Source organism: Ciona intestinalis, unplaced genomic scaffold (assembly GCF_000224145.3).
Source record: "Ciona intestinalis unplaced genomic scaffold, KH HT001056.1, whole genome shotgun sequence".
Taxonomy (NCBI): Eukaryota; Metazoa; Chordata; class Ascidiacea; order Phlebobranchia; family Cionidae; genus Ciona; species Ciona intestinalis.
This window is the reverse complement of record NW_004191377.1, coordinates 1-59,876: the sequence shown is the minus strand read 5'-3', so window position 1 is coordinate 59,876 and position 59,876 is coordinate 1. Positions and strand designations below refer to the sequence as shown.

The 59,876-nt window shown below is 37.2% G+C and overlaps 7 protein-coding genes and 1 pseudogene across 10 annotated transcripts; 4 read left to right on the top strand and 4 right to left on the bottom strand.

The window, feature by feature from the left end:
• Positions 1-1,812: 1,812 nt before the first annotated feature.
• On the top strand, positions 1,813-7,496 carry LOC100181891 (connective tissue growth factor). Of its 2 annotated transcripts, none has more exons than XM_018816885.2 (6): positions 1,813-2,023; positions 3,185-3,431; positions 4,299-4,450; positions 4,644-4,815; positions 5,839-6,044; positions 6,301-7,496. In XM_018816885.2, exons 1-6 carry the CDS (start codon positions 1,970-1,972, stop codon positions 6,589-6,591), a joined length of 1,122 nt encoding a protein of 373 aa, XP_018672430.1. In that variant the 5' UTR covers positions 1,813-1,969; the 3' UTR covers positions 6,592-7,496. The 2 variants fall into 2 exon arrangements, with proteins under 2 accessions (XP_018672430.1, XP_002127157.1); XM_002127121.4 differs by having other exon boundaries at positions 1,814-2,023; positions 5,836-6,044.
• Positions 7,497-21,170: 13,674 nt separating this feature from the next.
• Positions 21,171-26,034, bottom strand: LOC100184268 (PHD finger protein 7). Its single transcript, XM_002126826.4, has 6 exons — positions 25,837-26,034; positions 25,397-25,519; positions 24,575-24,657; positions 23,505-23,732; positions 22,872-23,071; positions 21,171-22,032 (listed from the first exon to the last, which is right to left on the bottom strand). Exons 1-6 carry the CDS (start codon positions 26,000-26,002, stop codon positions 21,300-21,302), a joined length of 1,533 nt encoding a protein of 510 aa, XP_002126862.1. The 5' UTR covers positions 26,003-26,034; the 3' UTR covers positions 21,171-21,299.
• On the bottom strand, positions 26,033-30,443 carry LOC100182608 (peroxisomal biogenesis factor 19). Its single transcript, XM_026839839.1, has 2 exons — positions 30,373-30,443; positions 26,033-27,631 (listed from the first exon to the last, which is right to left on the bottom strand). The coding sequence occupies exon 2, from the start codon at positions 27,613-27,615 to the stop codon at positions 26,773-26,775; it is 843 nt and encodes a 280-aa protein (XP_026695640.1). The 5' UTR covers positions 27,616-27,631; positions 30,373-30,443; the 3' UTR covers positions 26,033-26,772.
• LOC104266246 (ras and EF-hand domain-containing protein-like) lies at positions 30,374-37,062 on the top strand. The gene is made up of 10 exons (XM_018816883.2): positions 30,374-30,498; positions 31,678-31,815; positions 32,175-32,262; positions 32,764-32,985; positions 33,458-33,654; positions 34,097-34,142; positions 35,420-35,603; positions 35,987-36,183; positions 36,429-36,601; positions 36,667-37,062. The coding sequence occupies exons 1-10, from the start codon at positions 30,395-30,397 to the stop codon at positions 36,845-36,847; spliced, it is 1,530 nt and encodes a 509-aa protein (XP_018672428.1). The 5' UTR covers positions 30,374-30,394; the 3' UTR covers positions 36,848-37,062.
• kcnq1 (voltage gated potassium channel subunit) lies at positions 36,815-43,509 on the bottom strand (the record flags this gene model as incomplete). Its single annotated transcript, NM_001160065.1, is given in 15 exon segments — positions 36,815-37,029; positions 37,448-37,527; positions 37,859-38,009; positions 38,273-38,348; positions 38,648-38,932; positions 39,241-39,341; positions 39,626-39,736; positions 39,800-39,870; positions 40,209-40,319; positions 40,873-40,943; positions 41,098-41,176; positions 41,253-41,379; positions 41,789-41,879; positions 42,275-42,448; positions 43,419-43,509. Coding segments are annotated over 14 exon segments (1,563 nt in total). The 3' UTR covers positions 36,815-36,963.
• Positions 43,510-47,800: 4,291 nt separating this feature from the next.
• LOC100177231 (uncharacterized protein KIAA1841-like) lies at positions 47,801-51,304 on the top strand. The gene is made up of 2 exons (XM_018816882.2): positions 47,801-49,683; positions 50,012-51,304. The coding sequence occupies exons 1-2, from the start codon at positions 47,813-47,815 to the stop codon at positions 50,256-50,258; spliced, it is 2,118 nt and encodes a 705-aa protein (XP_018672427.1). The 5' UTR covers positions 47,801-47,812; the 3' UTR covers positions 50,259-51,304.
• LOC100186647 (BET1-like protein) lies at positions 51,100-53,950 on the bottom strand. 2 transcript variants are annotated; one of them, XM_002126608.4, is made up of 4 exons: positions 53,728-53,950; positions 52,811-52,902; positions 51,789-51,845; positions 51,100-51,734 (listed from the first exon to the last, which is right to left on the bottom strand). In XM_002126608.4, exons 1-4 carry the CDS (start codon positions 53,744-53,746, stop codon positions 51,567-51,569), a joined length of 336 nt encoding a protein of 111 aa, XP_002126644.1. In that variant the 5' UTR covers positions 53,747-53,950; the 3' UTR covers positions 51,100-51,566. The 2 variants fall into 2 exon arrangements, with proteins under 2 accessions (XP_002126644.1, XP_026695642.1); XM_026839841.1 differs by lacking the exon at positions 53,728-53,950 and adding an exon at positions 53,047-53,110.
• Positions 53,951-53,955: 5 nt separating this feature from the next.
• Positions 53,956-56,929, top strand: LOC100176434 (annotated as a pseudogene). The gene is made up of 3 exons (XR_003397324.1): positions 53,956-54,075; positions 54,303-54,308; positions 54,357-56,929. The product of XR_003397324.1 is annotated as an N-acetylated-alpha-linked acidic dipeptidase 2 pseudogene (transcript).
• The last annotated feature ends 2,947 nt before the right edge of the window (positions 56,930-59,876 follow it).

Below are 59,876 nucleotides of genomic sequence, written 5' to 3'. Positions count from 1 at the left end.
ACCCCTACTATATGTTTAGATGTAAAGAATTTTTTGAAGCCACAAGTTTTAAAATAAACCATATCTCGACACCTCCCTACAGGATAACGAATTCTATAATTGTGATAAAATAAAACGTGCCTTCCGTAAAAGACACTGACCACTGTTGAGGTATTATTATGTCACAATTAAGGCCTGGCATCCTGCGACATGAAAGCGAGAACGCGTGACGTTTTTCCAATTAAAGTTTTGAAATTAAAATAATTGAGACGCACGCCTTCTAAAAACGTCGCGAAGTTACTACGATCGTGTTAAAATAAGACACCCTGCCCGTTTCTGTGTTAAGAAAATTGTTGGCGAATTTTATGAAAATGATACTTTTTATGATTACCAAGTTTTTCGGACAGTAACTTGGTGGATAGTAACCTCTTTTACGCTGATGATGGACCAAGTTACTGTCTAGATACTAAACTCATGATCCGCAGATGTTTTTAAGTGTCAGTCCACTACAACCGCGAGAATTTTAGATTAAATTCAGCATAAACATCACTTTTATTAAGCACGCCACGCGCAAAACACTTGTGAGTGCTTTAAAACGATAAACAACTTTAATTTACACTCGGAACGTAGATTAACATGCTATTACTTTATAATTGCACCGATTGTGGGCAATATGAAATAGAACGGTTTCCAATATTAGAAAATTAAAATGTTTTTAGTCAAATCGTCCGTATATATTACATGTCATCTGATAGGCAACAATTTAAATTGTAAGTATTTTATAAACTATAAAAACACACGAAACCGCTATGTTATAACGGCTGTGGTTGCCACGCCACGCGAGGATAAACAAGCTCCATTCATTCATTTACTTTATTAATTTTATGTAAAACTAAAGCTGTTTTCGTACAATAGTTTTTAGATGCAATTTTTTTTGTGATCCTATTTTTTGGTAACTATAGAGATTGAAATTGAAGAGTAAAATAACACGCTGGGTACGAAATATGATTTCTAGCAGTTAACATAACCACAGACTGTACACGCGGTGGTGCAAGAGAGCCGATACTTCACAAATTTACGCCATCGGCGGTTTCGCGAAAATCTGCCGGATCGGTAAGTCCAAATCACCGCCAAATAATATTTTTACTTGAGGGTATAAATCACACAAAATATTTCGCATGCCGACGTAACACCTAGTGCTTGTGACATCATAAGGTCATTTATTGCAACACAACACCTGGCAGAAAACAAATTGACCTGGCCTTAAATTGCCTACAGTTAATTGCGGTCACGAAAAAGGTGTTTTAAAATTAACGAAGAATGATAAATACGGTTTACGGCCAAGGGTATAACGGGTTTACGGCCCACGATAATAACTATGTGATTGGCTCGTTTAAAATTCATAAATAATCCCATCTGTGATGTCACATAGGTGTAATTTTATGAAGTAAGAAAATCAATTGTTCGCTCACAGTAAGAGTGAAAAACAAAGTTGGGAAACTATCTGTTCAACTTTCTCGAATATTTGTCTAAATTTGCGGCGATTTTCCACATGTTTAGCTGCCATGCTAAGTTTGGACTGACATATTTCAAAATGTCCTTTTTTGGTCAAATTCGCCGCATTCTTTGGCCCAATTCGGCATAGACAAAAACCACTGTGACGTTTTGAAACATTCCAATCTGACGTAACAATCAGAATTGCTCACTTTCCTCTTATCTCTCTCACTTCTCTTCCGACTGTTTCTTTCTTTTCCCACGAACGAGAATCGCTTTTTTCGCGGCCGTCGCGAGTTCGCGAGACAGCGAAAATATTCGCATGCCATAAAAACAACTCTCGCGATCTCACAGCTCATTCTGCTCAAGACAACTGTACGCGAAGCTGTTTAAGCCTTAGCGACACAATTTATAAGAGAGACTTCAGATTTTGAAGAAACTTTGGAATTATTTTTCGACTCCTGACCAACAGTCAGTCACAACAACTACTACAAGTATGCCAGCAACAAACTACGTATTGATTCTGTCTTTTCTCGTCTGCATGACTTTGGTAAGTTTATATTTTTCAAATTTTTAAAAAATAACATAGTTGTTGTGACGTGAGAATGATAATTATTACCACAAAAATGCGATTATGACGTGAACAAAGTTGTACGGTTGGTGTTAGAGTTGGTGAATCATTGATAAAGTTAAGTGTTCGGTGAATATGAGGTGTATATTTAGCTATTGTTGTGGATACGAGTTAGTCGCTGTTGGAACTGCAGTTGATTTCAACGTCACAATGCCTCGTGTTTTTGATAATCGCGTTCGACCTTGCCGCTAGCTACAGTCGACGTCGCGACGACAAACAGCGCGTCACAGGCACACGGCTGCGGCGTAACAAGTGCACGGTTTTCAAATTCCTTCGACGCGATAGCAGGGCGATTAAAGCGACAATGTCAATCCATTAATTCTATTTTTAGCGCTCAGACGACACCAAATGTTTCGTCACAAACAAAGGACAATAAACAGGGGTAATGGTACAGCTAGTGGGGCCGTGGGACAATGTAGCATTCAAAGGGAATAAAGGACACTTTGGGCCAACCTAAAACACGTTCAGCTTAATTTAGAAATTCCATTGGTTTTGTGTGGCTAGCCGCATTCCTTTAGCAACTAAATGTGTCATTTTTTAACATTGGCCAACAAATTGAACCAAACACACACTGGGATATAAACTAATACCAAATTGCGCTCACTAAAATAAGCGAAAATGATAATTAAGTTTAGTTCCAAGTGTAGTATTGGCATAAGACAGTCGTTAAAACGGGTTTGTTGCAGTTGGTCGTACGTTAAATCTATTTTTGTGAAATCAATAATTTGTTTGGTAAATTTATTTGGTTTATTCATAAGTTATTGGCGCTTATATGCTATAACTGTAGAGATACATGCCTTAGAGCAGATTTAAGGTACAGGTTAAGACTGGTTTGTTTGAAAAGTTATTTCTGCTTGAGCGACTCCCATAGTTGGATAGACACAGGAAACGCCAAGAACCCAAAGTTCTCGCGTGTTGCGGATATCGAACGTAGCTATTGTGACGTAACAGAGTAGAATTTGCTAAGGAATTTTAAACATTGTTATAGCGAGGTATTTTAGGCTGTCATAATATCTTTCCTTGAGCTTTTGTTTTAAACTTATTAAAAATATTTAATTTAAATATTAATTAACTTCGCAGGGAGTAACTGAAGGCCAAATCAGAGCTTTTACAACTGAGTCGCCCGAATGCCGAAGAAAATGCAATAACTGCCCCCCTACCCCCACATGTGCATATGGTGTAAGTCTCATACCAGGAAAATGCGGGTGCTGCAAGCAATGTGCACGTCAGTTGGACGAAACCTGCAACGATGACATGAAATGCGACCCCCACAGGAATTTATATTGCAGTTATTCTGGTGTTGATGAACACGAAGGCGTGTGCGTAGGTGAGGAGAAATGATTTAACATAAATATCTTGTAAAACACATAAACATCTCATATATCATGGAACGATGACTATCAGAGCGCGTTTTTATATAACTTTTTAAAATAAGATGTGAAAAATAGTTGGGAGTTCGTGATAGTGGTGAAACAGGAATTGCGGTAATGTGTTTTATATACCAGAAGTTGTTTAATGTTGGTATATTAAATAGAATCATAACTACCTCACTAAAATAGACGGCTGTGAGTGTTCTATACAGACAATTACGTATACTGCGGTCATAAATATCTTATAAAACTTGCTTAATTATCGATGTCGACTAAGTTAGAAGACCCTCGCTACCCTTGTGGGTATAAACAACGCAGGTTGAGAATAATTAAAATCTCGAGTTACAAGTCTTGCTGTAAAGCTTGGTTTTCTACTTTTAATCATTCATTCGAAACAATGGGCATTGTTACGTCGTGAAAGGCGATCGCGTAAAAAGACTTTGTCTTCAAGTTATTTGACAATCATGTATAGAATCGTATAAATACATATGTATCGCCGTGTTTTTGTTCAAAACAAGCTACAATATAGCGATGAATGTTGTGACAACTTTTAATTAAGAGAGAAATCCTTTAAGGTCAAAATATATGAAAACAAAGAATAAAATCAATTTCATTGCGTTTGAAGTCACTTTAATACCTGATATGGGCAAAATATATAATTTTTTCACAGTTACATGTATTCTACATGGTTCAAAGCTTGTTAGAGGACTTGAAATTTAGGGCAGATTTGGCACATTATTCCAATATAATAACTCAGACCGTTTTTTTTTTAGTTCAAAAACTAAAAATATTCACAAAATTAAACTTTTTTATCTTTCTTCCAGCCAAACCAGGTCGCGCTTGCCTATCGAGTGGCCTCACTTATTTGAACGGCGAATCTTTCCTGATTGGTTGCAAAGTTAAATGTACATGTATGGACGGTGTGTTGGCTTGTGAGAACACCTGCCCTCTTACCATCACTGCTCGTGCACCAAAGGTACGAAAATAAATACAAATGAAGGTCCAATCAAACACTGAAAAATACTGCAGTAATCATTTTTGCATTAAAGTTATTTTTTTTAAATGCTGCATTTCTAATGTGTTTTTTTTTATAAAAGTGACTTTTTTGGGCTGTTTACTGCCCTTAGCAGTAACATTAGAAACCCTTATTAACAACAATGTTTCCACAGAACTGCCGACACCCACAACTTGTGAAGAAACCAAACCAGTGTTGCTCGGAATGGATTTGCAGCGGGGAAACACTGAGTAACAATAACACAACTAACACCAGACCTTCATCATCTCACTCACAAATTAGAAGAAGACACCCAAACACATTCAGACCAAGAGTTATTGCAATGGGTAAGTTGTTTATTCATTTTTGGTGACTTTTATATGAAAATGTAATTTTTGATAATCTTTAAAAAACATGTGAATTTGTGGTGTTCTATGCGGGGGTGTGTTATCTGAAAATAGAAACCGCGATTGCCGCTATTCGCAAGGGGGTGAATCCAAATCGACCAACGCGATGGATTTAATCGAAAATCTTGACGTTTACGATTTCCTAGAAAGATTTAACATTTGTGCAGCTTTGCTGGTAGGAATGCCGACGTCGGGTAGAAATTCCCGCGGTCACCAGTGATAACAAAAGCCCGCCTTGTTGATAATAAGCCCCGATCCCGACAAATCACCGCCGCGCTCGTATGGAATGTGTGGTATCCTTGATACGGAAGAATATTATTGTTATTATGCCACTCCCTCAACGCGCGCGATCGGTTGTGACGAAATAGAGGCGCCTGTCACGAAACACGAGGTTTATGGAATGTGTTAGAAATCGTATTATTTACGACATAATTGTAAACAGTTGCCATGATTGTTTAACAACAGAGAATAAAACTCTCGAACCAGTTGTAAATATGACATCACAAAGAAGGTAACAGTTCCAGAAGTGAATCAGCGAAAGAGAATCTAGATAAACACTACTATGAGCTGGTTATCAGCTAAAATAGCTATGCTGGTCGCGCCGGCCCATATTTGGGCATGAACGAGTTCAAGCCTGCGGCGGAAACTTGGTTATATACGTAGCAAAGCGCATTCCTCCGCTAAGATTTGAACCACGCTTCCTCTATAACGTAGCAACTATATTTAACCGATGCTGGTGCTCACGAATGGTCGTCGGCTTAAATATAAACACCGAAACTGGAATACGTATGCGCTCGTAAGCATATGTGTGTTTTGAAAAGCGTTTCAAAGCTCACAGCGGTTCTATAAAACGCTACAATATAACCCAATGTTAAAACATTACCATAGTTACTTTACTTGCATGTTGTGTTAAATAAGCGGTGGCAATTAAGGATATCTAACTAGCAATTATTCCCCCAGCAGCTAACCGAAGAACTCCAATCTCCATCACCGTCCGTGCCAAGGACAAATGTAACGTTCAAACCACTGAATGGTCTGCCTGCTCCAAGACGTGTGGGTGGGGGGTATCTGAGCGCGTCACTAACGATAACAAAGCTTGCAAACTACGCAAACAATCAAGACTCTGCCAGATCCGGCCATGCAGCTCCAGCTTTGTGGACAACATTAAGGTGCGTATTGTTTTTGAATGTTTCACAAGTTGTTTTTGTGACATGGGGAATATATATGTGTGTCGTGTCGGCTTAAACTGTTTATTGGACCATCTTCAGTGTAAAAGAGGTTACTATCCACCGAGTTACTGTTTAAAACATCTGCTAATCAGGAGTTTAGTATCCAGACAGTAACTTGGTCCATCATCAATGTATACCATCCACTAAGCTCCAAATAGAATTTACAGAAATTTAACTCTCTGTTTTCCATTTACAGCGAGGAAAGAAATGCATCCGAACTGTGAAAGCTCAACGCCGAGTTCAATATTCATTCTCGGGATGCCAAAGCAAAGTCTACACGCCTAAATATTGCGGGGCGTGCACAGACGGCAGATGTTGCGCACCCAAACACACGGTCACTAAGCCAATCAAGTTCACTTGCGACGGCGGCTTCCAATTTAAGAAGAGAATGATGGTCATCAAGTCGTGTTCATGCTCCAGGAGGTGCGTAGGTGAAAACTCGTTCTTTTCCTACCGAAGAATGGGCGGGGACACGTGGCAAGAGTGAAGATCACACAAGTATAACAGCTTAGGGGTTCCCCCTTGGATAGAAGTCCTCTCCGTGAAGGTGCAATGGGACGATGACGTCATACTGCATGACGTCACACGTTTAAACGACAACCATTGGTTGTAGAGAACTCTCCCCATCAAAGTCAACTAACTATCTCAGGAGCAAACATAGAAACCTTATATAACAACAGCCACACGTGATCTACTCACGACGAGAAAGTAGTTTTAGTGATTTATACTCCCTTTTTTTCTGTGAAACAATTGTCGATATTACGCTGCCATATCAATTATAACTGAACCACAAAACACGTTCAAACCTGGTTTAACCTTAAGGCATGCACTCCCTATTACTCACGTTTTGCAGTGTTGCCTGAAAAGAAACTTAAACGCATCTAACGAATAGGAACATATTTGATGGTAAAACCAAACTGATAACACTAATTTCACAAACAAATTAACCAAAGTTTCGACGTGTTTTTGTGGACAGTTATATTTGGCGACGCGTGTTTTACTTCGCAGTTCATTTTATGGACTCTTTTAACGCTGTGACAACACCAACTTTTATAGTTTTGGTGACACCTTGTAACTTTTTACGCTGAACGAGGAAACTCGCAGTAATATACCAGTAGTGACCTACACATTTTACAATGTGCTATATTAGTGTTGAAACGTAACTAAACTTTTTTGAAACTTTTTTACAACTTTTCGACCAAACCGTAGATTTCCGTTTGTTTAAGTTTTCCGTCGATTCTTGTTCTTGTTGTTGTTGTTACTGTCTGTCTGTTTGTCGTGCCTTGATTGTTTTATTTATAATTTGTACTTCACCTTTCAGATCCCATATTTTTATACCGTCACTTTTCAACGTGAATAAAACCAAAAGGCATTCTTGCCAAACAATAATGATAAAACTGTCTTGACTTGACAAGTTACACATTGGTGTTAGGCAGTAATAAAACATACAGCACAGTAATAGACAGTTATTACAAGAGCCTACACATTACATAAAAGTGAGGTCTTTACTGAGGCACACTTGAGACCTGGGATGTAGGTTCATTATCCCGACACCCAGGGTGCTGCCATCTAGACCCCACATAAAAAAATATTTTTACAGAAGTACAGCCAAATATAAAGTTAATGTAATATTGAAGTATCACGACTAGTGAAAGTGTCATGGGGAATCTACGGCGGTAAAACGCTTTTGGATTCAATTGTTTGAAAATTGGTGTCTATGACGTCACAACGAAGTGATAAAGACGACGTGTGGTTAACCTCTATTGTTACGTAACACTCAAATTAAGCCGCGATTAACGATTGTGGTTAATTATAAGCCGCGATTTAAGAAGTACATTTCCATGTACACGAGATTCGGTCTCGTATTTCAATTGTTTATCGCGTTCTGCTCTTTGTTTGACGCGATTCATCGACGATTCGCGACACGATAGGCGCATGACACCATGTCCCAAAACAATGGCCACATTTCGACGTCACAATAGAACAGATGAAACCCAACACGTCACAATAAGTAGATGAAACGTAATAGCCCTGAGACGCAACTACAAATTGCGCTCCCTAGTCGAGATGACGCTCGACAGCCCATTATTCCAGCATCCAATAAAACGGCGCTTACTTCGGCTTGTTTTTCGTGGATGGGCGGGACTTTTCGGCTCGAATTCCGGCCGAAACAAAAGGGATTCTTCTCAGGATTCCATTACCGCGCGCGATACCGGAAATACAATAATCGCGCGTGCGCTGTAAGTGCTCGCTATTGTTTCGCGTCCCGGAACCAACTTTCCATCAACAGTGAGTCAAGAATCGTGTTTATGACGTGAACATCGCGGGGGGTAGCGGTCCGTGTCACGTGATTATTTATAGATATCTTATAAAACACCTGATGTCTTTTAATTGAACGGATATTAAAGATATCTATACGGAAAGCACTTAAACCAGCGATGCTATTCGCGGCACCGCATAAAGTTGATTTAGCTGTTCCGATCGGGCATGAGGTGTACGCCACAATGGAATAACAAGGCTCTTTATCTCAAATAATCCAAGAATAGAGTTGAGTATGACAAGAGCCCTCGAAGTATTGGTGGAATGTGATAAACAATTCCCATTGTCATTTATCAGCACTTTACACGAAATCGAGGAATTTATATGATTTTTATGTTCGGACCAATTCGACGTTCAAAGCAAAATATTCGATTATGACGTCACAATATTCTATTGTTTGCACAGCTATTGTTGACGTCGATATAAACATCGAAGGATCGCGCGACTCAAACAAATCGACTTTCCCACACATTCTAGAACTCGAAAGCGTGTGACGTCATAATACATTATCCCGATTCGTATTTGTATCCCTACTCGAATTATTGTTATTGTGACGTAACAAACTAGAACAAGCGCGAAGATATTTATATTGTTTCGTCATAATTACGCACGTTCTAGGTTTCAACTTACGTGAAAGACTTTTCTCTTGTTACGTAGACAAGATAACAATGAACGTCTATGACGTACAATGCAGCTATACGTTACCGTTAAAGGAAAGGTTAACTGCTATTATGAGCAAATAATATCTTTATGGTTAAATTATGGGGTGGAGTTACGTCGGGAGAAAAAGTTGTTTGCGAGAAATGGCGGGAAACCCCCCGACGTGAAAAAGCGCAGGTGCAGCTATAGTTTTGTTACGTCACAGTGGTATGTTGTTTTTGGGAAATGAAACAATGACAATTGTTGGAATGTCCAGCTGGATAATCACTCGGCACCATCGCTATTGTGACGTCACGGAAGGTTATAAACGTCGCGCGGTATCACGAACACGTGGAAATGCTTACAATGCAATAACAATGAACTTCGTCGAGCGGGTATTATTACGTCATAATACACTTTACCATAGAAACAATATTAATACACGGGTTGGAATTTCCTGCCACGTGTCGATGAATGATTGGACGTTAATAATCGTGACTATGTGGTTATTATGATGTCATAACAGCGAGTGTTACGTCGTGATACAAGTACCGATGGTCACGTGGTTAGGGGGGAATTATGGCGCCCCACGCGCCTCTTAATTACGTCACAATGTATCAACAATGGAGACCTTCCCAAAGCGGAAATGACATGTTTCGAGATTTCCAACATTTCTTACATAGAATCATTAAACCGTAACATCACGTGATCTTAGATTAGATTTCTTGGACAGCATGCTCCTGTCACGCGCCATAAGGGGTATTGTGACGTCAATAGAGGCGTGGGTAACAATTGAGTGATTCACAAAACCGGAAATACTCTCCATTGTTGCTCCCAAACGACTAAACATGGGAGCAAAACAAGGTGAATTGGAATGATTAGTTTGTTTGTGACGTGCGTGGTCGGAAACCAAGTTAAAGGGCCTAAACACACCCCAAATGTACTTCGCTTTAATCGATAGAGTGTGTTTTTCTAATTCCAACGACACCTTACTTGTTTTAATCGGTTCTGTATAACCAAAGATATTCCAGCTCAAACACTGTGAAATTCAAAAAACTGATTTGAAAGTTGCGTGGCGAAAAAAATTGAGAAGTGTACTACCCACGTGACAAACACGTCACAAAATTGTTGAAGCGTGGCCGCTCTCATTCAGAAAGGCGAGAGGCAGTGTTTTCCGCGAAAAACGAGAGAACAAAAAAAACGCAAAAAAGCACAAAAAAACGCAGGTTTCGCCTTTACGAATGAATCAGTCACGTGACTAGTACGTTCCTACGTCACAATCACGGAGCTCGTAGTAAAAAAAAGATAGCGCTAGAGATCACTGTTTGAGGACGAATATCTCCGCCTATACTGGACCAATTTTAATAAGCAAAGTATTTTTGAAATCAATAAAACGATCGCTTTATGAATTTACCATAAAAAATAAAGTGACGTGGGGTGTGTTTAGGCCCTTTAACCAAAAACATTTGGAATTCAAGAGAAGTCTATAAATGGCTGTATCGTCGAAAACTGAAAACAAGATTTTGTTTCAGTTTATATTTGGAAATTGTATCTAACTTCCCATTGGTCAGAGGTAGAATGGCCTTTGTTTCGTGTCGGTTTAATTATTACGTCATAAATCATCATAGTATTAATATAGCTTGGCTTGTCAGGGTTTTAATTTGACGGCCCTTGTAAACGATGATGTAATAAATCATTGTATCGGCAAATAAACACATTGAAATAAAATACTCGATCTTCTAAAATGCAAACAACGTTTTGTGAGTTTGAAATAATAAGACGAACAAATAGAACGACATGTCAGCGAGTGGCGTTTCCACCACAGCGTAGCTCGCCTTTTGGTGTAAAATGAACGAACAAATTAATCTTTATATCTAAAGCGCAGATCAGCGCCCATATTTCGTTGCTTTTGCACCGAGGCTAGATATACGCTGTATTATAACGCCACCTAAAAAACGCTGGGTGTGAATATTTTTATTTGCTACAAAATACACGCAATTAGGGTAAAAGACGCTAAAAGGAACAAACAAAGAAATATCTGCACTGAACAGGATCTGTTATTTTACCACAAAACACACGCAATACGGGATTTGAACTTATGAACTTTTCCGAGCAGTTTAATATTATAAATCAAGTCGTCACCGCAAGTGAGTCTCGCGCACGACTTTACCACAAACATAGTTACAATTGAACCTTAGATCTGGTGAAGAGAAAGTTCCATCTACGATAATTGTACGCCAATCATATGCATAACATTGCACATATTGTTTGTAGTACTTAACTAAATCGTAACTGACATTAAATACGGTGCTGCTTGTGGGTGTTATACTGTAATGAAACTCAGGTAGCAATTTGAACTTAATATACTATAGCAGATGTTTCACAAAGTCATACTGAGTCTTTTAAAAGCACTGATGATGTCAACAGTTTTTGGTGTATGTTATACAAAATCTTAATTATGAATATCAAGGTTACATTTATCGAGTATATAGACTCATTATAATAAAGCAGATGTTTCACCAAGTCTACTCAGTTTTTTACAAGCGCTGATGATGCCAACACTTTCTGTTTCCCGTTCTACATGAAACACGTCATATACTATGTTGGTTGGGGTAAAATGATACATGCTTTCATTGTATTTACTCGTCCCATTTGGTAGTAAACAACGTATATTCCCAGAATTATATAACCTTATCCTCACAACTCTAAAAGAGCTACTTCAATTATTAAAACACGATTAGGAAATATGTAAATTATATGCTAACGGTATATATCTTACCCCAAAGTACAATATAGTATTGTGGGGGAAGATGGGACACCTTTTCGTTTAGTTTTCTCTTTCCAATTGATAGTAAACAAAGAACGTTCAAAGAATTATGAAACCGTATCCTCACGATCTCCACAGACCGTTATTAATTGTTTAAAACACGATCAGGCTATTTGGATATTATGTATTAAAGGTGTCCCATCTTCCCCCACCCCACTATATATAATATTTCTAACACAACTTTTGCAAACAGACATCTTGAGTTACGCAATAATACATCATGTTTACGTCATACAGGAATTCGAACCCGGAACAAATTAATTTTGCACAACAAATATTTGCCCTCGGAAGTTCTTTTATTTATTGGACCTGCTTTAATTAGTTTTTTATAATAAATGGTATTTAAAGAACGATATATTGCGAATTTTGTAATGATATACTTTAAAAAGCGTAATCTATGTTATATTAATTACTACTATTTTTACTACTACATAAATTAGGCAATTAGCCCCAAAATTTGTTTTGACATTTTAAAAACATTTTTTATTTAAAAAAATATTTTTATGCACTTCTTTGGGCAACACTACGCAACTATACTTGGAAACACTGGTTATTTGCAAGTATTTGTATTAGAACTCGGTATGCCATCAGTTATTATTGGCAAACGAAGTTATAATGTCTGGGGTTACGGGTTCAAGGCTCGGTCGAGGTTAAGGAAGTTTATTTTTAGGGTTTGGGGTAATTTTGATTAAGTAGAGAGAAAATTGGGTAAAATATTATGAAAACAAAGCTAAATTTAGGGGCGCTTCTGTATTTGGGGGCAAGGATAATAAGAATATATTGGTTAGGGGTAAAATAAGGGTTAGGGGTTCGGCCTTAAGATTCTTCTATGCAGTAATAAAGTATAGGGATGTTTTTGCCAAAAATTGTTTTATTTTATACAATTCGGGTTTTTAATAAGACACAAAAAGGCCTGAGATTTAGGTGCGTGTGAATATTGTTTCATTATATTATGACGTAACATAGTTTTATATTTTCATGCAGCATCGCGTTTCGCAAAATCGCGTTTTAATCTCTGTTAACCGCTTTTTCGGGTATGATGACGTATAAACAATTATAACAAAGAAATAAACTCACAACGTAACAATAGTAACGTATATATACAATCAATAAGTTCGCGTGCAAAACTTACGTAAGATTATGAATAACAAGTCAATAGGAACAATGTAGTTTATTTTCTATCCACCGGTCATTTGAGTTTTTGAAAATATTTTGAATTGTGACGAAAGAAAACAAATTGTGACAATGAAATCAAACCTATTGTGACGTCATAAAACCTTCAATCATGGAAAAACAAACTCCACCCAAAGTAATTAAATAACGCAGTTAAGAAAACACACGCGATCCCACAGTAATCACGTGGGTAAATTTAACCCCAAAACAGGTTTACGTTACCCACATCCGCTCGTTAACCCTATCACCCACTTCAACTCTTTAAACCCCTAAAATACGGGGGTTACCCTAAATATAATCCACTGTCTAGGAAACCAGTGTTTCGCATTTTTTTGCATTTAAAGAAAAGATAATTTATGCACTTTTAAACTATTTTACGATGATATTATAACATCATCTGTGCGAGAAAATTGTTTAAGGGTGTTTTGTATTTTGTGTCTATTTAAAACACTTTTATTAAAGACATAATTAAAGACGCGAATTTACAATGTTCGTGTATCAGAGTAGAGCCATAAAAAATAGAAAAGGTGTTTCTACGACTCTGTATTGGAGTAGCCAGAGAGTATTTTTGCAGATGCTGATATTTAAATCTGTTTTATAAGAAGATTTACGTTATTTAAATACTGTGTGCAAAAATCGCTTAAAACTTTGAGTGTTATTTAAATAGTGTTTGATGTGAGATTTTATTCCCTGGATGGGAAACGGTTGTTGGTGTTTTCGGCAAATACAATTGCCGAATGCACTTGTGCATTCCTTCCCATGGTATTAATTTCACGCGGGTCCATGCGTCGGTGGATTAGCGGTCATGGGATCTAAACAGACTCAGTGGGAAAGTTTAATTATAAACCACTGGGTGGCCTTGGTTGAGTTAATATTTTTTATGGGTTTTTGATTGACAGCTGATGTGGGCGTGGCTTCGTTTATGGAATAATTCACATTCATACGTCACAATGCGAGAAACAATTTGTTTTTCGCGTGCAAAGCTGTGATTGATTGCAGCAGTGTTGCGAGACGATTTTTCGATTTAAAATCAAAAGTGTTTGAACTTTTTTGCTCAAAACTGATATTATTTTTGGATCACTACATTTTTTGTGGAAAAACTTAGTTTTAAATATTCTGTTTTGCCAATTGTAATATAAAAGTAAAATTGTAGGTACGAATTGCTAAAAAAAACTTTTGGTTTCGGTAAAAATAGACCAAGTTTTATGTTCGTGACTAGGATTTGGTTTTGAAATGTCAACACTGTACCGAAAGCGTAAAAGTCAACATAGATATCCAATAATGAACCACACCCGTGCCGTTGAGTGGCACAAGTTGGGAAATACGGCGCGATTTCGAATCACATGGCCCTTCGCGTCGTCGGCCGCGATTTTTTGCCAATTGTTGTCAAGTTGCGGAACGTCAACTTAGCGTGACACGTCTGCGAGGAAAGAAAGACGCTTGCCTTTCAATAAATAACCATTAGTCATTAAGGAAGTTGCTCGGAAATCAATTATTTCTGTCGCTCTGTGACGTCACAGGATGCTTTTTACACGAGTATTACGTCACAGCACCTTCACGAAAGCAGCGAAACGCATCGAATGCTACAAACGCAATTTCCGCAGCACGAGTAATTAACCGAAGAAAGTAAATAAATTAAAGGTTGCGTTTTTTGAAACAAAACGGAAACACTGCTGTAATATATCCGGAAACACTGGTCTAATTTTGTTTTTAGCATTGGCGAAAATCGTTCAAATGTTTAGTTCATTGAGGTTCGAGGCGTAAACACGAAAACTAGGGCAGTTGTGGATCACAACGGTTCGTGCGGTTTGTTAAGCGTAAGCTGCTGTACACGGCATGAGAACATGTAAAAACATGTGCGACCAGCAGTTGGTTTCCTTGGTAACGAACCGAAGAATGCGAACAACACGGCATTGTGACGTCACAAGCGACATTCAACGCTACGCTCTATTGCGCGTTTCACCGCGACGCGTGCGGAATAGACTCTGTGACGTCACAAGTCTGACCTTTAACCCAATAGGAAAGGGGTTCACGTGACCAAAATCGCGACGGATCGCGTTGAAACAATTAAAGCTTAATTGTTCGGGTTCTAGATTAATTTAATATTCATTGTTAATAGCGGTTTAAGCGGTGACAGATTTAATACGAGTCATTAATCCGCACACATAGGTGTTAATATCCTGCCTATATTAAATTAATCAGCTTCGAGCCCAGGTGTCATTGGTTTTATGACCTTTCGATCATCTGGTTTAACCAGCGGCCTCATATGACCTTATATCGCGGGTGAATATTTGAGGTTTTAAGCGGCGGAGTATTTTCACGGTTCATTGTGACGTCATAATTTGGGGTTAGCTTTTGTTTGTGACATAACAATCGGTGTAGAGAGATCGTTTTGGGATATAAATCTTGTAAACTCGAATAACCCATTGTTACGTAACGCTAACCGCATTGTCTGGCATTCCGTTCAAAGGAGTTTTATAAAAAAATTGGCTTTTCGCGTTTCAAGCGAATTTTTAATAAATCATGAAACAATAAAAGATGAGGAAGTTTGAAATGATAGACATTCAAATTTGAAATCAACAGTTTTAATCGTTTTGTGACGTTATCAAACAAGCAAAGTTAATTTGTGACGTCACACATGGAATAATCGACGCGATTACTGACATTTGCAATTAAAACAAGATTTTAAAACAAATTTTCGCTTTTATAAGCATTGCATGGTGCCTTGGGAAGCTAATTACACCACATATGTAGATATTGAGAGTTGAAATAAAGTGCGGAAGTTATTTTGATTTATAAGTTGCCAAAATTTGACTTAACGAGATATTTATCGTATTTTAATCCAAAGTACTTTCCATAAATAGTAATGAGGAAACCGACAAGGCTTTTCAGGAAGTATAAAAACCATTGTTTGGTCATTATCGCATTATAATCGCTTAATATGATGAAACAATGGCAGAAAATGGGCGGGAAATCGGAAATATTTGAAAAATACTTTTGAACTTGTGTGAACTTAGTTTAATTTGGTTATTTTGGTTCAAAATAACGACATTATTAAAAGTTTTCGTTATTTTAGCGAAAACATTTGCGTTTAAAATATTTTTATTGCTTCAGCAATAGGGCTGCAGGTTATCAAAACAAGTATACGGTGTTTGTAGGAAATAAAGCACTTTGTGAGTTAATAAAGCACTTTGTGAACTATAATTCGACACCAATAACCTGTAACATGAAACGAATGACTCGCCCGCGTGTTTGGCGTCAAAAAATTTCATTTTTTTGCCTGAAACTTAAACTATTTCAAAATCTTTGGTATTCTCGTAAGGTGAGGGGTCAGATCCTACCTAACCCCTAAACAAACCGTTAACGCGCCACCCACACCCCACAGTGGTTACCTAATTTTGAAGAAATCCACAAAACGCAGTGTTTTAGTACACGGGGATTTCTAATCTGGCAACACTATAGCTTTGAAATTTTAATCTTTGCTTTTGAACCCCATAGTTAACTGAGACGAAGTATTTAGTATGACGAAACAAACATATTGTAACGCAACAATCAAAGCAACGTAATAAATCGAATTAGAAAGCTTTTACGAAATTTGCGAATTCTCCCAACAGATTTTCGCCTATTGGGAACACACATGGAGTATAACTCAGTTCATAAAATTAAATTATTAAATGAAACATGAATAACGGGCGATAAATTTTCCCCTACAGCAATACACAAAGGTAAAGGGTGCGAGGCAATTGGCAACATTTTCATGTCTAGCCGTCTATATCCGGCACAATAGTTTTTATATCAAGCTCCTTGTAATGCCTCGCATCAATGGGCACGTAAGGGTGCACATGATTGGGCACGTATGGGCGCGGACATAATTTGATCAGATATTAGCTCAATAGGGAAAGTTTAGCCTAAGAATTCTGGATGTAATCTAAGAATAACATTACGCTCGACTTGCTACCATGAGGTACATGAGCTACAAAAATCTCTCGGTTAATTCTCAAACTTGAGGCTTATTCAATGGGCCTTGGTGGTATCCACTTTAGAAAAGCAGCCCCTTATAACTACTCGAGCACACAAGAGGTGTCATACAGATCAACTTAATTGGTTTGATTAATCGCCCGACAAGATTAGATACAAAATATAGTAGGGTGGGGTAAGATGAGACACTTTTCTTTCTATTTTCTTCTCATTTGGTAGAAAACAAAGGACAGTTAAAGAATTATTTAACCGTATCCTCACGACTCCCATAGGCCGTTGTTAATTGTTTAAAACACGATCAGGATGTTCGGACATTGTGTGCGGAAGGTGTTCCATCTTTCCCCACCCTACTATATCACTGTGGGGTAAGATGGATACCGTTAGCACCTAAAACCCGAGATTTACAACAATTCATGCATATGTATACATCCGCTGCTCTAAAGATTTGCCAACATTATCAGCAATATGAATAGGAGTAAGTGTCTGAAATATATGTTTTCACAAGAGTTCCAAAAATAGGTTATAATACTGCACGAATGCCCCTAGAATAGGTATAGTACTCTATTCTATATGGGTGAGGTTATACGGCGAGTCATGCCATGGGACCTGGGATTTAGGCCAAGGGCGATTACCACAAAAGTCGAGCTATCCGTATTTTTTTATTAAAACCGTAACAGAAACTCAATCACAACATGCATACTGAAGTTTTCATATACTTTGGAATGATAAAGATACGTAAATACAAATTCAATATTTGTTTTTCAAAATTACATTCACGTTATCATACCACGATAATAGACAACTTATAAAACATGATTTACGCATGGCTGGTTTACACGGATCACTAATTATTCGTGACCAAGGTCAAATACTGGGGAGGATTCAACCTGCATTCCTATACCCCTGGTTCGAGTGGCAATCACACATTCTTAATACATTCAATTGCAACGTCACAATGTTAATTGTTATCTAACAGAGACAGGGTCGTTACGGTTCAATTAAGATGGCACTTGGCCAACTAATGGTTGTTGATTCGTTACAAAAACATCACCAGTGTTTCACAATGGAAACTTCCCCAACACAAACGAATAGGGATCGTTTTCGATACGGTAACACTGCGAAAATTCCCAGAATTCCAAGTCCTTAAACTATTTCGCGTTTGGCACGTTGTGACGCGTGCATCGGGCATATGACGTCATAATGACATAGTTAACAGCGCGAAGTACAGCGATAATCGAAAGAGAGTAAATTCGGTTGTCGTTGTTGTTGTATAGAACTTGTAAGCGGGAAATAGTTATAGGGTTCTCGATTTAAAAAAATTTCCGTCAGTGTTTCAGAATACATAGACATTGTGACGTAATAATAGGACAAAGTTCACATCGATAACTTACATTCGTTTATGAAATCGAAGCTACGTAACAATGCAACTCACCATCGCCACCACGCGGTTAGTATACGAATACTACATAAATGTTATTTGTGAATGAACAAATGATTGAAACTTATTTATCCTCACGTGGCGTGGCAAGGATAGTCATTATAACACGGGTGTTCTGTTCCACACACCTCGTACTCGCTTACGAGATAGCACGCATGTAACTTTGTGGGTGATAACGTGACCACTGGGTTGGAGCAATTGTCGTTAAGTGTCTTGCCAAGGACACGTGACCACAATGGTCACGATCGAAATAGTTCAAAACAGTGAGCATATATATAGAACACGTCATCGGTAACCGCAAAATCATTCGTGTCAAACTGGAAATAACGGCCACGTGGGTTCTAAAAATAGAACTCGGTAACTTGACAACGATTGATGTCGAACAGCTTAGTAGATAGAAATCTTGTAAAACAACAATCGGTTTAAAAATGCCAAAGTTTTTCGACGCTGACCGGAGAAGTTTTTTCTACCAAAAGAAAAGCCTTTATTACGTCACAAACATGCGTTGAAACGATCCGTCATAATCAAGGTGACGTAGATTGACACGTGACGTAGACGAACCAATCAATGAACGAATAGTTTCTACGTTTGCCAACAAACTGTGGTTGTTTATGACGAAACAATCACTTATGTTGCGTACAATGCGGCTAAACACGTGGTCGCGTCCGTCATGCGGGGGTTTTGTGACGTAATAATTAAGTGCTCCGGTACAATCGCGATTTTAAGCATTAATCGTCGTTTGTTGTCATGAATGAATAAATGTAACTTATTTCCCCTTGCATGGCGAGACAACGACAGTCGTACTTATAACATTGGTGCGTTATGTTTCATACACCTTGTGCCCGCTTACAAGTTACCATGTATGTAACTTATTTATCCTCGCATGACAGGGCAATGACAGTCGTTATAACACGGGTGTTCTGTTTCATACACCTCGTGCACGCTTACGGGTTACCACATTTGTAACTTTGTGGGTGATTGTTTTTTTGTATGGCAGACAGAAGTAAGAATAGACCCGTTTTTACCATCATTGTTTATTTTACGTGATTGGTCAATGAGCTGGCGATCTGATCACGTGCATAATCAGTCATGCGTGGCCCCGTTAAAGATTGAGTGAGTGTGATAACTATGGTCAACTGTCTACCTAACAAAGAATGATTGTTGACCCAAGTACCGGGAAGAGATAGCATCTAACGGAAGATTTATCGCTCCCGTGACGTCATGTCTATTCTGAAAGTTTTGCAATTGCAGGAGAATTACTCATGCGTGACTCTATGTTGACGTCATCGTGGCTAAGTAGCGCCGTGCGTTGTCGAATTCTCTGGCAATTGTGTAATGTCAGTACGTCACAGGGGAGTATGTGACGTAATAGTCAGATAGAAGTGCCATACATTACAATACACTAAATGACGTCACAGTGCATCAATTGTTTTCATTGTCTCGTCATAAAGAAGAATATTAAACATAATTATACCGCGTTTAAGGAAATTTAAAATCGCGTACGCTGCTGTCTTTGTTCTGGAATAGTTACGATTGTTTATCTATCAGCGTGTAATTGTGACGTAAATAGTGCCGTGACGTAGCGTCATAGAAATCTTACAAAATATTGTTTACATTAACAGCGTGGTAAAATTGTTTTGCACTGAAACGACTCTTGAATAAGTAGGTCTGCTTAAAGCGGATACGAGAAAAGACCATTGAAACATATTTCCTTCCTATCAATTCACATGAGAGTAGTGCCGTGTGCAAAGGATATATATATAATGCAATAACACAAACACGCGTTTAGTTTGTTTTAACTTACGTATACAATGAATGTACCTAAAGATGTTGTTTACGTGAATGGATAACCAAATTTTACTGGTTTTCTGATGCTCTTGCTACCGGGCATGGTTTAATATATGGATGGATTCCTCTGGCATATAAATTTTTACCATATAATATAGTAGGGTGGGGAAAGATGGGACACCTTTAGCTTATAATATCCAAATATTCTGATCGTGTTTTAAACAAATAACAACGGTCTATGGGAGTCGTGAGGATATGATTTTATAATTCTTTGAATATTCTTTGTTTACTACCAAATGGGACGAGAAAATGGAATGTTTAGGTGTCCTATCTTTCCCCAACCTACTGCATAAATTTGCTCCTCTGGTATAAAAATGTAAAGCTTTAACTATTATATCAACGTTTCGTCTGCCATGCGGTAAGACTTCATCAGGATATAAGAAGAGCAAATATATGTGTTATATGGTCTTGTAGTTTACTACCACTGCTACCATTGTAAACGTGTGTATCCTTGGGCTGGACAGTTAGCGGTAATTGCTCCAACCTAGTGGTCACTGGTGGGTTGTCTAAAATGCGAGACATATACAGAAAAACAATCACCAACAAAGTTGCATAAGTGGTAACTCGTACGCTGGCACGAGGTGTATGAACAGAACACCCGTGTTATAACGAATGTCGTTGGCCTGCCCTGCGAGGATAAATAAGTTACATTTATTCACACCAGCATTACAGCAGACTTACAAATGTAGGTTTTACTTATATCGTTTACGTATATATATACAAACTTAACCGAATAACACGCCACGGTTTTAAGATTAATTATACTTTACATCTCCCTCGCGCTCTCTAGCGGCTAAACAATACCAAAATAAACAACCGCTAGTAGAAAACGCACAACAAGGAATAGAATACAGAACCCAATATATTTTATTATAACAAACCGAAAATAAAGTAAATATACAACATTTGTGAACAATATAAAAACAAACAAAGTATGACGTCATGAATGAATAATATGACGTCATTTACTTCTTTACTTTTTTCTTTTTATAGCTTTTTTTGATCCTTTGTTTATTTTACGAAGTTTTGTCCGAAAATGGTTTGAACGAAGCTTCTTGTCGGTGGATTGTGACGTAATAGCAGTGACGTCACTCTTCTGTTTCGTGACGTCACTTTTTATTAATTTTGCGTCGTGTGGTTTTATAACTTCAACTTTATCTACTTTTGATGTGTCACCTTTTGGCAGTGCGATGTCATCAACTATACGGGTGACGTCATCAAAGGGTAGGCAGGTAAAAACAGTATTGACACCGATGGTTCTGGTACTTTTGGTAGGTACTTGTGACGTATTCACTCCAACAGACGTCATGTTACTAGAACAACCTGAATCGGTGTTTATGACGTCACAATTCGTTGATCCAGCATCCAAACTTTCCGACCTTTCCGACTTTGAAGGCGATTTCTTTGTCATTTTTGAACTCTTGTTGTTTGTCGAACAATCACTTAGTTGAAGCGTCAACCGCGCCCGCTTCGAACGCGGTGCACTGATTCGCTCCGACCTTCGCGTTCGCTTTACTTCGGGTATTATCACGCCCATAGCGACAGCGATCTCTCGCGCCCCCTCGCGGCCGTGAATTCGCTCACAGTTCAAACACGCGTAGTATGAATTCTCACAATCAACATCGTCGTGGCAACCGATGTGTGTACCGAATGATCCGCACAAATCGCATAAAACAACTGCCCATTCGCTTCCCTTAAGGCTGAAACTGTAAAAATATCGACAATTTACAAACCTATTTGCTCAATAAACACAAATAGTAATATCTAGCAGAATTCCATCCAAAGCCCTAACTAAAATAAATACTAAAACATCACAACTTCACAAACTCCAAAACACTTTTTTAAATTAGAGCATATTTTTTAAACTTATCATGTTACTAATACTACAAAAACCAAAGTAAATAAATATGTTCTTTGAAAAAAACAGTCAAAAAATAAACAAAAACAGCACTCAAAATAATAAAATAATCACAAAACAAATTGCTATATATAAAAAACTAGGTATATATATATTGAATAACCAACAGAATTTGAACTATCTGTTACATGCTAAACTTTGCCAAGATGCTGTTGCTATGTTGTCACAATAAACCCTACAAACTTACTGCTACAAATAAACAGAAAACACAACATACAAAATTTCCCCTCTCTCTTACAAGTTAAACACCAACTAATCTTTACAAGAAGCTACAAATAAACAACTAACGTGCAAAGCTTGCCACTTATGGCATATACAAGCACTGTAATACAATAAACAGTAAACAGCACCCCCTTTGCCACTTAATAGACACTATACAACAAAAACTGACACACTAACAAACAATAGACATACAAAAAACTTGTATATAAATACAGAACTTGCCATTATGCTTTGTTATACTACAATAAAAAACACACCTCGTTCTGTTAGAAGCTTCCAATCAAGAACAGACATAAAAACTTGACATACAAAAAAAACAAAAAAAAACATCACACAGTAACTAGATACACAGGGCAAATATGCCTGTACTGTAGACATGATAAGAGTAACCATCACACGACTTACTCTCTCCCGTGCGGACACACACAATCCTCCACGTCGCACTCTGCGTGTCGATGTAGAAGATCGGTGAAAGCATCGTGTGTCATCTCCCACGCAGCATCGCGCTCCGGGATGTGGATCCCCATCCTCCTCATCTCCTCAGTGAAGATCTCACCATCATTGCAGACAGGACATCGGAAGAAGTGGAGGCCGGAGGAGTTCGCCTGGGTGAAGACATGATCATTAATGTGACTTGTTGGTTCTTGTGTGATGGGTAATGACAGTCGTTCTAACATAAGCAGTGGCGCAGCCAGAAAAAAAAAGGGGGGGGGGGTTTTACTAAAAAAAAATTATTTTTAATTTTTATTTTAATTTTTTTAAATTTTTTTTTTAATTTTTTTTGGTGTAAAAGGGGGGGTCGCGACCCCCTAACCCCGCTGGCTGCGCCAGTGAATAAGTGTTTCGTTTCATATACAATATACATTGTAACCTGTTTGTTCTTGTGTATAGTAATAACACCTGTGTTTTATGCAGATGAGTTGCCCTGTTACTACAAAAGCATAGGCAGGGGTGTTAATTTTTTTTTACAAAAAAAGTCACAAAAAATGAGACTAAAATGACAGACGAAAAAATGATTTTAAAGTAACCAGCTCTTACATGTTGTTGCACACACACCCTGTGCATCCAAACATCATGACAACATGGGGTTTTAAGGGAGGAAATAGTTTTAATGGAACAGCACACAGGATCCAGACAGACGGGGCAGGTCGTCGTCCCTCCCTCTTTCTCTGCACTTTGCATTGGTCGATGCAACTTACAGAATGAAGGGAATTGGTCGTAAAATTGTGACACAGTTCCTTCAGCACACGGGTGGTGGAATTTCACCTAAAAAAAGGAAGTCAAAAAATCAAGGTAAAAAATTTAATTAGGATGGTATTCAAGTAAAGGAATTTTTAGCACATGTTTGTTTGGGTAAATATGATGGTGTTTCACACTGTAGAACCTGAAACTCCATAGCATATGGTTAAGTGTTGAGTTATTTACCTTACACAAGCATTTATTAAACTGGGGTAAATTTATCCCTGGGAGTAAATTTCTTAGATAGTAGGGTGGGGAAAGATGGGACATCTTTAACACATAATATCCAAACATCCTGACTAGGGTTTAAACAAATAATAACGATCTATTAGAGTCGTGAGGATGCGGTTTTATATTTCTTTGAATGTTTTTTGTTTACTACCATGCGGGCTGAGAAAATAGTATGAAAAGGTGTCCCATCTTCCCCCATCCTACTATATTTAGAGGGTAAATGATCTACCAATCACAATCCACATCTGTTTATACAGAAAAATAAACTAGTTGTAGTACTTTACCAAACATTGAACAACTCGTTGCCAAAAAGCTACTGCATCCATCGCAATAAATATAACTGATGTAATTAATTGTTTTTGCTTTTTTATAAATGAGTGCCTTATTACATATTGCAGGCAAATCTGATAAGCACCTTTGTTAAAGTGGTAAAGCATACAAAAAAGATTAAGAACCAGTGAACCACTGCCTTGCAGGGTGCGAGTCGTGCGACGGCACATCTCAGGGTGCATATTATATAAACACGATAGGTCGATAGCATATATTGTTACATCTGTTACCAGGCATAATGTAAATAACCTTTAAGCGGCTCATCTGGTATAAATGATATCATATGTACAGAATGTTGGAAAACTCACTTTACACCGTGGTACTGCACATCCAATTGAAGCTCCCTTCTTGTGACAGAACGAACATCTTAATCTTGATGCTCGGTGGTACTCTGAAAAATGGGAAGACTTAATAAGTTCATTTATAGTAGGTTGGGGAAAGTTGGGTCATCATTTCATTATATTTTCTCTTAGGCTGTGTAACTACATAATTTAGCAATGTCACCCTAGGTTTTGCGCCAAATACAAAAAAACGCTATGCCAATGAAACCAATATTATATAATAAAAATGTGGTGTATCTAGTATCTACCAAACGGGACGTAATTTTAAATTAATTATTTGTCAAATATTGTATAAAAGGAAATTAATCATTATTTTCTTCCTGCAATTAATTTAATTTAATTTAATTAAGTTTAATCAATTTTAGAAAGCCTTATTTTTGCATGGAGTTTAATATTACTGGTGTTGAACCTAAAATTCAAACTAACTTCTTACGCCTTTTAAATAAACACAAAGTGTAAATATGACATAGAGTTATCTCAGTTATCTATCAAATACACATTGTAACGTGTTGCTTTATTATGCTGACTGTCAAGTTGCAACATAGGTTTTCATTTTACAACTATTTCTTAAAATATTATATGTGAGAACAAATAAGTGACATAATAATATAGTTAAGAGTCTACAGTTAAGTTAAATACACATTGTTATAATGTATTGAAAAGTTAAATACGTGGTAACTTGTAAACGGCACAAGGTGTATAAAACAGAACACCTGTGTTATAACGACTGTCGTAGCCCCAACCCCCAACACAAGCATAAATAAGTTACATTTATTTATTAATGTTTACCTGCTACTATATCTTTGATTCTAAAGCCATAAATTGAACCCTTTTCAGTCGTACAATCAGTTACATCTATAGTTTGGTTGAGACCGCTTGCAAGCAACAAACAGAAGTAATGAAGTTTCATACCTGGGAAAAATAACAAGGTTTCATCTTGCTAATTTATGGTGCTTTAACTTTATATATTTTAGCTCACTCATAGTATTATCACTGATCCTAGATGGCTAGGAACATTGTATAATAAAATAGATAGCATTAATTAACACAAAGTAGTTTGGGCTAAGATAATCCATATTTTCATTATTTTTATTGTCCCATTTTGTAGTAAACAAAGAATATATACAGAATTTACAAATATAAAACACTTTTTTATATACATTTGTTATATAATTAGGCTATGTGAATGCAGACTTTGATATTCACGATCATAATTACAAACTACTAACCTGAGAAATTATGCTGTAAGTATTCTCCATGTTTATCCTCACAATCCACAGAAGAATTGCAGAAAATACAACTATCAGGAAGAACAACCTTTTTTATTCGAAGTTGTTTCCACCAGGTTACATTGTAATGTGGGTTAGCGTCAGAAACTTTAGCTGTTTCGGACATTCCTATTTTATAAACCTAATTGTATACAGCCTGGAATTAAAAGGTATTTTAATTTTCTTAAATCATTTAGAAGAAAAAATATAGAGTGGTGCAGTAATAGGTCAACTTTGACCTAAATCCCAGGTCCGATGGCTTGCCTCACTGTAGGACCTCACCCATATAGAATAGAATGAGCATATACAATGTTGTGGTAATGGGCTAACTCTGGCATAAATCTTATGCTTTTTGTCACATGACTTTACCCATATGGAATAAAAAGAAAACGACAACAAATATAGTAGAAACTTTTGTGCATAATTACTTTTAAAAGGACTTTGTTGGATTTAAACTGTGTCTGTCAGCAACATTTATCTTGAAATTTGGTTGTTGTAGAAATTTCATACACAAATTACAAGGAAAATAAAAGCAAAGAAAAAAATACAAGTCTATCTAATATTAAATAAACAAAAATTAAAAGTTTGCAAGAAGTTTGAAAATAGTTGTTAAATTAATTGTATATAAAAATACACATTAGCTTTTCCGTACATGATTTAAGAACAAGACAGTCAACAATTGCTACGTGATTAGAAAGATATGACATTACCCTATTATTTCAGCAAAAAAGAATCTAAATAAACATGACATACATTGGCTGTCATGTGTGTATTGAAACTGACCAGAAAATGTGCGTTTTATGCAATTAAATCAGTATTCTTTAAAAAAATTCATTACCCTACTATTTCAGAAAAATGAACTAATTGAAAATAATACCATTTTTAAAATTACAAATATTACGCAATAACACATGCGTCAGGAGAGGGCGTTAATGGATTTTTCCCTTCCATTAAATCAGTTGGAGGTTGCCCATATTGTTGCATTGAATTAATTAGTTCCATTATTTTTTGAAAACGTTGATTTTTAACTTTTTCAGGGTCCGAGTCTTTTTCCGATTCAAATTCGTGGCAGATTTGCCGCAAAAACGATAATTGTTGTTCGTAATTTGAGCGTACATCAACTGGTAGTTCACTCCCTTTCTTTTCCAGCCATACAGGGTATTCATTACACATCTCCTTCATGGGAGGATACAACATATCTTTAGATAACATAGACTTCATCATGTTTTCCATCATCCCAAGTTCCCCGTCCCCACCTGCCCCCATCATCTCATCGAAGATCTTATCCAAAGGATCATCCTCCCCGCTCGAAGTTGCATCCGGACCTTTCGATAAAAACTCAAGAGTTTCTTTCATCGCATCTTCGTAGCTCTTGGGAGGATCCTTGCTCCCATCCATTGGAGCAAAAAGAGGGTTGTTCGGATCTAACCCTTTCATCATTTCTTTCTGGAACGCTCGCATTTGTGCAGCTTGTTCAGGGTCACCACCTGCATTGCCCGTTAACTCGTTTATTGACTTCATCCATTCTTCCTCAAATAATTTCCCCATTTCATCCGGAGCAACTTTTGTCTTTCCGCTTCCCCCTTGCTTCAATGCATCCCCATCTTTATTAGAAGTCCCAGCAGCTTCTACAGCTTCATCCTTTACAGGCTTTGCTGCAGGTGGTTTATTCTCATTCAATGAAACTGCTTCGAAATCATTCAATGCATCATCAAGCAAATCATCTAAATCAGCGTCCATTACAAATATTGTCGCCCTTTAAAAATAAAACAAAAACTGTAAGGTCTGCAATGTTTACTCTTTAGTTCATATTTTAGGCAATACGTTACGAATATAATTTGGATTTAGTGGGGTATTCTCCGCTAGCACCAAGAGTTAAAAAACGCAACAACAAACATAAATAACAAGATAAACGGTAATTAATAAACAAGAGTCATGTACTACCCATTAATGCAAATTTCTACGACTTAAACTTTGGAATCTTGCGCTTCTGCTTAAAAACAAAATTGATACGCATGAGCTGTTTTAACCAAACATGGATATCTAATGTCTGTTTATTACAGAGCGACTTACGACTTTTGGATGGTTTGGTCATTTATATCCTGAATGTAACTTACTTTATCCTCGCGTGGCCGGAAAACGACAGTCATTATCACACGGGTTTAACACCTCGTGCCAGCTTACGAGTTACCATGTATGTTACTTTGTTGTGTGTGGATGAGCAGACATGACTTTTAGTTGTTTTGGTCATTTATAACTTTGTTGGTGGAAACTTGAGTGACTTATCCATGGTTGCCACTCCCATGCCTACAGTCGAGTTGCTGAAGCTATTGTAGTGTGTGGATAAGCAGACATGACTTTTGGTTGGTTTGGTCATTCATTTATATCCTCGTGGGTGGAAACTTGAGTTACTTATTCATGGTTGCCGCTCCCATTATTAAAGTTTATACGTTATGACATGGGTTCCTGGGCTTGAGTAGAAAAAAAAGAGTAACAAAAACAGATCAAAGTTATATAGTACTGTGGGGTGAGATGGCCCATGTTTTCGTCTCATTTTCGCTGTCGTATTCGAAGAGACAAATAAACCTATGTAGTAGTACTGTCGGGTTTCTTATCCATTGGCCAAGATTGTGTAGCACGGCTTATAATGGGTATAATAGGGTGGGGGAAGACGGGACACATTTAGCTCATATCCAAATATCGTGATCGTATTTTAACAATTAACAGCGGTCTATGGAAGTCGTGAGAATACGGTTTTAAAATGTTTCCAATGTTTTTGTTTACTACCGAATAGGATGAGAAAATCGAATAAAAAGGTTACCCATCTTTCCCCCCCCCTACTACATTACTTACGATTTTTGCATTTTAAAACCATGGAAGAGGTATATGCAATTAAACACACGGCTTCAATGTTAAAATGTATAAAGAAAATCATGAAATTCAATTGAATTAAATCATTTAAATTCTATTTTTAGTTAATTTAATTTTTACCTTTATTGAATCAAGATTAGGGTCCCAGCAAAATGTATAAAGGCTTGGTTTGTAAACACAAGCATAGGTTGTTTTAGATACAGTACTGTTGGGTAAGATGGGATACCGTTAACACATAATACCCCATATTTTCTAATCGTGTTTTAACAATTAACAACACTATTTTACAGTCGTGTGGATACGGTTACATAATTTTGTAAATAGGCGTTGTTTACTACCAAATGAAACATTTTTTGAATGAATGAATGAATGAATGAATGAATGAATGAATGAATGAATGAATGAATGTAACTTACTTTTTCCTCGCGTGGCCGGAAAACGACAGTCGTTATCACACGGGTTTTAAGAGCTTACGAGTTATTTTATGTATGGCTGATAATTTGGACAACCCATTAATGGCCACTGGGTTGGAGCAATTGTCGTTAAGTGTCTTGCCCAAGGACACACACGCCCACAATGGTAGCAGCGACGAGCCTTTTTACAGTTGACTTTCCAACCACGTTAATTTTGTTCAGTTTTTTACTCCAGGTTTTAAAGCACCCTACATGTTATTAGCGTTGAAACATAATCAACTATAGAGATAGTCGGCTAGGTCCATGCAAAATTCATGAAGAGAAAACGGCCCACCCAGCGCGCAGGCAAATCTGACAAAACGAATCTGATGCGGCCGTTCGTTAAAACGCCATTTATCGATCGAATGTGTGGAGATATTTAGTGCAAGCAATGCGGAAAAATCGTTCACGCCTTTGAGTATGTGTAGCTAATGTGTGGGATACGGCACGCTACGTTAAGTTCGGTTAAGCTCAAGTTACGTCATCAGGGCTATGAGTAAGCGGTGCCAAAGTTTAATGAGGTGAAATGGATAAATGGAAATAAATAATACTACGAGTGTAGCAATGGACTAATACGACACCCATGTTAAGAATACACCCAGCAATACGACACCATGGTGTATTAGAAGAGACCCATGTTATAAGTCGACAGTGAGCATGAGGTGTATAAATACACTATGTGGGTCTTGTGTATAAGAAGACACCCACGTTTTAACACGACAGTGAGCATGGGGTGTATAAATACACCATTTAAGAATACACCCAGCAATACGACACCATGGTGTATTAGAAGAGACCCATGTTATAAGTCGACAGTGAGCATGAGGTGTATAAATACACCATGTATGTCTGTTGTATAAGAAGACACCCATGTTATAAATCGACAGTGAGCATGAGGTGTATAAATACACCATGTGGGTCTGGTGTATAAGAAGACACCCATGTTATAACTCGACAGTGAGCAGGAGGTGTATGAATACACCATGTGTGCCTGGTGTATAAGAAACACCCATGTTATAACTCGACAGTGAGCATGAGGTGTACAAATAGCTCGACAGAAAACAGGAGGTGCAAATCAAAATACACCAACACCGAAAGCAGTATGTATGCTGTTGCTAACATTAACGTCAAGATATAAACATACATTACAGAGTTAGTATAGACCGGGACTCACAGTAGATTCGAATTTAAACCCAATGTATTCGAACGAGGGAACGGTGTACGAAGGGAGCGGGGAATCGCCGCAAAAGGAATGGTCCAACTTTCTATACACGATAAAAGCTGAGGCCTTGCTACACGAGTAAGATATGACGTATTAAATGTATACATGACGTAGTATGTGACGTATTTTGAGATCTATAGTATATGACATAAATTATAATTTGTTTTTTCAAATACACAAGCCGGTATCGAAGAACAGGTTCATTAAAATATAGCGAAGAAAATGAAATAAGCAGCAACATGTTAAAAACATGCTATGTATAAAACTTATTCAGTTTGACGTAGTATATGACGTCATATAAATGACGTAACCATAAAAACAAACGGCCTATACATATTCTGCTTATCAGCGAGTTTTCAGAATACTTTATAACCACGAATAAAATATTAATAAACCAGAAACCGTAATAAGGCCATACTGTACACACAGCACATACGTGTTCCAATGTTATGGGTTTATACATTAGGGTGGGGGAAGATGGGACACCTTATACCTCTATTTTCTCGCCCCATTTACTAGCAAACAAAGAACATTCAAAGAATTATAAAACTATATCCTCACGACTTCCATAAAAAAGTGTTAATTGTTTAAAACACGATCAGTATATTTTGATATTATGTGCTAAAGTGCCCCGTCTCCCCCACTCTACCATATAACAATCTGAACCCATCTATAGTATGCATGTATCAAGAAATAAACACTTTTCTTAAGCTTTGAGGGGAAAAAGGGGCCCTGAATCTATTGTCAGTTGGTTTGGCATTTTAAGCTATACAATATAAGTACGAGCATTGTGTTCTATATTTAGTATTAATGGCATACAGCTAGGCACGTCACACTGCCAGGAAAGTAGGCCTAAGTTTGATAATTACACCACAAACGCTATATAGTATTGTGGGGGTAAGATGGGATACCGTTAGCCCGTATTGCCCCATATTTTCAAATTATGTTTTTTAACAATTAAAACGCACGTTTAGAGTCGCTGGGCTATGGTTATAAAACTTTTTTACCAAATGGGATGGAAAAAAATATGTGTTATATACCCCCAACCTACTATATCAATATAAATTATACTTTTTTTAGAATGTATTGTTTCATTGTATTTTTTATAAATAAAACACCACATAAATGTCTTTAACTTCATGTAAGTTATAAATAACCCACTTTTATGACCGTATGCCATATTAACCTTATTACTTTAATTAATTAATTATATTAATTAATGTTGCTTATTAATTAATTAAACCCTAATTAAACAAGACAGGGGCGACTACAACAATTATGGGTCCACCTACGTAACAATGAACCAGAACTTCTCGATACTTTCGAATTCTTCCTGGACAATGCGGTTCGAGAAATTGACGTCATAAGGGGAGATAAAGACGTCGCTCTAAAAAGGTGAGATGTTGTTTTTGCTGGTTGTTCTAACAATATAAAATAGTATAGTGGCTATTTTAGCGTTCGTCAATAAATGACAATAAATATTCTAGCTATTTTAACAGTAGTAAATAAGTGTATGAATGTAAACAAATAGCGGGGCAACTACAGCTGTTATACCACGGGTGTTCTGTTTCATACACCTCGTGCCAGCTTACGAGTTACCACGTATATAACTTATTTATCCTCGCATAACGGGTCAATGACTGTAGTTATAACACTGGTGTTCCGTTTTATACAACTCATGCTCGCTTACGAGTTACCACGTATATATAACTTTTGGGTGATTCACATCTTAATACTATATAAACCTTAACCAGCAAAGAACACAGCGAACGGGAGGTGCAGCATATTTTTTTCGACGTTGAAAGAATATTAGAAGAAGAAAGATCCCGCATAAAAGCAGAGGTGACAATTTTAATGGAATGAGAATCCTGAATTGTTTTAGCCAAATATTTCCTGATAAGTTAATTTGTCAGCCATATTATATATTAATGTAAAATCTATAGAAAATCAATCACACATAAAGTTATATTACGTGGTAACTCTTAAGAAGGCATGAGATGTATGAAACAAAACACCCGTGTTATACTGACTGTCGTTGCCCCGCCACGTGAGAATAAATAAGTTTTATTCATTTATTCATTTTTTTACTGCAGCATAGATAAGTATCGCTACAAAGTAATTTGAATCCTAGGTATAGAAAGTTATCAGTAACAACATTGTAATGGTCCCTTGTCGAACTACAGTCCCACGTCACATTTAACCTCATTATTACGTCACAACCCGACCATGTTCGAGACTTTGCTAAACTGTGGCGGTTTCTTATTTGAAATTTCTCGAATCAATATTTCGATTTGTTTATGACGTCATTAATCTTAACAATTCGTGTTCGAAAATCGATTCTAGTACGAAGTTCGCTATCGCGCCGAACTCGAGAGGCAAATTCACGGAAAACAACAAGAGCTCGATGGCGTCGTCATGCGGAAGAAGGACCTTGAGCGACAGCTAGCGGTTTTAAATTCGAGCGAACGAAAACGAAGCGAAAGTTTGCGAAGTTTAAGCGGCTTGGTGAAAGATCTGAGTTGCAAGGAGACGGAATTAAGACAGGACAATGATAGTTTGCAGCAGGTAATGTAATTGTAATTACATAATCTTAGCGTGGATTTAGGTCCAGGACCTTTTGGTTCTTTAACACACGCCCAAATTCGAACTTAGGATCCTTGGTTCTCAAACTCATACGTGGATTTGAACCCAGTATCCCGGATTCCCCTCAACTTATTCCTCAACGCTGGTCTGTGTACAAACAAAACGCGAATGCTGTATAAACCGACCTTATTGCAAAACAAACATAAATGATAAATATATATATAGTAAGGTGGGGGAAGATGGGACATCTTTAGCACATAATATCGAAATATCCTGACCGTGTTTTAAACAATTAACAACGGTCAATTGGAGTCGTGAGGATATAGTTTCATAATTATTTGAATGTTCATTGTTTACTACTAAATGGGTCGAGAAAATCGAGTTAAAAGGTGTCCCATCTTCCCCCACACCACTGTATATATAAACCGAGAAATATTTGTTTACATTTATTCAGGAGAACCAACGCTTACAAATGCAGCTCTCGCAATCCATGGATAGTTTGCAGCGGACACAAGAACTTTGCGTTCGGCTGCAAGAAAAAGCAGAATCGGATAAAAAAGAAATATTTCTCGAATACGAATCGGCGGTTGCACAAAAAGACGAACAAACAAGAGAAACTGTAAAGTTGGAACTGGAGCTTGAAAACCTCAAGTAAGAGATACATTTTTAAAAGCGGGCTTGAGGTGTCGTCTAAAGGTGGCTGTACAGTGTACACAGTATCTGGTATGCGAAGTCGTATGCTAACCCGTGTCCAATTGCGGAAGCGAAATCCGGACAAAACGGACGAATTCCGGGTACTGTGTACAGCCATTGTCGGACAAAAGAAACAATCATCCACAAACTCATACGTGATAACTTGCTGACACGAAGTGTATATAAAACAGAACACCCATGTTATAATGACTGTCATATATTGTTCCGCCACGAGAGTATAAATTAAGTTACGTTTATTCATGGATTTCAAAAGGTACAAGCACAAAATAGCGTTTTTGATTCTAGTTCTTACTTTCCGACGCAGATTCTACGCCATACCAAAAATATATGAACAGAAAGAATTCTTTAACTTTTGTGTAACAATCGCTTTTATTTCTAGAGTCAAGTTGGACGAAGTTGGTCAAACGACACATTCGCCTTACCACGTGAGTAAAACAACTTATATTTATCCTCGCATGGCGGGAAACGGCAGTCGTTATAACACAGATGTTCTGTTTCATACACCTCGTGCCAGGTTACTATGTATGTTGCTTTGTGCCGTTAAGTGTTTTGACCAAGGACACATATGGCCACATTACTAGCAGTGACAAACCTTGAGTCCGATACCCCCAGACCAGAGCCAGGCGCGCTAACCACTATGCTACTAGGGACAAATAAATATCCACAAACGACGAATATATCATGTAGTTTTAGACTTTATAAGGTAAAGTGTAACGATTTGTAATAACGACAAATGAAAGGCATTGCCGACTTGCATTATACACCAGGTCTACGTATACAACTTCAATACTGTAGTGGCTCATACGTTACAGTTACACGGTGTTACACACACAACAAACACGTATAGTAGGGTGGGGAAAGATGAGACACTTTTTCATTCTATTTTCTCGTCACATTTGGCAGTAAACAATGAACATTCAAAAAAATATAAATTCGTATCTTTACAACTCCTATAGACCGTTGTTAATTGTTTAAAACATGGTCAGGATATTTGGATATTATGTGCTAAAGGTGTCCCATCTTCCCCCACCCTACTACATACAGACTTATTATACACCCAATATACTACACTCATATATAGTTAAATAACTCAGTGCCCTTCAACCGGTGTGCACGGTGCACCCTAGGATGCATCAAAATATGCCAGGGGTGCATTAGTGCAAAAGGTATACAAGGGTGCATCACAAACTTCAACAATTTTCAGCAATATTTTTTCATTTTAAACTTTTTTAACCAATTTAGCCACTTTCCTACATTTTTTTTATATGAATTCTATATCTTGCATCACAGGGAATTGCGAAACTTCATTATTTTTACGTTAAAGCAATCAGGGGTGCATGAGTTCGACGCAACAGCTTTAGGGGTTCACCAACCCATAAAAGGTTGAAGAGCACTGATTATAACTTACCAACTAATAACACTTCTGCCAAAACTGATACTACTAAAGTTATAACCACTGCTTCACATAACTAACACAACTTAAAGCCATATCTTGATTTAAAACCAAACGTCATTCTCACAGCAAGCGCATGTCTGCTTCAAGCTCTTTCTCACAAGACACTGATTGCTTTCAGTGTTGCCAGACAAAAACTCAAATAATGACGTCAATAAATGACGTCACAAGTTTTTATTTTGCTTCTGTGTTCAAAAGAAAAAATTGCAAAAAATACAAAATATCACAATAATGACGTCATAATTACAGGCGCGGTTAAGCGCGCGAGCCACCGAATGTGAATGGGAACAACCGAACTACGAAACAGTAGTAGCGAAGACGCCAGATCGAATCTTTAAAGTGATCCTGGTGGGTGATTCGAACGTGGGGAAGAGTAGCGCGATTCAACGATTCTGCTTCAATACTTTCTCAGACGATAGGAGACCCACGTTAGGTAAGAACCGTCTGTTACTATTTAAACAGGAGTACGAGAAGTGTTATAGGAGTTGCGGGGTGCTATATCATTAAAACTGGTTAGGTCTACTATATATATAAGCAATTCTAGTTTGGGGTTCGAGAATTGGTTGGTGTTCTGTGCGTTAACACTAGACGGGAACACCTATTATTGTCGGAGTCGTTATGAGAAGATCTCCCATCTATTTCCATTGTCCTACATAGGACTTCGACCATATAGAATAGAGCACGCTATAGTTTTTGGTAACGGACTTAGTCTGGCCTAAATCCGAAGTCCCTGGCATGCTTGCCGAAGACCTCACCCATATAGAAAACGTTATTAATTACGTCACACCTAGTGACGTCATTGATTTGTTTTCCCAGACATCACGTTCCAGATGAAAACGATTGTGACGGCCCAGGGCGTAACATCGCTACAGATCTGGGACTCAGCGGGCCAGGAAAGATTCCGTAGCGTTCCCCGACTTTATTTCAGGAAAGCCGACGGCGTGATGCTCCTCTATGACGTCACAAACGAAACGAGTTTGAAGAACGTTCGCAGTTGGATAAGTAACATAAAGGTTTGTGACGTCATAAGGTTTTGGGAATATGGGCGTCCCGTTCTTTGAATTTTCAAGAAATCTGGGGCGACACTGTTAAAATGTAATTACATAACACCAGCGTAAAAGCTGTTTTAGGTATAACATAGAGTGCTAAAATATATTTCACTCTCGTTTGGGGTAACATGCCACCCCAAGACACCCCTACGTGGCGCCTATGGTTGGGTATCTCTGTTGGTTGCATAAATAATGACTTCTCGCGTCAGGAATCGGCGGGAAACAACGCGGTGATCATGTTGCTTGGAAACAAGGTGGATAAGCAGAGAACTGTCACATGGGAGGAGGGACACGCGGTGGCGCTACAGTGCAAAGCGGTTTTCCTGGAAATCAGCGCCAAAAGTGGTGAAAACGTTCCTCAGGCCTTTGAGGCTTTAACCAGGTTATATGTGACGTAATAACGCCCCATATTGACGTCATAAATAATTAAACAATCAAATATTTTAGAATATTAAAGGAGCGTGAAGAAGGAGATATGGGCATACCGCCCTCTACCGGAACGCCGTTGGGAGAAACAATCGAAGTGACGTCGAATAATCGAACAGAAAGATTCGATGTTGCTCGACTTGATTGTTCTTCAATAATGCTTCAATTGTTACATAATAAACACTTTATTACGTCATCGTGAAAACTAGTGCAAAATAAAGTGTCCGCTTGGTTGAATTTCTTTGCGAATGAATATAAAAACTGATGACGTCATTACTACGCCATTAACAGTGACGTAACACCTTGCTTCTACTTCTCTCATTTCTCGTTGAGTTTTTCCAAAAGTTTAAAAATGGCGTCGAGTTTTCTGTCGGTTGTTTCAGTCTGTTGAAAATAAATAAAATTGATCTGACTTAAGATGACCTAAAAACTTATATATCTTCGCTTGACGGGCTAACAGCAGTCGTTACAACACGTGTGTTCTGTTTCATGGACACCTTGTGCTCCCTTACGAGTCACCACGTATGTAACTTATCCTCGCGTGGCGGGGCAACGACGGTCGTTGTAACACGGGTGTTCTGTTTCGTAGACCTCGTGCCCGCTTACAAGTTACACACACGTGTCCTTGGGCAAGACACTTATAACGGCAATTACTTTAACCCAGTGGTCACTAATGGATTGTCTAAAACTTTCAGCCATTCAGAAAAAAATCACCCACATTTATAGATAAGTACATTAATTACTAGTAAGATGTTTAAGCTCAACTATGTCAAATGTAGTTAAATTCTAATCACTTACGTACCCATTTTTCAAGACGTAAAAGACGACCTCCAGCGGTTAACCTCTGCCGATCGTTGACTGGAGAATTACTCCCTAGCTCGCCTAGTGATAAAAAACACTCGTGTTATAACGACGGTCGTTTGTTGTGTCAAATAAATAAGTTACATTCATTAAGGTTATGAAGAACTGATAAATTTTGCTGATAAATTTGGTATAAGAACTGATAAATTTTGTATGAAATGAATCACCCCTAAAGTTACATACGTGTTAACTTGTAAGCGGGCACGAAGTGTATGGAACAGAACCATCGTGTTATAACAACTGTTTTTCAAGCAGTATTATAGTTGTGAACCATCCAACTTGTAATGACACTATAACTTGGCCAGATTCACTACATTTATCAATAACTAATATCCTTTATAATATAACTAACCTGCTGTGAATTGGCAGTCAGTAAACGACGAAGGTTTCCCCAACGTGAGATCCAACCTTCGCTGGAGCTCCTTTATTCTCATCATGACGTTTGCGTGACCTTGTGAATATTGTTCCACCACGTCACGTACGTCATATGGCTTCCGAGATCGCTGTGTGAAATCACATGTTGCGTCATATATTACGCCACAAATTACGTCATATATTACGCCATAAGTTACGTCATATATATTTCGCCACGAGTTACGTCATGTATTACGCCACAAGTTACGTCATATATTACGCCATAAGTTACGTCATATCTATTACGCCACGAGTTACGTCATATATTACGCCACGAGTTACGTCATGTATTACGCCACAAGTTACGTCACAAGCTACGTCATGGATAGTAAACACCGTAAAATAATTTTACCTGGAACCTTTTCTTCGCAAGAAAGTAAATAAGTCGTCTTGTTGCGCGGACGACGTTCTTATAAGACTCGGGCATTCTGTAATGAATTGCACAGATATGAATAAATGGAACATATTTATTATCGCCTGGCGGAGCAGTGTTAGTCGTTGCAACATGTGTGTTCTGTTCCATACACCTCGTGCCCGTTCACGAGTTACCACGTATGTAACTTGATCGCACGGCGGGGTAAAGGCAGTCGTTTATAACACGGGTTTTCGTTTTGCACTTTCTTATATTTGGTAAACTATTCATGGTTTTTTACAACACATTATGTAACCTGATTATATATCGGTACGTCATGAGTTCGTCATGACTCGTCATAGCTACGTCACTCACCCATCTGCGGGGTTTTCATCAACGTCGATCCCGATTTCGAACGGAATCGACTGCGATTTATCTTCCTTACTCAATGGCGGCCTCGTGCGGAATATTGGAATATCTAAATGCAACCGTGAGAGGGCGCAACGAGATTTTTTTGTTGTATTTGGCCTTGGCTGTGTTTCTTCGATAAATACGTCATCACAATTTGTGACGTCACTGTTGCGATGGTTACCAGCTATCTTGAACAACCTCCACGTAGCGGAACAATTGGTGCCGACGGAAGTTGCGTAACAACGCCATCTAGAGGATTATAAAGAACAATTAGTTTGGCACCAAGAATCCTCTGGTGCATTATAAATTAGGCTGGTGGGAAGTGTTGTAGGTTGGCAGTTAGGGGTTGGTGGTTATTTTCCGCTGTTAGATAGCATAGGGAGATTCGTCACTAGCACACATTGTTTAATTTGTAATTTTGAATGAACATAGAAATAAACGAGTAAATCTATCTTGCTCTATCTTCGCGTGGCCGGATAAGGGTTAGAGTTTGGTGGGTAGAAGTTGGATTATTAGTTTAACACAAACTATTAAAAGTATAAAACACTAACTCTTACGTTGCTTGAATTAAAGCAGCAGCCGCCGGTATTTGTCGGTTAAATTGTTTTTGTCTCTGTTTCTGCTGGACTTTTAAAGCGAACCCGGATCCTAAAATCCCCTAAAGCAAGAAATATAAGTGAAAGTTTGAACTAATATCTCAGGAAAAAGGATATTTTTACATATAGTATATGTTGGGGTAAGATGGTTTATGTTTTCATTCTCTCTTATCTTCACATTTTGTAGATAAAAAGATTATTTACAGAATTATATAACCGTATCCTTCCCGCTTTAAAAGAGCGCGGTTGATTGTTTAAAACACCATCGGGAAGTATAGGAATTAGGAGCTAACGGTATCCCATCTTACCCCGCCCTACTATATGTAACAAGGTTATTTAGACTTACAGCTGGAAGCGCGAAAAAAGAAATCGCGAAAATGGAGAAGCATGACGCAATCACTTTGCCCAACCACGTGATCGGCACGTGATCACCGTAGCCAATCGTAGTAACTGTGACCTGAAATATACATGATTAGTTTTGTGACGTAAGAGAGTTGACTTATGACGTTATAATACTTACCACACCCCACCATAAAGCATCGGCGTAACTCCGGAATTTACCAGTAGGGGAAGTACCGTTCTTGAAAGATTCTATAAAATTACAACAATTATTTAATTAATGTCTTTAACTTATTTACAAGTTATAATTCTACATATAGTTAGCAATTCATCAGATTATACAGAGTTAGTGCTTTTAAATAATTGCTGTAACTATAACAGTGCGTATGGATTGACATATATAGGTGATCTTATAATGAAAGGGTCTTGGACGCCGCCAAGGCAAAACCATATGCAACTCACATGTGCAAAAAAATCCGACACTGGTTAAAACCGAGATCACAATAACACAAACAAAACGACTAACGTTTATACAAACCCAACGATTCACTACTGTGAGATTCGAACCCAGTCCCATATATTCAGATTACCTGGTGCCGGTTTCTCCGCCAGATATACGAAGTACGATGAAAATATAAGAGCAAGAAACCCAATGTATAAAGTGGTGATTAACTCTTGTCGGTGAATGTATACGACGCTACCTGGTTTAATGTAACAACTTTGAAATTGGTATTTTGTATGTATAGCTTGTTTATCCTTGCATGGTTATAACACGGGTGTTTTGTTTCATACACCTCGTACTTGTTTAGATACCATGTATGTAACTTTGTGGAGAAGTATACAGAAGAACAATCACTTACAAAGTTACATACGTGGTAACTGAACAGGTACAAGGTGTATGAACCGGAACACCCGTGTTATAACGACTTTCGTTGCCCCGCCATGCGAGGATTAATATAAGTTACATTCGTGGTATAACTCGTAAATGGACACGACGTGTATGAACCGGAACACCCGTGTTATTACGGCTGTCGTTGCCCCGCCATGCGAGGATTAATATAAGTTACATTCGTGGTATAACTCGTAAATGGACACGACGTGTATGAAACAGAACACCTGTGTTATAACGACTGTTGTTGCCCCGCAATTCGAGGATAAATAGGTTAAATTCATTCACAAAGTTGCATATTCCCAAAGGATAAAAGTTATTTAATAACTTATAACAAGATAAAACATAACTATGACCAAACTTACCCAACAGCCGCCATGTTCCTCCTTGTCGATCAACATGTAACATACGTAATATCTGGAGAAATCGGATGCCTCTGTGACGTAATAAAGAACGATTATCAATTTAAATTGTTTGAGAAAAAAATATTTTTATTAAATTTAATTTGCCGTCTTTCTTTTTTTACAAATTTTGTTTTCTGTATGAAGCTGGTCAAACTACCTCATATTAATGACGTCATTGTGACGTACCTGATAGCAGATGCAGCGAAAACGTTCCCATTTCTCCCGACGAGCAATATAACAACAGATGCGCTAACCACCATAAGGTCTAAAAATTAACATCCGTTAGTGGGCGCTATACACATTATGAATTGTTTAAACAATGACGTATACTTATGACGTACCTATGACGCAAATTGGTTTCCTGGCGAATCGAAGTCGACCAAGGCAACCCCTGTATTTACCAATGCTCCCTGCTGACCACAAGCGGACAAAATATTCGATGGTGAAAACAACGACGAGAATTGCTTCCTGGGAAAAAAGAATAAACGAAGAAAATTTAAATGAATGAATGTAACTTGTTAAACTTCGCGTGACGAGGCAATGACAACCATTAACACGGGTGTTGTGTTTTATACACCTCGTGCCCGCTTACAAGTTACCACGTATGAAACTTTTTGAGCAATTGCCGATAACTGTCTTGCTCAAGGACACATAAAAGTCCAAAAGATTAGCAGCGTCGAGCCTCGAGACGGAACCTTCTGGACTAGAGGTAGACGCGCTAATCAATAAAAAGCCAGCGCTAAGCACACAGCATAAAATAAAGCAATTCCATGAAATATTATTGTGTATGTTTTAATATAATAGGATTTTTATTGACCACTGGGTTGGAAAATTGTCAGAATTGAGTATGAGTAAACCAATACGTCACAATACCCACCATGACTAACAATGGCTTCACATTATTACGTTCTTGCCCTTCGATTGTTGACAGGACACTGAATATCAAACATATCAGAACCATCATGAATCTACAATAATAATTATATTGTGACGTATATGAAACACGCTTATGACGTCACCATCAATTAATAATGCTCTATATGAGGTTTAATAATTGAGTATTGATTTATATATTTCCCCATTGTTACGACACGATAGTCGATTATAATCAAAGATATAATACTGTTACGTAATAGAGAATATTTTAGTAAGGAATAAAAGCTGTTTTATTATAGCAGGTTGGAGTAAGACGAACAAAGAATATTTACAAAATTATAAAACCGTATCTTCACGACTCCTATAGACCGTTGTTAAATTTCTTAAAACACGAATCAGTGTATTTGGATATTATGTGCTAAAGGTGCCCCGTCTTACTCCACCCCACTATACGTTTTTAAATATAATTAATATAATAATCACTCACACTAGGACGTGATAAACGAAACATTTGACTCCAGTTGGACGTTCAAGGAAATTATAAGCCTGTTGTTGAAAATGACGGTGTTTTGTTTTAGTTTCTTTCAAATCTTTAATTGCTTTTAACGTTCTTGCGTCCGGTCCGATCATGGCTGATAAAGTAGATTGCCGATACGGGTTCCTATGTAAAGAGGTTGTTATTATATGTAACTTGTTTAATATCATAGAGTTCTGTTTCATGCAATTATGTCCGCTTACGAGAAACACCTAAGTAACTTATTTATCCTTGCGCGACTGGAAAACGACAGTCATTATAACACGGATGTTCTGTTCCATACACCTCGTGCTTGCTTACAAATTATTAAATATGTAACCAACTTTGGAAGTGATTAATTTTTTTGGACTGACAAATATCTACATGGTACAGGGCGTTGTTATTCCATGTAATTTGTTTAATATTATGGGAGTGATCTGTTTCATACAACTGGTACTTATAATATATTAGGAAAGAGGGGGAAGGTGGGACACCTTTAGCATACAATATCCAAATATCCCGATCGGTTTAAACAATTAACAACGGTCTATAGGAGTCGTGGGGATACGATTTTATAATTATAATTATATAATGGTTCTTTGTTTACTACCAAATTGAACGAAAAAATAGAATGAAAACGTGTCGCATCTTCCCCCACCCTTCTGCAACAAGTTACCACGTATGATACTTTGATGAGAATTATTTTTTATGGGTTGACTAAGACATACGTTGGACTATAAATGTAAATTATTTATTCTCAATGACAGAGCAACGACAGTCGTTAGAACACGCGTGTTCTGTTTCATAAACCTCGTGCCCGTTCAGAGTTACCACGTATTTAACTTGCGGGGACAGTAACAAAATATACAACTTTTTAAAAAAAACTTTGTTTAAAACAAAATAAGTTAAAAACCATGAGAAAAAAAGTTGTTCCTTTTTGTCCTATTACGGAGTTATTTAACATTAACCAATGCGGTTACTGTAGGTCTATTATTTGAGTATATATACGTTTGTATTTAAGTTTTAAAGCCCGAATGTACATGGTTCGATTCCCGGTAAAGGTAGCGCTTTTAGAATGCAGAAGATTCATAAATAATTGAGCAAAATCTTTCCTTACTTTGCTTGACGACTAATTAAACATGTGGTTTAATTAATTCAATTAGTTGAGCACTAATTTGAAACATACGTAATCCTATACCCACAAACCTGGATATAATTTAACTCTTATTTAATCATTTGTTCACAATAACAAAGGTTATATTAGTTAACACAGCGAATAAATGGGAATTAACAGCAAAACGACATTCGATATAACACATCAATTTGGAGTATTTGTTGAAAACGTGACAACATTTAAATATCGATGTGTTTTGAACCAACAGCGCTTCTATACGTTATAATACTTCGGTTATTTATGAGAAACTGTAATAATGGAAACTTAAGTTTTGTTTCAACTTTGGTATCTACTCCTATGCTGCAGGCTGTTATATATTGGTTGATTGCGTGCCATTTGGCAGTTGGTTTGTAATATTACACTGGCATGCGTTTGTATAACATGAGATATAATACAGACCTAAGCGTATTTGAAACTAGCTCTATGCGTATATGCTGAAGTGCTATATACACATGATAAACTTGAAAATGTAATTAGGATTTGAGGTGCATAAATCGACATATTATAACTCTTTCTATAGTATAGGGCTGTATCCGGTATGCTGAAATATAGGCATATGTAGGGTAGGGGAAGATGGGACACCTTTTCATTCTATTTTCTTGTCCTATTTGGACAATATGTCCCACCTTACCCCACAGTAATATCCATATTTTAAACGTGAAAAAATAATTAGGATATTAGTATATGTAATACGTATCATAACCCTTTCTATATGACTCCTATTCGCGGTGTATACTGAAATACATGCATATAGTAAGATGGGGGTGGGAAAGACGGGACACCTTTATCACATATTAAAAAAATATCCTGATCATGTTATAAACAATTAACAACGGTCTATGGAAGTCGTGAGGATACGGTTTTATAATTCTTTGAATGGTTTTTTGTTTACTACCAAATAGGACCTGAAAATAGAGTGAAATGTGTCCCATCTTCCCCGCCGTACCGTACAACATACATTACAATCTTTCTATAATAGCTATAATATAGAATGCAATCCTTTCTATAATAGCTGTAATATAGACGCGCGTTTGCAGAAATATAGACATGTTATAAACCTGGAAACTAATTAAAAACTAACTATATTGTAACACTGTCTATATCTATGCTATATGCTGTAAACTGAAACTTTAGCTTTAAAACATTCACTGCTTATAACGTTTGCTAGGAGAGATTGGACTTGACCTTAAATAAATAAATAAACATGGCTGCAGCCGAACATATGTCCTATGTCTGCCACGTCATAGAATCAATTGTTACATCACAAAGAAGCTTAAAGAGGATTGACTGTGATCTGCAAAACGCAATCTTAGTTTTGCAAACGCTTCGAAAATCGACCGCGCGATTCCAGCCTATGACGTAATAAATCATAGAAGTATAGTAATTGTCGGCTCACACTATAGGCTCTTGCGCGTTGTAATTACGCGACAGGTTTAACGCGACGCTTTTTCTCTCTGCAGACCAGATCCAAATATGCATTATGAATAATGAATTACAGTGTTGCCAGATTTAAAATTATTTCCTTAATTTCAAAATGGTTAAGTCACAGAAGCGGCGAAATTAAAGTTGGAATTATGATTGGCAACACTGCGAAATATCTGCGAAAAAGTAGCTGGAAACACTGGAAATTAAACAAGAGCTCACCGACAAAGTCTGTAGTTAACCGAAAAGCTCTGATCATCTGGTTTTTGTTCTGTTTTATGACGTGACAATGAATCGGGTGAGCATGGGTCAAAATGAATAAAAGGAATTTCTTCAGGAATTCCGGTCGAAAAATCTTTCTGCGAAAAAATAATTAAAAAATAATACAAAACAAACAAACAATGTTTACGTATTCTAAATTTATACGATTTCCAGCCTTTTACACAAAACGAACTGGTAAAAAATATATTTGATGTTCTTTGATATACAAAGTTGTCGCAGCTTAAAAATGTAAGACTTTGTTGCAGTGTTACGTCATTGAGTTATATATTAGAGAAATAGACCTACCCCATTTTTTGTATACGATCCAGTGACGTCATTTCTCCCGTAAGTTCCGCTAGGTGCGCTGTTGTACGGACGCAACAACGTGTTTTTTCCTGTCGACGTCACTTTGGAACTTCTTCTCGAATTTTGAACGCTGTAGTTAGATTCAGGTATATTGGTACTGTACACTCCTGATAAGTGCTTTTCCCTATTTAGGGGACTCCCTCTCCTTACGTCACTTGTCCACGCGTCCCACGTAGGGGAGTCCCCGACGGAGCGTGAGAATCTAGGTCTGCCACTCATTACAAGTTAAAGCATTATCTAAAAAAAGATAAAACCTGAGTACTATGGTTCTGGTAGTGCTGCTTATAACGAAGGCAGGCTGATACATGTTTATATGATCGATATATCTTTTTGTGTAGCGACAAAACACAATATGAACAAACATATTGCGCAAGCTGATTCGAATGGTTTAAAACGTAGCGCAGCTGCTTCAAAGCGACGTATATTCACCACCACTTTCACCACAAAGAGAATGCCAAGCGACCTCAAGTACATCGGCCTGGACTATACATAACTTACGTCGTAGTTGGTACAGCTACATATACTTACACACGAATGGTAGCGATTGTCTTCAATAAAGCAACATTGAAGACATTAAACCCCGAATAACTAAAATAAGGATAACCGAAATTTCATATTTTTAATAATTTGCATTTTTTTTATTTTTTTTTAATTTGGACGTTTTTACATTTTTTGCCGACCGTTTTAAATAAATGTCAAACTACATAGTTAACCCAACATTTTAAATAAAAATAGATTCCCGTAGCTTCTTTTTGTCGTAATGTCTGTCTTTTTAATATCCTTGCAAGCCTTCACAAATATTCCAGTTCATAAATTAATCTATGCGTATTTAACGACGTTTGTTATTTATATATGGTGGGATGGGACACCTTTAGCACACAATATTCAAATATCCTAATCGTGTTTTAAACAATTAACACCAGTGTATAATAGTGCTCGTAAGAATACAGTTTTATAATCCTTGAATGGTATCTGTTTACTACCAAACAGAACAAGAAAATAGAATGAAAAAACGTCCCATCTTACCCCACCCTATTATATATATTCTGCCTAGTGTTAACGATTAAATTTAAAACATTATATAGTGATCAAATATAACGAGCTCTGGATTTCCACCAGATAAAGAACGCCGTTCCTGAGGCTCGACAAATATTTGAAGTTTACTGGTACGACGATCTGGTATTTGCGAGACTTTAAACTCGAATTGCAAAAAAATTAATATCTTTGTTATTTGAATGAACATATACTTCCTGTAGTTCTGGTGTTAGAAACTGAGCCCTTTCTGCTATTTATCTCATAACGCGAAAAACAGCGGATTTTTTTCGATCTAAAGCACACGAGAGTTGTACAAAGCTGTATACTGCGTATTGATAAGTTTAAGTCGGATGAAAATAAGCAAAACTTCTATACGAAAACCACTTCCTATACGTTTAAATATGAAACTGCTTTCATCGACCCGCAGTCATCGAAATGTTCAATTACGACGACATATAACACGCTCGATGACGTATACATCCATCCCCAAACTCATAGAGACACGGGATACATTATTTATCATTATTCCCTAAAGCGCCGACAATGGTGTCATATCATATGACAGTAAACGGTTCCAATAAGGCGTCTCGTCAGCGACACGTCAGGCTCTTGACCGGCATTTTGGCAACTGATAGCAACTTTAGCGTTTAAGGTCGCAAAATTAGCAAGCTAAAACGCTACAAGCAATTATAATTTTACCTTTAATTGGCTATAATTTTTACTCCTGTGTTTTTCTAAACACAGACGCTTTTAACGTCCGTGGGGTAAAAAGTTCATAAATTATTTGTATAGTTGGAAAGTGCTACACATTCGACAGGTCGACTTACAAATAAATAAACTGAAAACAGGAATAATTTAGGCCAATAAAGCACTTGGGAGAGTAAATTATTTATACGACCCAGTACATTACATTTTAAAACTTTTAATGTCTATGGCCTAAGAATCTCGTTCTGCTTGAATGAACATTGAACCCCATAGCAACGCAACGTAAGCTAAATACAAATTTTGCGGTTTAGGCATTTAATGTTGTAATTATACAATTAATTTACCTTAGAACGACGGTTATACACTATGTTTTAAGTTTTATATCAGTATTTAGTTGTAATTTATAAACAGCTTAATATTAAAAGGACTTTGGTTTTTGACACTTTAAAACAAGTAATAAACAAAACTGAAAAGTGGTGTCTTTTCTAAATTGTTTACTATTTTATATAATTTTTAAATTTCTTTTAAGGTTTTGCCAGAATCAAAACATGAATGAAAATGATAAAAGCAACATCTCCAATTCTGAGCTGATACTGCAAGAAATATTAAAGAATTGTCTTCAAATAAACGAAGAAGTTACACCAATAAACTGGGAAACAATATCCAGGTTAATTCCCCATACAACTCCATGTGAGTGTGAAGCAAAGTTTAAAATAATGAAAAGTAAATATACCAAACAACATTTAACAAACAACGACTTCAATGTAAAGAAACAGTTCCCTGGAACATCTGAAAGTACTTCTCATGCTGGGGGGGTTTATGAATACTTATGTGCGTCACTGTCAAGTGAGATGAAAGAGAATCGGGCCAGTGGTAGTTCTAAGCAATACAAACCATCACAGCATGATAGAAATGCTCCAGAAGTTGAAAGGTTTTTAGATTCGACACCTGACCCTGTTATAAGCAAAGACCAAGGCCCTAGCATGGTGATACATGTATGTGATGAGGCCAAAAATTTAAAGCAAGATTTCAACTGTCCGAGGGACTTACTGGTACAGGAGATGCAATATTTTGCAGAGTATTTATCATTTGAGTCGCAACGTTTAGAAGAGGTTGATATTTCTGTTCATTGCGACATCCATATTTTCGATTGGTTAATGAGGTATGTAAAGCGGGGGACTTCCCTAATTGAAGAATACGAGTTACCGAAGCTAGAACCCAGTAATGTTATCTCTATCCTAATTTCTTCTGATTTTCTAAAAATGGATTCCCTGGTGAAGGAATGCGTGAATTACTGTCAAGAAAACATGTCAGCCATCGTGGCAACACCTTGTAATATGAATTGTGTGAACGACCGCCTTACGTCGCAAATCGCTGCCAAGTTTTCCCATTCAGAACTGGAAGACGTAAAGGATAGAAAAGATAAATTTAAAAGCAAACTTTTCTGTAAAAAAATTGAGAAGCTTTTCGACCCAAATGTAAAAGATGAGGATTCAGTTGGAAAAGCTTGTTATCTTTTTAAATGCTCAGTTTGTGAGAGGGTTATGACCAAACAACAAAGTCCTTACATGGCATGCTCTAATAACAGGTTGACTGTTGATAAACATGGTGGAATGACGTTTAAACATTCGCCCGATTTATCTTGGGATATAAACGCTTACCTGGTCAGTTTATATGACGAACTACGCAAGTGGAACTTGGTTTACTGGAGATTATGGGGTTTAGTGAACCATTTAAAATGCTCACGCTGCAGCCAGACTTTTCAGCTTTGTGAATTTGGGCATTGCAGATACCATACTGAACGTGCACAGTTTCAAAACTTAGCTGGAGATGGGTCAGATTACCCAATAGGGGTTTACTTATGTTGCAACCAAACAGTGTTAAGGTTTGACCCCACCGGCCTCAACAAGGGCTGCCATGTTCGTGACCATGTCGTCACAACAACTGACTCAAATCATAGGAAATGTTTAGACGATATGCTATCCCATAAAGCATTGATAAAAATCCCATACAAGCCTAACGACAGCAATACAGACTTAAACATCTTTTCAGCTGAAGAGACGCAGTGCAGCATCAAAGAAACAACTTCGACTCCACTTTCGATATCAACCCCAGCACCTGTACAACTTAGCCCAACAACTTCGAAAACTTTCCAAAGTTCATTACAAGGCGCCCCTGATTCAACAGAGGAGGACACAATTGATGACGAGACAATGATGAAACAGATGTTTGTTGCACCACAGAAGTCAGTTATGATGTCACAGTTGCCCTCTGTTCCAAGGTCTCAAAGTTATTCTGCTGGTAGCATCGTAGAAAAGCTGGCCCCTAAGCGCAAAGAGAAAATCCAGATTCCTACCGATATCACAGCTTATGCAAAGTTTCCAAGCAAACAGAAATGGGATACGGCTCGATCGATAAGGTTGGTTCGATATCGGGTAAAATTAAATTCACATAATATGATAATTTTCTAAAATAAACGAAAATTTGTTTTTTTTGTCATAAAAATGTAAAAGTCAAACATTAGGTTGGTTTTATATTACTGGTTCGTGGCTTGTTGATGCTACCATTGTTGGCTTGTGTGTATTTCAGGAAGACACTGGTGGTAATAGCTCCAACCAGTGGCTACTTGAAGTTGGCTCTGGCTTCACAAAATAAAATAATTTTCTGGGATAAATTTCAGAAATAAGCTGTGATTTTTGCCTTTTTATGAATTTCAGAAATTAACTTATTTTATTTTTTTGTTCCAGATGGAACCAGGACACTCAACGTGAAGAAGATCGCCGTCGCTTCCACACGATGGCCTCGCAGCTCCCTAAACAACGAAGCGGAGAGAAATCAGAGAAAACGAAAACTAAGGATTTGAGGGGGTTGCCTGGTGGGATATTCACAAAATTGGAAGTTGCGTTTTTTAACAATCTTAGAACGACAAACGCAAATCAAGGTCAAGGAAAGCAAGGGAACCTAAAAGATTTTAAAACAAGAGGGAGAAGGTGAAGAAAGTATACCTTTGGAAATTTAGTTTCTAACGTTACAGTTCACAACTACCAACTTTCTTAATAACCAACATTTTTTAACTTCAGACATCACTGAAGGCTTTTGGTTTAACAAACAAAAAAATTGAATTGGGAAAACTAGCAATGGGCCAATATTTATGACACAATTTTCTTCATTTGAAACGATTGGTTTATAATTTAACATCACTAAAAATAGTTTAGTTTTTAAACCACAATATTTAAAACAAAGTCAAGAACCCATAAACCATTATTAATTGTTTAAAACACGATCAGAATATTTAAATATTATGTGCTAAAAGTGTCCCGTCTTCCCCGCAGTAATATAGCCTACCTTCAAATTATACATGATCTCTGTAAGTAAAGTGTCAAGTTTGTATTGAAACAGGTAGGAATATCCATTTCTTATTCACGTGAGAGAAATATCTTGTGATAGATATTTGTATTACACATTTTAAGCTGAGGTTAACCACTGTAATTTCACTTGTGTATAAATAATTTATTTAACCTTTACAGTGCAAAACTGTTTTTCAACCTTTTTAACCGAAAACAAACAAAAACGCGCTATATTACAGATATCTAACTAGTGTTAGAACCAAACAGTGTTTCAGCTGATATAATTTTGTTTTTAACATTAAGACATGTTACCTGTGTCCACTTACACCCAAGGGAAAGCCTAATATACCATACGCATACAAAATGGCTCCTTGGCATAAAAATAGATCCAATTTGAATATTAAACCATTCCCAGCAAAATATATATCTCCTAAACCTCTACCCTACAATCCTCATTATTTAGATTAAAATACAAAGCCTCACAAACAAAATACATTTTTTGTATTGACTTTTATTGCAATAATAAGTGCACTGGTTAATTACCAACTTTAACTACTAAGCCATTCTACACACTACTATCATGGTAGGTTCATTGGCTATTTTGAAGTGTCTTATCCAAACTTGTTAAAACACAAATGATAAAACAACTGTTGCATTCCTAACAAAAGTAATATAAGTCATATTTTCTAAAAAGCAACACCTATATAAGTAACATTCACTGTATAGACACAAACAATGCTTAAGTATAAATAAAAATAAAAGATGGCATTCGTTTTTCACTTGTGCTGTTTGTGTTTAAAATATCTGGATAACACCCTACACATTACTCCTATGTTGTACACAAATATACTGGTTTCCAAAACAATGTAATTTCTGGCTTATATTATACAGTTACGCGTATATTATAGTACTGGCATGTTATGTATTAGGTAATAAAATTCATCAGAAATGATCTTCAAGTTTTGGACCTTGTAAGAATAAAATACAATATAAAGAAAGCAACAACAAGGGAGGCAATGATGTAGCACATTAGTTTACGATTCCCACGACCAGAATCCATCATTTTGGAAAACCGAGTGACTGAGCCTCCCAATAGACCGGTGGTGCTCATAAAATCAGAGTTCTAAAACAGATGACATGTAAGGACAATATTGGGAAATATAAAGAACAAACCAACCATTCCATCCAGATAAGTATTGTCATCTTCCACACCGTCTTTCATGTCAAGTGATATCTAGATGGAAATGCAAAACTAACATCTTCAAGGGGAAGAAATTAAGATGTAATTAAATACAGATGTAAGAATCCGGTACTACGAAAACGTAACAGACAAAAATCAAATCTATCAAAGTGTATAATATAAAAGATATACATTTCGTCTAAATTGCATTTGCAGCCTCTTAATTATATAGGGTCAAAATTATGTCTCCCGTTATTACACCTTCCTATGCCCAAATATTAAGATGTCAATGGCTCCACACAGTGTAGAATAACATGGCCACTGCCAAGTTATACCATGGGCCAGATGGGTGTATGTAAAATTACAAAGAATACACTATGCACATTGGCATGACACTGAGAGTAACTCTCTTCATATTAGTTCAAATCGTAACGCGAAGCACCAATTTACATCAGGAATGTTAGAGTTAGACAACATAAGAACAATTTTAAACAAACCCAAAGCAAAATCTTTGGAATCCGTAAACCACCATTCACCACAACAAACCAGAAGAGCTTAAGGAAACAATATGAGACTAAACTACCAATAGATGGGAAATAAGCAAAACAACTTCACTCTGAGTAACCAATCACGATGATTTACATTTGGACAACATAGGTGAAAAACATCAAGTTCCCATGCTAGACAAAAATCTTATAACACCGATTTGCTAACCCTTAAGCACCAAGCCTCAACCTTATTGTTACAGAGTATTTTTACTAGTTACCTCTACTAATAAACCAGTCATTTAAATCATAAAGAACAAAATTAATCAGAACTGGTGTCGTGGCCACAAAAAAAGTTGGGGCATGGTTTTTCAAATAAATGTTTTTTTATAATGTTCTTTTTCTCCCAAATAAAAGGGAAGGGAGGTTAACATCTACACCTTTCCCCTGGCTACGCCACTAACCAGAACTTGTTATAAGTGTGTGTGAATATCAAGCAACAGTGCACACGGCAAACGCGGTGGTTTAACCGACCATTTTAAGCCTTGAAACTTTGCTTGCGAGTTGGTCGGCAAGTCTGTTGTTTTCCGCTTCCATTATCTGCTCGGTGTCTGGAACTGAACTTCCTGAAATAAAAATGAAACTTTAATTCATAAAGAAAATTGGTTTAAGTGAAAAAAAATCCTTACATACCAGCCAATATATATATATGAGGATGAGGTTTACTTAAAGGCAAATGTATGTTCAAACTTTCCTAAAATAATACATACCAGCCCTTTTAACTAGTGCTATGTTCATAATATTCAGTATGTACTCCATGTCCTATGAATTAGGGGTTGGGGAATTTGACCAATAAATCATCGTGGACAATCGCATGTGGCATGCCTGCACTAATTACAGGGACCCATTTATACAACAAATATTGTAGAAATAGAATATATGGACCAGTCTGTAGAGTATGGCAGTTCCGGACGAGATCTCGCGCGTGCAAGACGGTTATTATTTGCGTGCGCGCGTGCTATCATCAAAAATCGGCGTGCAAACCACGTACATTTCCAAGCCACAATAGGAAATCCTACATAATTTATTACGTATTTTTTCATTGTTTAATTAATTGGCGTGCGTGGGAAAAATGATGGCGTACATAACCAAAAGTTTGTCAAAAAATCGCTCGTGCACCTGCCATACTCTGCAGGCTTGTATATGGATAAGAAATTATTGCGATGTCAGAAAGCCTTAGATTAAAGCTAGGGATTGCCCATTACCCCAACACCATTTAAACTAATATTACATATGCTAATGTTTATTGGAACATGATTATAAAGATGCTTGTCTAAAAAAATGATAATCTGTCAATATTTTTATTACGTCTATGAATTAATAATAAATTATGAAACAGTATAGAAATATGTGTACATGACGAATTAGTTTAAGTACTTTTACAAACATACCTTTATTCCAGTTTGCCATTTTTGTTGTTATATTTCAAAATTCCTTCCAAAAACTCCACCATCGACAATATTAAAATTGACACAAGTGTCACTTTTTACGTCATAACAAACCAGTTAAAGTGGATAATCGCTAGGTCGAATGTGGTATTTAGTGAATGCTTTCTGCAACTTAGCTTTGCAGCTACTATGTTTGCGATTTCAAGCTTTTTTGCAAGTTTTGACAGCTATCAGCTAAATATGCAATTGGGAATATAAATCAAGACGACAATATTATATTGCGGTAGAGCAGTATCGGTTTAAATAGCAGTATCCACTATCCAGTATTTCAGGTTTAGGACAGCTGAACAGGTAAGAATAATATGTAAACACGATATGGTCATTTCCTTTGCGTATTGCCAATAAAATTAAAAGTCGGTGTAAGAAATGTGTTAAAAAAACTGCATCCCTGTATATTTGTACAGCTGGTTGTGCCGTTTAGTTGTAATATTGGGTATAAAGTGACACCATTGCAGACTGCATCTGTGATCTGTTTGCACTTTTGGGCCCTGCTGTTTAATCCCCCGTTTGACTTGCAGAACGTAGTTATTTAAAGACGTTTCTTTGTGCTAAAACTAGACCATGTTTCATATGTTTTAATAATAATCAGCAATGGATTCTGGGGCCAAAGGTTTGTTAGGGGAAGATCATGTAAGAGCAAAGAGAACATCTACTGGATTAAACAGGATTTTGTTTATTATGGCCTCCATTCTCGCAGCTGCTTTGGCAATTGGTATTGGGATACTGATTGGCAAAAGTGTAGTCAACGTTAAAACAATTTCAGATACCATTCAATGGGATTTTGATGCCGGTATCCAAGATTTGATTCTCAATGAGATAAAAGCATCGAATATAAAAGAGAATTTGCGTTTGTTAACAGTTCTACCACACGAGGCAGGCTCTCATCAAGATGAAGTTGTACTCACTAACTTAATTAAAGAAACATGGGAAACTCATCTAGATAAAGTAGAAGTTTACCCATACAATGTGTTGTTGTCTTACCCAAGCATATCAGACCCTAACTACATTGAACTGGTGTTCCCAAACGGGTCAGTTGCTTTAAAAACGAACTATACTGAGGTACCTCTGGATCAAAATGAGAAAAAACCTAAAGTTTTACCTTCGTTTCTTGCCCACACACCTAATGGTACAGCATCTGGGGATTTATATTATGTCAACTATGGAAGAGTTGAAGATTTTGAAGAACTTTTAAAGTTAAATGTCAATGTTTCTGGTTCGATTTGCATGGCACGATATGGGAGAATATTTCGCGGGGAGAAAGTTAAAAATGCAGAGCTGTATAACTGCACAGGTATCGTTATATTTACAGACCCCTTTGATTATGGAGGTATGGCTAAACACTCTTGGAGTCCTGAGAAGTCAAGTATTGGTTACCCAAACACATGGTGGTTACCCCCAAGTGGGTTTCAGCGTGGTTCAGTCCAAATGCTAGGTGACCCACTAACCCCAGGTTACCCTTCATTGAACTTAACCTACAGAATTAATGAATCTAAAGCTAAATTACCTAAAATACAAGCCCAACCAATAAGCTATGAGCAAGCTTATGAATACATGGCCATTTTAGGCGGCCAAGATGCACCAGAGAAGTGGCAGGGTGGTTTGAATATAACTTACAAGATTGGAGGCTCTTTTAAAGCATTACATAAAAACTGCAAAGTAAGGATCCATGTTGGAAATTACAAAGTACAAAAGAAAGTTCATAACGTGATTGGTTACATAAAGGGCTGGCAAGACCCTGATAAGTATGTTTTACTTGGGAACCATAGAGATGCTTGGGCATTTGGGGGTTTGGACCCTTCAAGCGGTACAGCTGTGGTAATGGAAGTGGCACGAGCTATGGGAGTTGTGGTGAAGCAAGGAAAATGGAAACCAAGGCGAACTATTGTGTTTTGTAACTGGGCAGCTGAGGAACCAGGTCTTATAGGATCTACTGAGTGGACGGAACAGTTGGAGAAAAGGTTGTTACTTCGTGCTGTGTCATATGTTAATATAGATATTGCAGTGCAAGGTAATGCAACAATGAGAGCAGGGTCGACACCAACACTTCATAATCTGTTGTACAACTCAACAAAATCTGTACAGAATCCAAATGAAGAAGAAAAGAAAAAAAATCGGCCGACAGTTTACGACACTTGGCTGCATAAAAATCCGAATGATCACAATTTGCCTTTCATTAGAAATCTAGGCTCTGGTAGCGACTATACAACATTCCTACAAAGATGTGGAGTTGCTTCGGTTGATTTAAGATACACATTTGATGAACATATCCCATCTTACCCTGTGTATCACTCTCTACATGACACGTTTAAATACATGGAAAATTTTATAGATCCAGAATTCAAATATTCCAAAGCGATTGGTCAAGTCGCTGCAGATGTTATGTTAAAGTTAAGCAGTTTATCTGTTTTACCACTTAATCCCATTGATTATGCTGCAAAGTTAAGGTATATGTTTAAAAGTTTAGAAACCACAAATGGAAAACTATTAGCTGCAAATGGAATTCAGTTAACAGACTTAAACTCTGCTATTTGGGAGTTTGGAAAAGCAGCACAAAATTTAAACAACGTTGCGCAAAGTTTAACCCTAGCGTCAAGTGAATCTTCAATACGAATAGTTAACGACCAACTTTTTCAAATCGATCGCGGTTTTCTTGATTTTAACGGTCTTCCTGGACGCTTATGGCGCCATGTTATATTTGCCCCATCGAGCCACAATGCCTATCGTGCCAGTGGGTTTCCAGGTGTTACCGATGCAATTTATAATGTTCTTAATAACTCAGGGTCCTGGGAGGACGTAAAACAACAACTCTCAGTTCTTACTTTAAAAATCTTATCAGCCACTGACCTAATGATCGCTTTTTGATTAAACTTTTCTACAAAGATTGTTTCATTTTTCATGCACACTTTATCATAGTGTTTTTCCTAATTTTTTTTATAAAAATATGTCGAATCATTTTCAGGTACAGCATTAAAATGCGTTTGTTTTTCATTTTTTCTTGTAATTTAATATTTCTATGTCAATCTTTTTCAGCAGTATTTATTTTTCACTGATATTTTATCCAGCATTTATCTATGCCCTTTTATGATACCCGTAAACTAATTTTATGGAGATAAAATAAACACATACACAACTTACTGGTTTAAAACTTGGTGGCAATTAGTAATAATTGGTGGCAATTAATTTTATGGATCTAAAAAAATAAATACACAACTTATTAATTTAAAGCTTGGTGGTAATTATATTAAAAAGTTACAATGATATTCAATGATCCAACTCTGCCAAATCCTAAGGTCCCTTGGCGGGTATTCACACCTATATACGGGAGACATGAGGAACATTTTGATAACTAATTTACCTGGCCAACGGCGGGAGGATTACTATCTTGTCGTGCTAGCCCTAGGATACTGGGGTGGTATTCTCGGCCTAAGAGATTCTCTTTGTTCTCGGCTTCCGACTAAAGTTAGTCGGTCGCGGTTAGTATTGGTTTGGTTACCGTGTTTTTCAGTCGGCCGACTAACTTTCTGTACATTAATTAATGAAGTTAGTCGGTCGAAATCGCCGGAAGAATGCCACTTCGACCAATTTATATTCAATAGAGCGCACACTGCCATAATAAACAACTAAACCGAAACCTGAAAAGACCCTCTTGCAACCGTTACGCCTACACATCCTAATCTCATTTCCGTGTAGGTTACCACTATATAAAAGGCCTATATGTTTAAAGTAAAAAGTATATCTAGTTTGTTATGGAACAGCATTATTAGACCACTATATGAAAAGTTAGAATTCTAGATTAGGTACAATGCCTCATTATGTCGTCACAGTATCTATTATTACGTCTTGTGACGACACGGGGCCTGGCGTACGAGAATAGTTGCGGGTTTAAACAATAGAATAGATCCGACTTTTCGATTGAATGATTTTTTTCAGACGGTCAACCATGCATGATGGGTGCCATCTCGTAAGCTCTGTAGTTTTAAACTAAGACGAGCAGTGGTTTTAGCACTTGTGTAGATATAGCTTTCTCAAAGTTCTGTGGTTTTGAATAGGAAATGTAAATTATAAGAGTGAAGGTGTACTTTACGACCTAGCTCGGTGGGGAACCCCGCGCCTTTTGTTCAGATACAATGTTTACCGTTTATATGACAAGAAACTAATATAGTAGCGAGACACAACCCAGGCGTTTAGAGTTTTGTGTTTCCCTGTTTACACTGAGTTTCTACATGTTATAATTTGGCAGTGAGCATGAGGCGTATGAATACACCATGTGTGTCAGGTGTATAAGAAGACACCCATGTTATAACTCAACAGTGAGCATGAGGTGTATGAATACACCATGTGTGTCTGGTGTATGAGAAGACACCCATGTTATAACTCGACAGTGAGCATGAGGTGTATGAATACACCATGTGTGTCAGGTGTATGAGAAGACACCCATGTTATAACTCGACAGTGAGCATGAGGTGTATGAATACACCATGTGTGTCTAGTGTATAAGAAGACACCTATGTTATAACTCGACAGTGAGCATAAGGTGTATGAATACACCATGTGTGTCTGGTGTGTAAGAAGACACCCATGTTATAACTCGACAGTGAGCATGAGGTGTATGAATACACCATGTGTGTCTAGTGCATAAGAAGACACCCATGTTATAACTCGACAGTGAGCATGAGGTGTATGAATACACCATGTGTGTCTGGTGTGTAAGAAGAAACCCATGTTATAACTCGACAGTGAGCATGAGGTGTATGAATACACCATGTGTGTCTGGTGTGTAAGAAGAAACCCATGTTATAAAGCGTTATACTATATGTGTCGTAGGCCTATATCTAGAACCAATGGTGGTGGAGGCCAATCAAACTATGAGAATCCGAATTAGTTTAAAATGTTTAACGTTAACATGTGTTGTACTGGCTCTAACATCGTTAATGATGAAGTATTACGTAACGCAAATGCAGGTAAATATATTTATGTGTTGCGACTGTTGTACCAATTTTGAGTAAAGGGCGAAGGGTTACGGGTTCGAAGCTCGATGAAGTAACAGCGTTTTCGCTTAATGTAAAAACAATTTAGAATGGTATTTTAAACACACAAGTAATCTGGTGTAATTAACTAGCTGCAACCGACTGTAAGTTCACTAGAAACTCAGATGTGTTGTTTCAACACACTGGCATGTTATTACAGCACTGCTAGTGTGTAAATTTTGAGTGACTTCACACGTTTTATGTGTCGTTAGAACACACCGACGTGTTAATTCGCAAAACAACACGCCGATATTGAAAACAACACACCCGTTTGATAAGGAAACACACGGCTGCTTTTATCAAACGTGTTGAAATGAGGGAAAAAACACACTTGGTGTGTTTTTTTGGTAAATCACACACCATTGCCGTGTTGTTTTAAATGAAATTACACACCATTTGCAGTGTTGTTTTAAATGTAAACCTTTTTAGATACTAATATCAATTGATGCAAACCTGACTAATTACTCCTCCTTTAACATAGAACACTAATATAAAATAAGTTTCAGATGTTTTCGTATTGAGTTCACTTTAGTGTACATGCGATGACAGTAGGCGCATATTATTTTAAATCTACTGTCAAATCGATGGAAATTAAGTACATGAGCGTTTTATTTACTTTTATCAGTGGCTTGAAACAAGCATATTGAGCAAACAACGTACGGTAACATTTTTTGCGAGTGATAAACTTCAAAAGTAAAGAGCGGATCTATGAGAGTGTATTTTTACAATGATTCATGATGTTAGTGAACCTGTGGACCATTTAATATGTTAAATGCTAATGAAAAACCAATGCATTTCATTAAAATGCAACTCACTATCCACATGTGGTCCATTTTCGCTATTGCTTTTATGTTTCAATTTAAACTTATTGATAACTGGCCTCTTTTAAATAATTTTTACATTAACCGTTGTGAAAATTGAAACGCGCGCGAAAAGTCTGAAAGTTTCCTCCAATAAAACTTCAGATAGAAAATGCGCGGGAGCGTTCAATCGGCCATTGCTTTTATATCATCTTTGCGACTGGTATAATACATATTACGGAGATTTTAAAATGTTTAGTTAAGT

What these genes read in the sequence shown, in the direction of transcription:
- LOC100181891 (XM_002127121.4), top strand. Translation starts at nt 1,970, where the DNA reads ATGCCAGCAACAAACTACGTATTGATTCTGTCTTTTCTCGTCTGCATG. An exon ending in TTCTCGTCTGCATGACTTTG is followed by an intron (nt 2,024 to 3,184) that starts GTAAGTTTATAT and finishes TTAACTTCGCAG; the next exon opens with GGAGTAACTGAAGGCCAAAT. An exon ending in ACCAAGAGTTATTGCAATGG is followed by an intron (nt 4,816 to 5,835) that starts GTAAGTTGTTTA and finishes TTATTCCCCCAG; the next exon opens with CAGCTAACCGAAGAACTCCA.
- LOC100184268 (XM_002126826.4), bottom strand. Translation starts at nt 26,002, where the DNA reads ATGTCCGAAACAGCTAAAGTTTCTGACGCTAACCCACATTACAATGTA. An exon ending in AATCAAAGATATAGTAGCAG is followed by an intron (nt 24,658 to 25,396) that starts GTAAACATTAAT and finishes CCCATTTTTCAG; the next exon opens with AGTACCACCGAGCATCAAGA. An exon ending in GGGTGTGTGTGCAACAACAT is followed by an intron (nt 23,072 to 23,504) that starts GTAAGAGCTGGT and finishes GTCTTCACCCAG; the next exon opens with GCGAACTCCTCCGGCCTCCA.
- LOC100182608 (XM_026839839.1), bottom strand. Translation starts at nt 27,615, where the DNA reads ATGGACGCTGATTTAGATGATTTGCTTGATGATGCATTGAATGATTTC.
- LOC104266246 (XM_018816883.2), top strand. Translation starts at nt 30,395, where the DNA reads ATGTATTCGAACGAGGGAACGGTGTACGAAGGGAGCGGGGAATCGCCG. An exon ending in GCTGAGGCCTTGCTACACGA is followed by an intron (nt 30,499 to 31,677) that starts GTAAGATATGAC and finishes TAATTAAACAAG; the next exon opens with ACAGGGGCGACTACAACAAT. An exon ending in ACAATGATAGTTTGCAGCAG is followed by an intron (nt 32,986 to 33,457) that starts GTAATGTAATTG and finishes ACATTTATTCAG; the next exon opens with GAGAACCAACGCTTACAAAT.
- LOC100177231 (XM_018816882.2), top strand. Translation starts at nt 47,813, where the DNA reads ATGAATGAAAATGATAAAAGCAACATCTCCAATTCTGAGCTGATACTG. An exon ending in GATACGGCTCGATCGATAAG is followed by an intron (nt 49,684 to 50,011) that starts GTTGGTTCGATA and finishes TTTTTGTTCCAG; the next exon opens with ATGGAACCAGGACACTCAAC.
- LOC100186647 (XM_026839841.1), bottom strand. Translation starts at nt 53,095, where the DNA reads ATGGAGTACATACTGAATATTATGAACATAGCACTAGTTAAAAGGGCT. An exon ending in AGCACTAGTTAAAAGGGCTG is followed by an intron (nt 52,903 to 53,046) that starts GTATGTATTATT and finishes TTTTTATTTCAG; the next exon opens with GAAGTTCAGTTCCAGACACC. An exon ending in AAGTTTCAAGGCTTAAAATG is followed by an intron (nt 51,846 to 52,810) that starts GTCGGTTAAACC and finishes ATTTCCATCTAG; the next exon opens with ATATCACTTGACATGAAAGA.